We start from the raw sequence: 72089 nt of genomic DNA, 5'->3' as shown, positions 1-72089 counted from the left end.
CAGGCCATCAGATTAGTGGAGATTGACCCCTTCCCCACCCTAGAGAAACTTCCCTTTTCCTCTGAACCAATCAAAATGGTGGATTGGCAGAAAGTGTAATGTGAAACCAGGGGTCTTGGCCCAACACTTCAAACCTAGGGCACAGTTGGAGGCCAACAGAAACAACAGCCGCAGTCTCTCACACTCTCTCACTCTCAGAGATTTTTCTAACTTTCTTATCCCAGACACACACTGTTTACAGACACTCTCTGCCGCATGCATGAAGGCATTTAACCTTCAAGACAGAGACAGACACACACCTCTATGATCTGGAGGGATTTACATTGTGGACTGCTGCTATGGATTAACCATTTTGGTGGCTGGCTGTGTGTGTTACGGACTATGCTGACCTCAGTCTAGCCTAATTGAGCACACCGAGGACTTACTAACTTTCTAGCCAACAAGGTTGTCATTGCCTACTGGAGCTAGCTACCTGAATGACATTACAGGGCCCTCTTTCTGTGTGGAGACTGGATGATGCAGTGTGTGCTCTCCTTCCTCTCCCCTCAGCTGAGCTCCGGATCCCCCTGTAGCTGTGAGGTTGGCCCCGAAGGGACAAAGAAGAAGAAATCCAAGAACCTGTAAGTACTCAAATGAATCAGTTTGTTTTTTCTGTGGTCGTTTTCAGTTTCACCATTTGCTCATTTTGAAAGTTGTAAATAAGGAGTAGCAGGACATTTACATGCGAGACAGAGGAGGAATGGGAATGACACTGAGTGAGACTTGCCACCTCTTTGTTCTGTGCTCAGTCGTCAGCCTTTTATTAGTCATGCTAATTTGACCAACATGCATATCTAGTAAAACAGGTACAGACTTCACACCCTGCTTTAACATCCATTATTTCAAAAATATGTCATCAGTTGTGTGCAAATGAAAGGTGACTGATAATGGACTGTTTTATAGTAGCCTTTGAGGGGTTAACTGAGACAGGACTTCTTCTGACAATGTGTTAGCATGGTTGTGATTGGATTAGCAGACTGGAGGGCATGACTAGGTTACAGTAGGATGGCTAAATGTGTTAGCATGCCCTTCCCTCTCTATTTTGGGTAATTTAATTTGGTAGGATTAAAATAGGTGTCTGAATTTCTTTTTCCCCCTCAGTTTATGACTGCTCTTTGCAAACATTAATGCAATAACAAACATGCAACTATTTCTGCCATTGTGACAGTCTGTGAAATGTCTGCACAAGTTCACAGAATTGCAAGAAGCGTGTTTTTAGTTGTAACTGGTGGTGAGCATTTAACACTTATCACCATCTCCTTAATTAAGTGATAAATGATGTGTGTGTACTGCTGAGGAGTTTGGTGCCATATGTGCATCTCACATTTTGCGTCAGTGTGAGAAGGTGTGTGCGTTGAGAGTAAAGATTGTTTGTGTGTTTTGACGCCTCAGTGATTCATCAGCTGTTGAATGAGCCTTATTCACCCTCCTGTTCATCAAGATGAAAGCAACGTTTTCACGCTGTAAGGACAATAAAACCTCTCACAGTGGCTGTCCTTGGGCTCGATAGCTGCCCATGCTTTTGCACAAGCTGTGGTTTTATGCTGTTTACTTTAACAGCAGATTAAGTGATTAAGATTCCAAAGCTTTCTTTTCTCCAAAATCCAGAGTATGTTGCCTTTTTGTCAGCTGTTGCTAACAACTCCAGCCCAACTTAATTTGCTTTAATAAAACAGACACTTCAGTGATTTTCACTTCGAACAAACGTCTTCCTTTTCTTTTTAATATAGTTTTAGGTCTATTATTGTTGTTGTCAGTTTTTAGAACTGACAAGTGAAAGCATATTTACAAATCAATGCTTCATTTGTGATTTAAATACCTTTTCAGTTTTGGACAGGGAATTCAATCAATTGTTTTCATTATAGTAACCCTGTTTGCACTTTTGAGAGGACAGAATGGGTCTTAAGACTTGATACACAGAAGAGAAAGCGGTGTAGTTAATTAGTATGACATCATGGCCATGTGTAGCCAGCGTGACACAATCTGTTGGTATAAGTTGTGGTTACTAGCAGGAAGTAAACAGGCATCATGATGTTAACTCACTGCTTTTACTGCTCAAATACTTTGAATGTGACATAGGACAGAGAGGCTCTATCTGGGTTTTAGATACTTTTAAGTCCTTTTTACATCCCAGTGAAAACACTTTGAGATATTTCTTTTTTTTAATTTCTTTTTTTAAATTCATATGCACAATATAAAACAAACATTATATTTCACAGTACAAAGGCAAATAACTGTGCAGGCAGGCAGGGAGTTCTGGTCCTCTGAAATGAGGCCAACGCGGAAGTAACTTAAAACTGCATTCTATCAAAGGCCACCAGGGGGCGACCGTTTTGGTGTCAAAAGGACTTCCGTCTCTATACAAGTCAATGGAGAATTCACCAACTTGATTTCTAACCTCAGTAAACGTTTTCAAAATGTGTTTATGGTCTCAATCGCTAGTTTAAAGCCTTCTTCAATGCAGTATGATGTTCATTTGGGACATTTTGGCCTCCCTGATTTTATATGTGACGATAAAGCAGGGTATGCATTAGGGCGTGGCTACGTCGTGATTGACAGGTTGATTGGTTCACAGGTTCAGGAGGGCGCCTCATGCTCCTCCTGATGACCATATAAGTAGAATCCCTGTTTTTTTTTACCCAGCATGCACCTGTAATTTTCAAGATGGCGCTGCTCAGATCCGATACTATTCGCTTCCAAGCAGCAGTCCACAAACCAATGGGTGACGTCACGGATGTTACGTCCATTTTATATACAGTCTATGTGTGCAGGAGAGGAAAAGAAGCCCAAGGAGCTTATATAAAATCCTCCCCTTTGGTATAAAAAAATCACCAAAACATATCAACCAAATAGGGTTTAATATTAAGATACGTGTTAATACCTGGCATGACAAGAGATTTCATGGATTAGTGAGTCAGGTTGACCGGTCTTTGGACCAGGCGCAACAGCACTTACCTTTAATTAGTTAGTGTTTTTTGCTATTTGTGACACTGATGAAGGCTAAACGGATGATCTTTTGTAGATGCTTCCTGTCAGTGAGTGCAATCCTCTTTTGTCGTCACTATAATAATTCACAAAGCTTCGTCAGCGTGGTGGAAACTCTACATGTTGACTCACCGTCTTTTGTCTCCTGTATTTATTGTCCAGGTTTCCATTCAATTCTGAACGTCATGAGTCTGTTGTCACTTACCAAGCTTCTCCCATTTTACCCATCTTCACCCTGCTACACTGTAAACATACACCAGTAGGCAATCATTTTCTCAGTATTACAGTAAGTCACGCAAATAAACAATAAACAAACCCTCAATGCAATATCTTTCTGTGGAATACAAATGCAATATGTTGCTACTATAGATTTAAATCTCAGCCATTCCTATATAACCAAGCCTGAAGGAAATTAAATGATGTCCTCCAGATGTTGGAGGCCGATATATAAAACATAACATATACAGAAAGAAATGCAGCAGAGCCCAGCTGTGTCTGACATTACAGATCAAAGAAGATACTCCTATAACCTCAGGCTGTGTGAATGTTGTTGCACGCTTTACAATTAAATGAAACCACTGGTGTTACATTTGATTTCAAAATCTATTAATTTAATTTAAAATGAATTCTTTAAATTCCTCATCCTACCCAGAATGCTTTCCATTGTGTTTTATACAGAGGGGAGTTACATGCTACTTTACTCTGATATTGATATTGATTATAACCTAGCAACATCTGTGTCCATGAGTGTGACTCGCCATTTTAAATAAGTCTCCTGTTTCAACAGATTTGATCCATCTCTCTTTTGACCTCACTTTCTTCTTTTCTCAATCATCCATCACTGCTCTATTATTCTCCTCTGAGTCTGGATGAAATATGAACCCTTTTTCTGTAAATCACATTGATCCTTTCCTTGTTGCTCCTCTCCTCTCCACCCTTTTGTACATTGTATGCAGTGTGTTTTTAACCTTTTTGCCAGCTAGACGTGACATGAATGAACACAGTTTTCTATGTGTAGACTTTACCTAAGAGGTAAACTCTTAGGTTTTGTAATGCAGGATGCCTTTAAGGGAAATACAGTCATTTACTAGAGAGAGGTTAGAGATATGTCTTTGGCAGATATCTTTTTGGGTCCCCCCCGACACACACACACACTAATAATAAAAACAATGTGCAGAAACATAGAAAGAGAGAGAAATAAAATACTATAATAGAGCATTAAATATAATGTTGCAGCATAAAATAATGATTAGCTTTAAAATCATTAAAAGGACATAGAGTGCAAATGAAAGATTAACATTTAAAGTGCTTTGAAATAAAGAGTTCAATCATAAGCACAGGAGAAGAGAAGTGTTTTTAACCTGGTTTCAGTTCTGCTGGTAGTTTGTTCCAGTTGTGTAAAAGCTGCTTCACCATGTTTAGTCTGAACTCTGAGCTCCACTATCTGACCTGAGTCAGTAGATCTCAGAGCTCTACTGGGTTTATATTCTACTAACATGTCATTCATGTATTCTGGACCTAAACCATTCAGTGATTTGTAGACCAGTAGCAGAACTTTAACATCTATTCTATAGCTGACTGGGAGCCAGTGTAAAGACTTTAGAACTGAAGTAATGTGGAAGTAAGAATGAGCTCTCTATATCCACACAGGGAGCAGGTCCTCCATTGAGGCCACCATGTTGCACCGCCATGTCAAACACTGGCTAATGAAGGCCTTTGTATTTTACTGCCACTTTAGGTTCTGCTATACACTTGAAAGGGGAGGATGTATGGAGAGGTATGAAGTTGGTTGCAATCTGCAACCTCACCGCTAGATGCCACTAAATCTTACACGCTAGTCCTTTAATCATCATCAGTGACAGGAACAAAACACAATGTATAGAGAATAGATGATCCAGTACAAATGTTTTATCAATGGAGACATATGCACATTTTATTCTAAGGCTCTACTGGGGAATATCTTTGTATGATTTACAATTTTAACTTATTTTAAACTCCTTACTTACCTTTAATACAGCCTCACAGTCCAGCCTCTGTCTGAAACAGATCATTGTTGCTCATGTCTCATAAAAGCCCTTCTCCCGATGAACCCACTCTGATCTGATTGGTTTGCTTCTGGACGCTATGTAAACAAAGTAGTAGTATTAATAATACTTGTTTTGCTTGTTCTCTTCTCAAAATGTCAACTTCTTAAACATACCTGTACATGTTCAAGCTGAAATCCAATCCCAAATATGAAAGTAGACTAGTAGGCATGTGCTAACAATCTAATGTCAGTTCACTGGGGAAGTAGAGGTAACACTGCAAACAGCGCTCAGACCATAGAGTGTATATAAAATGGACGTAACATCCGTGATGTCACCCATTGGTTTGTGGACTGCTGCTAAGAAGCCAATAGTATCGGATCTGAGCAGCGCCATCTTGAAAATTTCAGGTGCATGCTGGGTAAAATAAAAACAGGGATTCTACTTATATGGGCATCAGGAGGAGCATGAGGCGCCCTCCTGAACCTGTGAACCAATCAACCTGTCAATCACCACGTAGCCACGCCCTAATGCATACCCTGCTTTATCGTCACATATAAAATCAGGGAGGCCAAAATGTCCCAAATGAACATCATACTGCATTGAAGAAGGCTTTAAACTAGCGATTGAGACCATAAACACATTTTGAAAACGTTTACTGAGGTTAGAAATCAAGTGAGAAGTTGGGGAATTCTCCATTGACTTGTATAGAGACGGAAGTCCTTTTGACACCAAAGCGGTCGTCCCCTGGTGGCCTTTTGATAGAATGCAGTTTTAAGTTACTGCGTTGGCATCATTTCAGAGGACCGGAACTCCCCGCCTGATATTGACACACTAAATCATAACAGAATAAAATGAATGGAAAAATAGAAAATCACAAAAAGCATGATATATCCCATTTAAATGTAAAAAGATACAGGTATGGCCACTGTATAAAATCCTTGGACCAATAATGGAGAAATAGATTTTTTTATTTTGAAGTAAATATTGTACTTACATGTAAAAGCACATTACATATGTCTTTGAACCTTCCTCTCTCCACTTCTACAAAGCACAGTGAATTCATTGTTTCCTCTTCACTCATGCATCATTTACAACATCAAAGACACCAGTGTAGTCCTCAACTTCCTAAGCAGTTCTCTCTCATCCTATCCTTCTCTTCTATTTTACCTTTTTACATTTTCTGTTTCTTTATACTTTTCCCTCTGTTTTCCGTCTCTTCCTTTCGCACATTGTCCTCCGTGTGTCTCGTTTTCAGGATGCAGAACAGCTGTTTTCTTGGGATTGTGCACATTATCTCTGTCTCTCTCTCACCACAATCACCTTTGTCTTTATTCAGTCCAGGTGTTCAGGTGATTGCTTCCCCAAGCAATGGATGCACAGATACACTCCTTTTTTCTCCCCTCTTGGGGTTTCCAACAAGTAGCAATAAAGCCATAAACATCAATTAGTGCACTGGAGTAATGTGTGCAAAAGGGTGGGCTTGATTAATCTAAATCTGTTTTGTCAACTAACCTTTAGAAGATGTCAGGAGTGTGCAGGAGGAGGCAGGACATGACTCAAAAAGTATGCACGGTCATGTGGCCACTTCATAATTTGGTCTTAAACAACCGTGAATCTATCCATTAGTTGAATTTGTCTGATGATTTACTGAAAGGAGTTTCCCGAATCCTGTTGCCTCTCCAGTTACACATTTTTGTTGGGGCCTTCTGGTAAATTACCCTCTTTCTCCACCCTTGGATGTTTCTATTCTTCTGGTTTTGCACCAGTTGTATGATAGAAATATCATCAACATACCTACTTGCTGACTGTGAATGACCTGCTGTATTCACACATGGAAATTGTTTATGGAAAAATCTCCAATCATCGTACCAATACCAGATTGGGATATCAATATGTAAGTGATTAACACTGATGTCCGCTATGATTCATAAAGGAAGGGAATACAGACAGATTGGGAGGGCAGAGAACAATGGAGAAAAATGGCAGAGTGCCTGTGAAACCAAGTGGGGAGTTCCGGTCCTCTGAAATGATGCCAACGTGGAAGTAATTTAAAACTGCATTCTATCAAAAGGCCACCAGGGGGCGACCGTTTTGGTGTCAAAAGGACTTCCGTCTCTATACAAGTCAATGGAGAATTCACCAACTTCTCACTTGATTTCTAACCTCAGTAAACGTTTTCAAAATGTGTTTATGGTCTCAATCGCTAGTTTAAAGCCTTCTTCAATGCAGTATGATGTTCATTTGGGACATTTTGGCCTCCCTGATTTTATATGTGACGATAAAGCAGGGTATGCATTAGGGCGTGGCTACGTGGTGATTGACAGGTTGATTGGTTCACAGGTTCAGGAGGGCGCCTCATGCTCCTCCTGATGCCCATATAAGTAGAATCTGTGTTTTTATTTTTCCCAGCATGCACCGGACATTTTCAAGATGGCAGTCCACAAACCAATGGGTGAAGTTACGGATGTTACGTCCATTTTATATACAGTCTATGTGTGAAACACAGAAACACAACAGATTTGTGTTTCTGTGTTTGAATGATGTGTGGTTGTACTCCACATTGTGTAAATATAGCATACTGATGACATACTTGTGTCATAAGTGAGATATGGATTGAGATTTAATTGAAATATGAGCAAGAGAGAGATACTATGATTTGGCCCCATCACTAGGAGCAGCTCCCACACAAATGATTGATATCACCGTGTTGCTTTGCTGCCACCGCGTACAGTAATGCTTTTTTTGTGTGTGTGCTGTAAAAGTTGGTCAAGGTGACTTTTAGTTGTGTAGTTAAACATGATGTGCACTGATCCTGTTGTAGAAGCAGAGTTGTGATTATGTCTTTGAGGAGCCGTGGTCATCCAGGTCATATATAGAAGTGTAGAAGAGCTAAATAAACGTTGCACACTGAGGAGTGCACATACCACAGCGTGACTCATTCTAACTGATGAGGTCTTTTGGATGAGTGATAATTTTCAAGAGAAAAATTTCAAGGGTCCGGTTGCCTTCGACTTAACGCTTACAGTGAACGTAATATCATTTTTAAAACGTGACTCAAACACCTCAAACAGTGTATTTAGAATGGATTTCTTTAACTTCATCAATGGCCTATCATGCAATTTAGATGAACTGACTGAGGATACACAGAACTAAATATACAGCTACAAGTCTTTAAACAAATCAGTGAAATAAAGTTAAATGCTAAAAAGGATCCAGTGCAAGTAAAATAGATAATAGATGTGTGTGAAGTGATGTTTATTATCCCAGTAGCAGCTTTCACACAGCTGAGACAGAAGACCAGATCATAACAGCAGTCAAGTCACTTCTTTTACTATAAAGACAAATGTTATCTCAACCGATAAAACTACAAATGTGTCCAGGCCCTAGTGGAAGAAATCTGTCCTCTCTAAACACTGTGATGTGATTGGTTGAGCCCAGGGTCCGCCTTCACCAGACCCCGGGACTATATAAAGCTTCACCAGAGCCTCTCAGGAGTTAGAGGAATGTGATTGTCAAACAAACCCCACCCCCCCCCACCCCCCCAGCTCTGAGCACTCTTGATACACGCTTACATGAAGTCAAATGTCCACGCACGTCAAGTGAACCCGCGTACAGGCTGGCACACATGTTTCACACTATGGTCGATTTCTCAGAGAAGTACCTGGAAAGGTAAGAGCAAGGCTGTGTGTGTGTGTGTGTGTGTGTGTGTGTGTGTGTGTGTGTGTGTGTGTGTGTGTGTGTGTGTGTGTGTATGTGTGTGTGTGGTTCATCTACACCTTTGGTTTTTTGCTGTCAAGAATTAGAAACATTAAAAGGGAGGGCAAGCAAGGCGTTGGTGGGGGCTGTTTTAGCGTCCCACAGGAATCGTCACTCTCAAGCTGGTAGGAAGCTATCTGACCTCTACGTGGATCTCATTTGACAGTCGCAGTGAGGGAGAAGAATCCTCCCGTGAGGATGAAGCTCAAACTATTTTGGAAGAAGCAGCTTTAACTTGTCACTTGAGGCTGCCCCTTTTTCTTATTATACGCAGCCTGGATTTCAGGAATAGGATTGCTCATGTGGTCTCTGTGGCTGGGAATGTGAGTTTGCTCAGAAATAGAGCTCTTTTTTTGGTCTTGATTGAGGGAGACTGCAGATGTGATGGGTGTTATATTTATGGAGAAAATTTAGGACAATTCCCTTTTTCATTGTTCTTCTAGGAATATTGCAGATTGACTTTCTCTTCCTCACGAGGTGCAGCAGAGGCATGCCTTCCACCTTCTTAGTCTGTTATCATTTTGAACACATCTCATATCTGGACCGTTTTGGTTTTAAAGAAAGTATAAAACAAACTCTCACAGCTTGTTGGACAGAGCCTAAACTGTATAACTGTTATTGTGGAAGCTAAGTGTAACAGCCATACTGACACAACCTATGACCCGATATACTCACACACAGATGCACAAACAGACAGTGTTATTTGCGTCGTGGCACACAGCCTTCTGTAAATAGAGAGTGGCAGAGGGAAGGAAAATATGCTTGAACATTGCTCACCTTGAGGCTGCTGCTTTCACTGACTGTATTTCAATTCCTCCTCTGTTCTCTTAAGCTGAACCCCCTGATCTCACTGGTTAGGTTTTTAGGGTGAAACTGTTTCATTGTGGGAAACAAAGCCTCATATGTAGCAAGACAGAAATGTAGGATGAAGTAGGGCAGTGCATTTGTCTTGTGCTTGTATGGTACATTGTGATCTGCAGTATGTCTGTCTGTCTGCAGCTCTCCCCCATGTGCTCCCAGAGCCTTTCCCTGGGAGTGCAGCCTACTTTTTAGAACACCAGGAATAGCCAGCGGGGTGCTATTAGTACGTCTAATGTGAGCCAAGCAAAGAGGGAATAAAGACTACAGAAACCTGCAGATAATTGCAGAGCTAAAGACCTCGCACTCCTTCACTCGAGCACATGAAGATGTTTCTCTTGGACAGACAGTGTGTGTACACAGTAAGCTCTGTGCTGCAAACATGGACATGCAGTAAATATTTTGCTAGTGGGGCAGTGGAGCATAGACGTTGGAGCAAAGATGATCCTAATTTGATAATCTTCGACAGAGCAAGTGTCAGTCTTTTAGCAGATTAAATATAGGGGTCATTATATGTAATACAGATGGAGTGTGATACATAACTAATGGTATAAGTGGCAGGTTGAAGAGCTATTATCAGACTCAGCTGGAGAGACACAGTGAAGAGGAAAGAGTAGAAACTTTAAATGAAGAGGTACTCAAAGTAAGAGACTGCAGTAAAGCACCATTAGCACATAAAGAGCAGAGGTGCAAAGAGTACTGAGTAAATGTGATGTTAAGTACAGCAACATTATCAAGTAGTGTTACTGTAAAAATAGACTCAAGTACAAGAATACTATCTCTGATCATTAGCTAAACTGATACAGAAACTGGTTTGTTGTCAATAATAGCAGGCCATGTTGTTCCCTCTGTCTTAAGTCTTAGTTAAGGGTTTAGGTTTCACCCAAGAAGTCTTCTAGTGTTTTTCCTTTAGGCGATTAGATTTAATCAGGTAGTTGAATTTGCATATTTCTGGTGTGCTAATCTGTACGTCTAGAGGACACAGACATGAAAAGTGTGCCTTTGCTTAAATTGAGGGAGGAGGATTATGTGGCCTACCTTCAAACTGGAGTTGCTGTTGACTCCCATTGAGTTAATAACCACAGAGGCAGTTTCATTAACGTCTGGAGCAGTTGAGTTGCCATGCAGAGAGAAGGCAAGCCAGCGTTATTTATATATTATTATATATTATATTTCATACACAGTGCTTTACAATCAATGTGCTTTACATAAAAACTAAATATCACATGATTTAACAAGAAAAATTAGAAGCATACAGTTGAAAAAAGGATCCAATTATAATAAAAAATAAAACAAAGTAGGCTACAGAAAAATAGAAAGAGAGAAAAAAACAAACAGCTAGACTAAAATAGAGCATAAAATATGAGAGTTCAGCATAAAATAATGATTTGCTTTAAAATCATTAAAAGGACATAGAGTGCAAATGAAAGATTAACATTTAAAGTGATTTGAAATAAAGAGTTCAATCATAAGCACAGGAGAAGAGAAGTGTTTTTAACCTGGTTTCAGTTCTGCTGGTAGTTTGTTCCAGTTGTGTAAAAGCTGCTTCACCATGTTTAGTCTGAACTCTGGGCTCCACTATCTGACCTGAGTCAGTAGATCTCAGAGCTCTACTGGGTTTATATTCTACTAACATGTCATTCATGTATTCTGGACCTAAACCATTCAGTGATTTGTAGACCAGTAGCAGAACTTTAACATCTATTCTATAGCTGACTGGGAGCCAGTGTAAAGACTTTAGAACTGGAGTAATGTGCTCTGATCTCGAGCTGCAGTGTTCTGAATGAGCTCTGTCTCTAAAAACCTCACTCCTTGCTTCATTACTTGACACAACTCAATGCAACATATGCAGACTCATAGAAAAAGAATAAAGTGTTAGATTCAATGTGGAGTGAATTAAATGAGAAAGTCACAAAATATGTATCTCTTGTTTTCAACAGTAGCATCAGTGCTCATCTTCGGGATGATGTAAACTCAAGCTGCTTCCAGTGTGGAGGCAAACTATTAGAAAAATGCCTTGCAAGCACTCTGAACTGCAGGAGGGTTGCAAATATTTAACAGTTTGCATTTGCAGTATCCATTGTCACCCACATGGTGGCAGGGTAGAAACATGCATTTCCCGTCAAAGCCATGACATCATTGTCACATCATCCCAGTGCAGGCTCAGCTTGTATAAAAGCAAAAATAAATAATAGTGTCTTTTGTCAGGCCAACACTATATTTTCCAGTCCTTATAAAATACAAGTTCTTCATCTTTCTCACATGCACTGGCAACACAGAGGCTTTCTTTTAGCCAACACATGCACAGCCCAAGCCCTAATTGCCTTGAATACAACACTAAAAATAGAGCAATCCAATAAATCCCACTCTGATGTTATGAGTTTATTTAACAGCAAGAGAGATTTTATTTGGGTAATAATGTCCTTCAGGCAGGCAAGCAAGAGCTTTTCACAGGGAGACTGAGTTAGAGCACCCTGTTGTTTCCATGAAAGAGAGGCCTGAATTCTGTTCAGCAGTTCAGCATCTGGTTTAAGCCTGTTTTACACAGGGCACTTTTGTTATTTCAATCAGCGGATGAGTCATCTCTCTTCCACTGGCGCTGAGTGGATGTTTAGCTATTCCTTTGGATTGAGGGAAGAAACATAGATGGATTTCATTGTGAAATGTTCTGGTTTCTAGGACCGTTTTTTGATCTCTCTGTTGTGCTCTTCTCCTCACATAGTTGTTCTATTTTTTCCGTTAACTTGCCTGAGAAAAGAATAAAGAATAAAGCTTTTGCATAGTTTTTTTTGTAGATACACAAATACTTGCTTATTGGTTTATTAGTTGCATATTCCCACTCTCCCGAATCTTTCAAAAAAAAAAAGGCCTCTTGTGGATCTCTGAGTCGACTAAAGAAATCCACACTAGATTCAACGCCCCGAAAAAACCAAACACACCCAAATCAATACACCTACTAAGTCACACTCATTCTGATTTCAAGGAACTATTCAGTCACCGTTTGTAACAGCGCATACAGTCATGTTGTGTGTGTACGGACATGTTTCTACCTTTCCTGTCCTGCAGCAGTTGGAAAAACTCACATCTGACAGCTGACTGTGTTCTCTGTTCAGCTCTGTGACCACTGCACACACTCACACACACACACACACACACACACACACACAAACACACACACACACACACACACACACACACACACACACACACACACACACACACACACACACACACCGGTAGAGACTGGGAGTTTCCCCAACACCTGCGACTGGCATGAAAGCACCAGTGAAGCGGTGGGCACGAGTTGGCACAGGTGCAGATGGGGATCTTTGAAATGTTTGTGTGTTCGCTTTCATCCTTATCCGTGTATATTCATGGAGAGCATTTGAGCTAATCTGCAGTTGTGAGCACCTTAATCCCCTCTGGCTGTGCGTATTTGAGTGATATGTGTCTATAACTGGAAGCCCTGTTTCTTAATTTGGGGGCTGCATGCTCTCCTGGGGGCCGAGGGTTGACAGCGGGACAGCTTGCAGTGATTAGGCCAGTGAGCGCGCACGCCGCCGTGCTGCATTGTTCATAGTGGGTCAGCCAATCCACAGTGGAAATCAAAAGCAGGGACACAGGAAATGGATGTTGAGTGAGGTCACATCCCAATGAGGCAGCACGTGCTCCAGGTCGGGAAAAGCCAGGACACGCACCATGGGATTATGGGAATGTGCAGAATTCTTTTGGAGCCCGTGGGGACTCAGGGTTGGTGTATTACCTCGGCTGGCGCATGTGCAGAGAGGCGAGATGGTTGGAGAAAGGTGACACAGGTGAGGTGGGTGGTCAGGAGGATTTTGGATACTCCTGGTGGAGGGAAGCAGCAGAGGAGCGGAGGGGTCACTGTGCCCTGTTGCCTCGGCCCTGGGTCAGCTCCCTCTCAGCAACCCCTCTAGGCACATGGAGAATGGCGTGATGAAACAGAGGAGTGAGGATTGAGTCTCTCTCCTCCTTCTCTGCCACATTCGCTCAGTCCCTGCCGAGGAACCTGCCAGGGACACATCTTACTGAAACACTGTTAGAGATAATAGATTGACAGGCGCTGACGAGAAGAGAGGAAAAGGAGCTTGACTTCCACCTTTTTTGGAAAATTCTGCCCCACCATTCCAACTTACCTGGCTGAAGACTAAAATGTACATGACACAACTTTTATTTTCTTCGGGTTTTAACTCATATGGATTGGATTTATAGTGCTGAAGAGCTTAATTGGTGATTTCCCATGCCTCGGATTGTTTTAATTGTGGACTTTTGGACTTTTGGACACTCAACACTGCTTCTTCCTCTATGTCTTTTCTTCTTTTACTCTTCACTCCTTTCCCCTCTCTTGCCAACTCTCTCCTTCCTTCCCCCTCTTCTAATCTTTCTTTCACTCAGGGCCAAAGACATGAAGAATCGACTGGCTTTCCTGCGGAGGAGGAATGAATCCCCAGGAAGCAACCCAGCCAGCAAGTTAGACAAATCTATGAAGTCAGTCAAGTAAGTGGCCACTTCCTGGCAGCGTGTCCATGTGGGTGTGTATGAGACGGTTTTCCGGGTCTTGCCACAACTGCTGACGACCTGGTCTAGGAAGAGAGACATGTGGGCAGTAGTAGAAATGGGAGTGAGCGTTTATAAATGAATGAGAGAGTGTGTGGAGGGATGATGAATTGTTTGAATGCTGTTTTATTGAATCATTTCTACAAATATCACCGAATCAAATAGATTCAAGTTAAATATTGGATGAAATACAACTATGTAGCTAAAGTGTGTAAGAGGAGAAGCTTTTCTTTATATATATTGTATATCTTTATTGTTGTATTTGTATTTATAAATAAAAATATCACTTTTATAAATGGTAGGGTTGACAAAAGTTTAGCTAAGATCTGAAGGACAAGCATATCTACTACACAGCTTATACATCTTACACAGAGCAGCGCAACTAATGTATTAAACATTATGTTCTATATCAATAACATGTCATTTATTTTATGTTGTCAGAATGTGCACTGAAATTTAAATATGTTCAGTTTTACAAAGAATTCTAAAGAAAATTACATCCAATAAGACCTCAGATGTGGATAACATTGAAAGAAAGACAAACAGATGCTTTACAGCACAGTACAGAAAGGATGAGAAAGGCAGCAGGGGGCAGACAGACACTGGTGGGGGAGGAGGTCTCTAAACCTGACAACACATCCTCATTGGTTGGCAGAAGCCCCGCCCCTCCCGCCTTCCAAGTTGCATTCAGTGGGAATATAAAAACCTCCCCCCCGACCAGACTCCAGCAGAAAGCCTCATGGTTCTCAGTGTAGCAGTCACTCACATGCAGACCCGAATGAGAAGGAAAGATCAGTAGACACAGACTAGAGTGGAAGGAAGCAGCAGAGGGATTACCTACTTCCATATTTCCACTCATCCGTCCAGCGTAGACAAAGTTCTGCGGATGGGTCACACTATGAGAAACCTTGCTGAGATGGGCTTGTTAAAGAACCGCTCTGCTTTTATCTGCAGACCCACCCCGGAGGAGGCACTAAAATGGGGGGACTCACTTGACAAGCTTCTGGGACACAAATGTAAGTTTAACTTTAATACCTTCAGCCTTTATCTCCTCTTGCTTCTTTCTATTCATGTGAGTCTTTTGTTTTAAACCTTTTTTTCTCCATATGATTTAGTACAGTGTGATTATAGAGAGGTTGATTGTAATGCACTGGTGTTATAGATATACAGTGCATGCTTGTAGGGGGGTTGCAAGGACCGAAAATATGCATGTGCTGATATATGGATTGTACACACACACACACACACAAACACACACACACACACACACACACACACACACACTGCCGCAGTCAACTGCCAGCTTGCAGCAAGTTTCCCCTTAATCCCCCACGCGCTTTAAAGAGAGGTGGGGGAGAGACTCTGAAACAGGCAACTTGCAGGTTGCGAGTCTGTTGCTATTTTCATTTTTCCACAATTCATCTCCCACATTTCCACAATCCCAATTCTTTTAAAAGACAGAAAGCTGACAAAAAGCCAGATCTAACATCTGTTCCTCATTCGTCTTCGTTGGCCTGTATTCTCTTTCTTCCAATTTCCTCTCTCTTCCACGTCTTACCTCACTCCTGCTTACCAGAATGAGGTAAGGGATGACCGTGTGCATTGGCTCTGCTTATCAGCGTGGGTGATTCATGGGAACGGAAAGGTGCAGACGGGAGCTGTGGGCGGACACAGCTTCCTGCTATTCTTTCTTCTAGATGCCTTCTTCCTCAAATCATTAACTCAGCCGAAACTTAAAAAAGCCAAACGTCCCAGAATTAGATTGTCTCTGTTCCCTTTATACTAAAACAGTCATCTCTTTGTTCATTTATGGCATGCACAAAAGAGGATGCATAGATGTCACACTGAATAGTAAGGAAGGATTGTATGATGTCACTTTAAAAATGTTGAGGAGTTCAATATGCGTGCGGTGTTGGTGGGTTTTTAATGTCTCACTTTATTCCAACCACATGACTCAAAAAGGCCGTCACAGAGCTATTTTAGGCACTGAAACTCCAAGGAGCGCTTTGGCTGTGAGGTTGCCATGACACTCTAGTCAACTCTTCTCTTGTTATTCTCCTCTCACCTCCTCCTCCTCCTCCTCTCTGCTCTCCCCTCAGATGGTCTGGCAGCGTTCAGAGCTTTCCTGCGCACAGAGTTCAGCGAAGAGAATCTGGAATTCTGGCTCGCATGTGAGGAATACAGGAAGATTAAGTCACAGTCCAAGATGGCCTCAAAAGCCAAGAAAGTCTTTGCAGAATACATCGCTATCCAGTCTTGTAAAGAGGTGAGTCACAATTAATACAGCTTGTATGGATACCGCAAAGAAATGGTTTCAAACAGCCTGCAGAAAAAACAAAAACATGCATTTTACATCCCTTAAAGTATGAGTCTAATCTTGCACTTCCCTCACCTCTTTAATTCCCTCTCCTCTGTAGGTTAACCTGGATTCATACACCAGAGATCACACTAAGGACAACCTGCAGAATGTGACGCGCTCCTGCTTCGACCTAGCGCAGAGGCGGATATACGGGCTGATGGAGAAGGACTCATACCCCCGCTTCCTTCGCTCAGAACTCTACTTGGACTTAGTCAACCAAAAAAAGTCCAGCTCCACTTCGACTTCGTCTTCGTCATAAGAGACCAGAAAAAAAGGAGGAATCACAGAGAAAGATGATGACAATAGAAAAAAGGGGCAGACTTGAAAAAAATAGTTGGTGGGTGGGATTCGAGGTTCTATGTTTGCCTTTTTCTTTTTCTTTTTGTGTGTTTGTGTGTGTGCGTGTGTGCGTGTGTGTGTGCGTGTGTGTGTCTGTCATCCTGTCCACTATGGTTTTTTGTTGTTGTTGTTGTTGTCATGGTGTGAGAGGAAGCGGTAAAGCTATAGGCACTGCAAAGGAATATAGTTTACACCGTTACAAGGTGGATGGATGGATGGATGGATGGATGGATGGATGGATGTTACTAAATATACAGAAGCCCCATGGGAGAGGGCTGGAGCAGGAGCTGGACGCTTGTCTGATCACTGTTGTTTCTTCTTTCTTTTTTTTAGTGTCAGTCTTTTGTCAGACAAATGACAAACACATTTGTTTGTGTTTTTTTAAGTTTTTGTCCAGTTGTACTGGAGAAAAGGAGGGAGGGTTGTTCAGAGAACCCCCGCAGACACGAAGACAGTCCGGTACTGTTTTGTCACTTGTTTCTTTTACTTTCTTATAGAACTCCCCACTTTTAGTCCACCTCCTTTCCTCCAAACCACGTCCTCTGTGAAGCCACTTCAGTCTGGCGATTGCGAGACTACTTCAAAGCTGTTGGTACGACACAAAGTCCTTTATCGTCGTGTTTTTTCATCAGGCTCCAAACTCTGTGATGGAGGGAGGGAGAGAAAAAAAAAAAAACAAGATGATGTCTGAATGAAAACTAGCGTCGTGGCTCCGTTTCACATGCGTTACTTCTGCAGAATGAGAACACGCACCTCTGTTAAACCCTGCATCCACTCAAAGCTTCTAGAAACGGCTTTCACCTTATTCAGTTCATGCCAAGACTGCGGAGAGATACTGTGAGCGTTCGACAGGGACAAAGACGGAGACAGAGATGGGCGAAGAACACAGATGTATAAATAACGGATGGACTAGAGCTGTGATGAATCACAGATTATGTGTCACTCTCACATTAAAAAGACATTCAAAGTCACATTCGAAGCCAGAGATGGAAAAAAAAACGAGGACTTGCTTCCTGTCTCCAAAGACTGTTTACAACAAGGAACGAAAACTCAAGAAGGAAAAGAAAAAACGTTCTGTGCAGCCAAACGACATTTCCTTTAACATTGTAGCTCATTCTGGACTAATCGAGGAAGCATTCTCAGGACATTGCAATGACAGGTTCCAAGCTTGGTTTTATCTCCTCAACTGTTTCCATTTTTCTACATTTTCACTGTTTTTATATGCTTTAGGGTTTCAACCTGCACTCCTTATTTCTCCTGAGCAATACGCGAGAGGTTGCTCGTCTCATAGTCAGAGGGAAAAAAAGGCTTCATGTTGTATAAAGGTTTGCCTATTTATTTAGATTAACTTGCTGGATGCTTCTACACACACCCTCACCTCCTCCAAGGCACTCAGCTAAAAGCTCTCACTTTCCTCTTAACCACCAAACAGGTCCAATGCTGTCCTGGATTTAAGTGCAATATTTTTTTATTTTGTATGTTATTTTATTATTATTTTGGTTTGTTCATTTATTTGAATAATTTAGAATTTTTATGGGGAAGACGAACGGCTTGAGCTCTGTATTAACTTTATTTGTTAAGAGAGAAAACAAAAAAACTTAGAGCTATAAGGTTGACTTACAACGTAAACTTTCATGAACCATAAGTAGTTTAATGAATTTTAAGCAAGTGATTCTAACTGTGTGTTAAACCCCAGCAGCAGGCAGCTGGGGGTGTTATGGTTGTAAATATAATTCTTTAAGAAAACTATGTGATAACACATTAAAAACAAACAAAAAATAAAAAACCAATAGGTGTGTGCTGGTGATGAATGTGGGACCCAGCTGTATCTATGTAAATATGAGAGACTCAAAACTATAAGATGACATGTATTGTTAAAAAAAAAAACAATAGGCGAGCAAGAGCAGGTACAATCTGCTCTTTACCCTGGTCATACACTGCTTGTAAGGAGTTTTATGAAATGCATTTTATCATTTTCACTGTTTACAACTCAAAATGCATCTCCTATTATAGCAAGTGAAAACAGTAGAGTACATTTGGTGTCATTGCTAATGATAAATAAACCAACCAACTGATGAAGTAAGATGTGTTGTCTCTGTATTTTTCTTATAAAGTGTATTTGATAACGTTCATGCCCACACATGTTGAACACACACACATGCCAACATGAGTTCATAGACACTGATTTAAAGTACAACTGAAGTCACTTGAAGGAAAAAGGTTATCAGTTTGGGAAATATGCTTGTTTTTCTTGCCGAGATTAACTCTTAGCAAGCACTACATGAGTCTGCAATAGATTAAACAAAATGCATACAAGGTTTCTGTATTTAATTTCTACAGCACGTGAACTTTGAGCTGCCAAACTTACAAAACAGTTAAGAAAAAACACACGAAAGCTTATTTCCAGCTGTAAATGAAGATAATAACACTCACTGTCACTCAATGTCCTGATGACAAATTGTCACTTAGCAAGAATGTGAGATAAGAGACTATCACAGTGGAGGCAACAAAAAAACTGCCATATTTGGAATAGCAGGATGTAAGAGATCTTAGAAGGAAAATGCGAGCTGGCATGTTTTGAGGCTCACGTGACAGCTGAATATGAAAACAATTACAGACACTGTGATATGGTTTATACAGATGACAGACAGGAAGGAAACTTGGAACAAAAGGATTTGGTAAAGGAATCCGGCTCCAGAGCAGGGCCTCCATTGTATGGTATAAAAGATGAGTATAAAAAAATACAAGCGTGGGCCGCGAAGACAAAGAGAGAGTCAACAGGGAAGTAAGACAGGGAGGAAACAGGCCGGGAGAGGCGATAGAGGGGTCGATGACAGAAACTGTGTCTGTCAAAACAGATGGCAGCTGGTAAAGAAGATTAGGTGCTGTCTCCATCACCACTTCAGACTGATCACCCCCCCTCATACAAACACACACAAACACACACACACACACTGCCCCCTCAGAACTCCAACTGTTTCCTCTAATCCCACCCTGGCAACCCTGTTGACACTCAAATGCTGTGTCACACTCATAATAATAATAATAATAATAATAATAAATCACATTTATATAGCGCTTTATGTGGTACTCAAAGTCGCTTTACATTTCCCTATTAAAACTATGCAAACAGATCTTTATTATTCATGCAAGGGTTAAAAACAACCAAAAACAGAGGTTAAAACATGAAGAATACGTTGGGAGCTAGGTGGGGAAGGCTGCAGATTTGAAAGAGGAGAGGGTTGGGGAGACTTTGATGTGAGAGGGGAGTGAATTCCATAGGGTGGGGGCAGCAACCATAGACTGTATATAAAAATGGACATAACATCCGTGACGTCACCCATTGGTTTGTGGACTGCTGCTCGGAGGCCAATAGTATCGGATCTGAGCAGCGCCATCTTGAAAATTTCAGGTGCATGCTGGGAAAAATAAAAACACGGATTCTACTTATATGGGCATCAGGAGGAGCATGAGGCGCCCTCCTGAACCTGTGAACCAATCAACCTGTCAATCACCACGTAGCCACGCCCTAATGCATACCCTGCTTTATCGTCACATATAAAATCAGGGAGGCCAAAATGTCCCAAATGAACATCATACTGCATTGAAGAAGGCTTTAAACTAGCGATTGAGACCATAAACACATTTTGAAAACGTTTACTGAGGTTAGAAATCAAGTGAGAAGTTGGTGAATTCTCCATTGACTTGTATAGAGACGGAAGTCCTTTTGACACCAAAACGGTCGCCCCCTGGTGGCCTTTAGATAGAATTCAGTTTTAAGTTACTTCCGCGTTGGCCTCATTTCAGAGGACCCGAACTCCCCGCCTGGCAGCAACTGAGAAGGCCCGATCACCCCAAGTCCGGCGCTATATCTGGGGGACTTGCAGCAAGTTGGCAGAGACGGACCTGAGGGATCGGGAGGGGGCGTGGTGATGAAGGAGGTCAGCAAGGAAGGGGGGGGGCCTTGTAGGTGGTGAGAAGGATTTTGAATTTGATTCTGTGTTTAATTGGAAGCCAATGAAGTTCACGGAGGACAGGTGTGATGTGTTCTCTGGAGCGGTTACCGGTGAGGAGGCGTGCAGCAGAGTTCTGGACGTATAGGAGTTTATTGAGGACTTTGTTGGTGGTGCCGTAGAGAAGACTGTTGCAATAATCGAGCCTTGATGTAATGAAAGCATGGATGAGTGTCTCAGCAGCGGTAGTTGACAGGTTGGGGCCGAGGCAGGCGATGTTTCGGAGGTGAAAAAAGGCGGTTTTGGTAATATGCTTACCACTCGCTCACTTGCTTTGCTTTTCAGAAACAAGGCCGTCGGGGTCAGGATGAGTCTTGATGTCCACCCTCGCTCCAACCATTTTGGATTATTTGAAAACAAACCTTTTTTTTCCACTTTGTTGGGGAATTCAGTGATTTGCAAGTTTTAATTTTTTCATGAATGACATTTTGTAAACAAGCGAGGAGTTCAACAAAATAATTTAAACCATCTTATTTGGGGGTAAGACCAAAAAACAGCCAAATTGTTGGTAATAATCCCTAAATGCACAGGAACACTGTAAAATATTGGCAGGTCAAAGTTGACGCAGGAGGTCTGTCTGTAATGTGTGATGGTTTGTTGCATGGTTTCAATCTTTGCATCTAATTTTCAGCAAGAAAGTGAGTGAGCATTTCCCAAAATGATCAGTTATAATCAGGCGGGGAGTTCGGGTCCTCTGAAATGAGGCCAACGCGGAAGTAACTTAAAACTGCATTCTATCAAAAGGCCACCAGGGGGCGACCGTTTTGGTGTCAAAAGGACTTCCGTCTCTATACAAGTCAATGGAGAATTCACCAACTTCTCACTTGATTTCTAACCTCAGTAAACGTTTTCAAAATGTGTTTATGGTCTCAATCGCTAGTTTAAAGCCTTCTTCAATGCAGTATGATGTTCATTTGGGACATTTTGGCCTCCCTGATTTTATATGTGACGATAAAGCAGGGTATGCATTAGGGCGTGGCTACGTGGTGATTGACAGGTTGATTGGTTCACAGGTTCAGGAGGGCGCCTCATGCTCCTCCTGATGCCCATATAAGTAGAATCCCTGTTTTTATTTTTTCCAGCATGCGCCTGAAATTTTCAAGATGGCGCTGCTCAGATCCGATACTATTCGCTTCCAAGCAGCAGTCCACAAACCAATGGGTGACGTCACGGATGTTACGTCCATTATATATACAGTCTATGGTTATAATACAGGCCTTCAAACTTTTACTGAACTGTTTTAATTCCATAAAAGCAAACATCCACACTTTAATATGTTGCAAACACAACTGATTTTATAATAAATAGGTTAATAATGTTGACAGCAAGTTATTTAAACATCACTTATGGGCATCGCCATTCCTGGATAGGAATTAAATGATTATTTTTTTTCCCCCATGTGAATTGTGTACACTCTTCCAAGAATTTGAACAGTTGTAAAAATGCCAACGTTAATAAAGAAATGAAACTATGTTGGATATTATAACAATTATTCAACATTACTTTTTTTATGCCTCGATTAGATAAGTATAAATAATGATCTCAGAAGCAAGATGTTATTAATAATTGTGTATTAGATATCTGTTTTCAGCGCCATGAACTGAATTTGTGCAGCAGTCAAGGGGCTTTAGTCTTGATTAATCCTTATAATTCCCAGATCAGCCTCTCCTTTCAACTCTTGGCAGGTTTACAAAAGAAACATCATGGCCCCCCAGCTGCCCTCACTGACTCAGTGGACCCCTCAATCCTGTTTGGTGTGGCGGGACTTGTGTGTTTGTTTGTTGTCTGCTCTATTTTCTGCATGGAACATTATCATGAACCCAATTGTCATTCACACAGCTTAGCGTATGTGATGGACAAATAAAAGAGCATAAGTTAAGCATAAATGCAGAGCATGCTGGAAATGATCGCCTCCCTTTTTAGGTATAGATGCCTTGACCATGCTTCTTTCAGTCATATGCATGTGTGCAAATATTTGCCCTACTTGTTTTGTGTAGCAGCGTCATTTGAGTCTTTCTTATCTGTATTTGTTCTGCTACATTTTTTCCATCTTCTGACCTGCTACATGAGGTGATGTCACAGACTATTTTCTTGGAACCTTTTATCTGTAACATCTGTCAATTTGCAGGTACATGTTTTCAGATTTCCTTCACATGTATGTTCTGGGTTGAAGGAGTAAAATGGGCTCTAGTTGCACAGAGCTTACCTTTATTGTAGAACATTTTGCACAAGGCACACTACCTGCCTCATGAGCAGCTCTGGCGTTCGTCCAGTTTTCCATCATCCTCTTAAGCAGAAGTAGTCACTGCTGCTGATAGACAGGGACTTCAAAGTATTAGCAGACAGTGGAAGGGAAAGTTGAAGGATGCTTATCCCAATGAACTAGTCAGACTAGATCAGCTTTATACATTTACAAATGTACTTTATACGAATAGATAAGCTTCATAAAAGTATCCTCATGCTGCTTCGTGTCCTGGACATGAAGGACATGAATTATGCTGTCTGTGACTTGGCATATTTTTACATTAACTACAACTGTGCATATTTAACATCACTACTGACCATTTTCTAAAGCATACAATATCTTCCTGGAAGCCTTTCACTTCACTTCGAGAGCCTTGGTATTTGCTTGAGACATAAACTGTGCTTCACACATTCTGTGAAGTTTTGCTTTAAACACAACAAACCTGTATCTTTAGAGGGGACACATTGTGCTTTTTGTGATTTTCTGTCATTTATATAGTCTTCTTATATTGGATGTCTGTGTTTAACATGGCCAAACTTCTCAAACCTGAGGTGAACATATGTAGAATATATATAAAAATAGACCAGAAATGTGCATTATATGTCCCCTTTAATATCATACTTAACACAAATAAAGTTTTTTTAAATTGAATCCCGAACTTAATAGTAATTTCTTATTAATTTATAATTGAGCGCGGAGGAGGTCTGTATGCTTGCATGCATGTGGCTGGTCTGTGCACTGTATATAAGCATGAGTGAATGTGAGGACTTGATGGAAAACTCTATTCATTCTTGAAACATGAGCAGTTTTTACAGCAGATTCAGGCACAGCTGGACTGACAGGAAGCAGCTGTGGTCAGCTGTATTAAACAACCCACACACAGATACACACACTGCAAAAAAATGCAGATACAAACACTTGAAATTCTCATCAAGAGGGCGATATGTGTTATGTGACGTCACAGGTACCTGACTTAACATAACACAAGAAACCGAATAAATCTTTAAGGAATGTCTCATTTTAAGCACTAAGCAGAAAGTACAAGAAGAATTCATGAACATTAATATGCAGAAGGCCTGTTAAAACTTTTAAAAGCCGTAATGTTTTAGTGCCTTGCTGTGAAGTTGACTGTCTGAGAGCTGCAGTCGTGCCCAGTGCAGTGCAATTTTGGTGTCACGCATTGGCAGATTACCCCCCCCGCAACCGAACTGTTCCTCTACATAACTGCTGGTTCTCTCGTCCGTGAATATCATCAAACCATCAATTACATTACATAAGCGTTTTTCTTCCAGGGACCAGAGCAACACATCAAAGCAATATGTTGTTTCATTGTCACCTCCTGTTATTTCAAGGTGCTATACAGTCTTCTATATATAGCCCTCTGCTGTCTGAATCTCCAACTCAAGGACACAGTTTACCTCTCAGGAGAGGATTGAGAAGTGAAACCATTTTAGCTCTCCAGATGGTTGTCTCCATAATGAAACAGCATTTAATCAACACTGTGCATCAGTTTATTTCGTGCTTTACAACCACACAATCAAAGTAACCTTCTGCAAAGGACAACCAAAAAAAGAAAAGAAACCCAGACATCAAGTGGAAAGCATTTATGTGCATGTGAAGCATCAGGTAAGAGATGTTTTTTCTGGCTCTGATTCAGCCCATACGCCCACTTTTAACCATCTGATGTGTGACAGCTATTTCCACTTTCACGTTTCATTTCATTTCATGAGGTTAGATGACATTTAAAACAGAGGAACGGCAAAGTTATAAGAGGATCTAGCCCTTTTTTTGGTCATGTTATTATAATGACGTTATCTCTGATGTTATCTTACATATTAACAGTTTTTCTGAGTTTTCTTATCCAAGGTCTTAAAGGTTTTTGTCTCACTGGGCTGTTTTGAAGTGAATCCTATTAGATGTCCCCATAAAGGGAACAGAAAGGAAGGTATTGGAGTAGGGAGTCTTCAATGGGTGTAGTTCAGACAACAAGACAGAAATAAGTTAAGCCTGGAGGCAAAGACCAGTGGGTTATTTCACATCTAAACACTTTAAATGATGAATGTTGTAAGTACAGTGACACTTAAGCTTAAATAATGCACTTCACTAATAGGATTGCAATCAACGGTGTTGTTTCCTAATCCTACTTCTATAATAAGTGACTTTATTTATTCAAGAGCAAAGACATCACAAAGTGCTTCACAGAGGAGATAAATTGAAAACACACATACAGATATAAAACAATAATACAAAACACAGAATAAATAGAAAATAAAAAAGTCTGAACAAATGTGTCTTAAACTGCTTTTTAAAGATGTCTATAGTGTCCACAGATCTTAAAATTAATGGGAGTGAGTTCCAAAGTTTGGAAGCCACAACCTCAAAAGCAGTCTCATTTTAGAAATAACCAACAAAAACCTGATCAGAGGACCTTAGAGGTGATGACATAGGGTTGCAGGAGATCTCCATGTAGAGCTGACAGCAGCATTTTGGGCCACATGTAAACGATGTATAATGGACATCTCAGTTTTTACTCTGCTATTTTGCACTTAGTTTGGGGCTATTGCTTGTTCCGGTGGTTTCATTAATTTGTTGATTAATCCCCTAAAATGCTGTCAGCCATCTCGTTGTCCTTCCCTGTATATTACCTAACTAATTGACTTATAAAACAACCAGGCTGTCCTCTTTATAAAAATAACATTGTTGGTTGTTTGTTAACATTCTGTGTCAAAGCAGGAAGTAGAGCAATGTTCTCATACTTCAGGAAAAGGTGAAGCAATTGAGGTCAGTGTGGTGTGAAGGCAGCTGAATCCTTTGACGTAGACACCAGGAATGATTTTAATTCTGTCTACCACTGCCATAAGAGGAAAACTAGAGATAACGTTAACAAACATGTGCTGGAATTTACAGTTTGTAAACCATGTGCAGACGGTACTTTGTAACCACTAACTGAAATAACATTTGCTATTACGTTTTAAAGCCATTTCCCATGCGCCTGACTTGCTTTTTAGCCATCTCTCCTGCAAACTGAAGTTAGCAATGCACTTTTCACCAGTGGATTTTTGCTTGGCCAGTTGTTAAACAAGCCAAGTTGTCCTTGTTTAAAAGTTAGAGTAAAACAAGGAGGCATTAGCAGGAAAGCTAATGTGTGTTGTTCAAAGTCTGTGGCAGTTGTGTGCTGTGCAGCTGTTTATTCTCATGCCTATAGAACAGTGACATTACTGCTTTATACAAATGCAGCTTAAAATGAAACCGTAGCTGCACATCTACACAGACGAAGAACAGAACTTTTCCATAGACGACATTTTGACTTGTCATAGTAGGAAAAGCACAGGTGCTATTATAATAACATTAACCATGGCTGTGTTGTGTTCAGCAGTAAGTCATGACTGCTTGACAGTGAGCCAGCATAAACACCAGGTCCTTGAGACCGAAGCAACTAAATGGAATTCAGCTATCATTAATTTTATTAGTTATACCTGTGCTTTTCCTACTGCGGCATGTCAAAATGTGTGCTCTGAAAACGGCAGAGTAACATTGTTTGGGACTTGTTAAACAAAGGGCGCACTGATTTCTCCCTTTAGGTTTCTGGTTTCTTCATAAAGGAGAACAAGCACGTGTGATTAACAGAGCTAATATCTTAGGATGTTGTTAAAAGAAAGAAAGAAACACTCAATTTTAGGTTGGACTTTAATCAGGCAAATGTAGTCATCTTTATCATACATTAACTAGCTAGAGGGTCAAAGGTAACCAGATTTGTGTGGAAGGAACTCACAGATGTCTAACTCTAGATGTCTAACTCTTCTTTTATCCTATGACTGAGGATCTTGTCGTTTTTCTAAGTATTTCGTCGTTCGAAAAATGTTAAAGTTCCAAAAAGATTCAATCAAAAAGTCACCAGGAGTCGTCCAGCTGAATGCAGTTAGAGCTTTATTGTCGACAGCAAAACCCGGAGCCAACATACAAAGACAGAATCTATGTATAAATGACACAAAGAACTCAAAAACTGGGATCTCTTTTATTCTGTCTATATTGCTGACCCTTGCAAAAAGTTTCAACCCCCTCCCTCGGTGGAATGAGTTTCAACCAATCCGCTTCTTTCACCCCAACATGAACTCACGTTCTTGGCACCTGTCCTAAAGACGCCTCTAACCCCCTTCTATGGCTGCTCCATTCATTTCTATGCTTGCAGGTGTTTCGCTCTAGGGGAATTTTGGATTACATCATTCTCGGCCTTGAGTTCTGTTTTTTCCTCACTGGGGGTTTCTTCAAGTTCAATATTACCCAATTACTTTTCCTACTGCATTCTTTTTCTATAGTAATAATAATAATAATATAAAAGTGTGGTATATATAATCACATATATTGTGTTTTTTTATACTTATTCACTCAGTAGTTGCAGAATCACACAACTCTTCTTCGTTTAACATAATGCCTTCAAATTTGATCATCTTTAGCAAATAATAGTCAACAATCAAAAACCCTTTTAGCAGACACAACATTGTTCATTGTTAGTAATTATCACCAACATTTTACACTACAATCTTCATCAATATAACAATAAGGGCTATCGTTCAGGAAGCACTGATACAAAACCGTACTCTGTTGTTCATGTATGAGAATACCAAACCCCAACCCAAAACATTATATTTGTATTCTTTCTGCAAGGACTATACAGCTTGTTTTTCTCTGTGTAAAGTGCTTCTGGCTCTGCTGTGTAGCTTCCATCTCCACACTGCTGATGGCAACCACAGACACTCACTCTCTGCCAGTTACGGCAGTGTTTCCTGTCCATGTGTTTTTTGCACTCATGATTGTTCGCCTTGATTCATGTTAATGAGCCGTTTGACTCTATGGGGAATTGGCATGAGTGAGTGAGTGAGTGTGTTATTCAAAGTGGGGAAGTGAGACAGCGGAAATGAATCCAGCTCATGATGTCAGCGTAGCCTGTCATACCTAATGGCTCAAATCTTGTTGGTGTCATGAGGTAGTGACGTGTTTCCTTACCGAAACTGTTGAGTTGCCAGTTTAGGAGAATGCAAAAGAATCCAGGGGGAAAGTTTTTTTTTTCAGGAACCACTATACAAAGAGAACCTCTATATAGGATAGTTTTTCATTCACAGTTCCACAGAATTATATTTAGCTGACTTGCTTTGAATCAGGCTTCAAAGCTTATACTATTCTTAGGACATGTGAAATTAATCAAGTAAAAATAAAGTGGATGGACACTTTAAGAGGCAAAGTTTCCCTTTTTATATGGAAAAATGTCATTCTAGCAGCTCAGAGATGATGGGAAACCTGAAAAAATGAGAAGCATCACAGGAATGAGGCATGACTGTGAAAAGGTGACGCTTACACATCATTTCATGTGACCATGAAGTCGGCTGGAGCCAAATGCTGTCTTTCTTGCATATATCTCCATGGGCTGAAGCACAGAACGTGACAAATGTATAATTTTCCTCTCGGTTAGCTGATTTCATGCATTGGCGAAAATAGCATCAACATCCTTGGGTCGACCAATGGCAACTGTCACAAATACACACATTCTTTATTTTTAAGCACATGCTATCAATAATGTCACAAACCCTCTGGCAGCTCAGACTCATAAAAAAAGTTCCTGGAAATAAAGTCCAGCACTTGTGCCAGAAAACAGTTAAAGGTTTTGTACTAGATCTGAATCACTGGATATAGAAACAAGATTTTATGCATGGGAACCTCAGGGGAGGACAGGAATGACAGCAAGAATTGTCACACTCTATCTATCTCTCTTTTCTCTGTTTCTTTTGTCCTGATCCTCAAGATACACAATGAATCTTGAGTGCTTAAAGCTATGGAAAAACAGAGAGACTCCCATGACTAGAGAGCAGAAAACAGAGGAGACACGTGAGATAAATTTGAGATCAGCTCCAAATAGAGTTGTTTGGTTAATGTCCATCCAGCTGGACTGTGGGGAAATGTTCTGTTAATTATTATAATTCCATTTGACCCAACTTTATTTACCACAGTGTAGTACAACCAGAGCCACAACACCTCTTAACCTCGCCAGATAAGGTCAAACTACTCATCTATCCCCTGCTGCCATGTGGCTCTGGATTATCTTAAGGCCATGGCTTGGGACATACAGAGAGGCTTGGGCAGAATGAAGGGAACTGGAAGCACGAGGATTTGGGCTTTCTGGATAATAGCCGTAAGACAGAATTACTGGATGTGATTTTCAGTCATTTTTTAACTCTGGTGTATATTTAGTTACTGCTTTAATTTATGACCGAACAAGAATGGGAATCATTGAGATGGAAACTGGAAAGCAGATTTTATTGTATTATTGTGATGTAAAAAAACCAGTTCCAAAAACACTTCATGTAAAACAGCTGCCCTGAAAATGGGGCGTAGAGCTTAGATGCAGGCTTTAAAATTAAGTCAATTAAAAAAACATAGGTTAGCTGACTTCCCTGAGAGGATGTGTCATCATCCTTCCACCATATCATTTCCATTTTATCTGAATGAATTAATCACCTACATTTTTGATGCACGATGAGGGAGTGGATTTCAAACAAACTCCAGGTTAGCCAAACTAATTTGGATAACATCACACTTTGCAGTAACCCATCATTAGCCCCTTTTATACAGCCTTTTTTCAAAGTGGGAATGTGGCACCATTATTCTGCCTAACTGTCCCAAATGAACATCATACTGCATTGAAGAAGGCTTTAAACTAGCGATTGAGACCATAAACACATTTTGAAAACCTTTACTGAGGTTAGAAATCAAGTGAGAAGTTGGTGAATTCTCCATTGACTTGTATAGAGACGGAAGTCCTTTTGACACCAAAACGGTCGCCCCCTGGTGGCCTTTTGATAGAATGCAGTTTTAAGTTACTTCCGCGTTCGCATCATTTCAGAGGACCGGAGCTCCCCGCCTGTATAAAACATGCAAACACGGAATAGGACGTTGTTGTTCCACCATTAAGCCAGAAGCAGAGGAAGTCACATTGCTGAATCGATGCCTGCATGGTTGGACAGGGGACAAGGAGAGCTGGCGAGTTGCCAAACATCACATCTGTGATTCTGCAACATCGGCATGCTATCCAAACAATTCAGGTGTGATCACTTTTGGTTTTACCTCCAAATAAAATGGTTAAAATAATTTGGCTAAAGTGTTGGCTTCTGACCGCTCATGGTTTTTGCCCCATTGAAGTTCATCTTAGTTATTCTTAGTGAAATTCCCACATCTCAGCATCTTACTTTGGTGGTGTTTTTAATAAGTCCTAATAATAGAATTTAAAAACAAAAGCTGCTTGCTCTATGTTTTTATTAATATTCAACACTGCAAAAAGTGTCAAGAGCTAAATAAAAACAGGTCAGTAAAAACAGCAGCAGAGGTCTGTGAGCTATCTTTTAATTCTCATTAAATAATCAATGGTGCTGGCTAGCTAACTACCTATTAAAGCCTTTTCACTAACATTTTCTTGTTCAGTATTGCTATTAAATGCAACATAGTGTTAATAGGCATCATTTAATTATAGTTCTATGTAGATAGATAATCACAATCATGGAGGACAAAGCAGATAATTACTGGTAACCACTTGTTTGGTGTGAAATAATCTACCAATACTGCCATTCTTGCCTGGCGATGGGGTTGCCTTTCAACCATCTAGTATAACACTGAACAACAGGCTCTTCTCTTTCCATGATTTTATTTTTGCCCTTAAGAGGTGTGTTTTTGTTTGGGCAGTGCTTTGATCAGACCCATTACACTGAAATGATCCTTCCGTTGAAAAGGAAAATGAAAGGAAAAACATCTACACCTCCATTAAGAACATGGAAAGAGGTAATATGTGGCATTTCTATCTCCAAGCGAAAGATTCAAAGCCACCTGTTTGCCTTCCCATATCATATTCAGAAATTGGAAAGTCCATCTCTGAGGGTCTGGCCCCTGCAAAGCAGAGAGATACATATTATAAATGTACACATACAATGATAAAACCTTCATTTCCTTGTTTTTTATCAAAGGTGCTCTGCAGACATTGTACACCTAAAACCCCCTCATGTTCTAAAGAGTACAATTTCTGCTGTTTGTTGTTTTTCATTATTCATTATTCAGAGACAGTGCACACGATGGAAAGCGTTAGTGCTTCAGCAATCCATGTTGTGGCAAGCCCCAACATATTTCCTGAGGTAGACACACAAACACAAAGCCACACACAGACACACCTGCACGATTCTATGTTCCACACACATACAAACACTGTCTACATGAAGTAATCAATACAAGATTTACACATGGATTAGGTGTACTGAGCTGCATCTGCAGGTGTTTGCCACATCTGAATGATTTATCCTTTTTCCGTCTCTCTGTTGCAGCCATTTGGTTATGCAACTATTTAACACTAACCAGGCCAGTCTTTGAGTGTTTCTTGCTTTCCATTGCTTCCGTTGTAGCTTTGTCTATCCTCTGTGTGTCGTTAAAACATGAAGTACACGGATATATGGAAGAGATTGTGTATGTCAACCAGCAGAAATAAGCATTGCATCACGCTGTGTTTTCATTAATCATTTTATACATTTATAAAGATGTAGCCACCGTGCAACAGATACAGTGAGTAGACTTCCACTGAGTCTGTTCAACAATAAATATATTTTGAATGCAATTACAACAATAAACCTATGATCTGCTGTAAAAATATGGACTTTACCCAAGTGGTATTTTCATTCCTTCTTTCAGAGGAAAAAAAACCCATTGGATTTCAAAAATAGCAGCATCTTTGGGCCAGCTAGGCGGAAAAGAAAACAAAATAATTATTACCTTTATATGAAAGAGATTGAGATACAAACAGCTATTGCATAAGATGCATCTGAGCTACATCTACAAAAAAACCTCCTTTGCAGGGACAGAAGTATTCGGGCAGCAAGCATAAATCTGAACTCAGCTGTATAAAGTTTATCTTCCATTACTAAGAGTGTGGTGACTGATGTCACTGGATGAACTACAGGGGTTTTCAACAGTTTCCATCTTGGCAATGAGTAATACATCTGCAAACTAAATCTCCCTGAGGGTTTATGTGTCAGCCAAGTCTCTACAAGTTAATGCGTGAGGCAGAAAAAGAAAGCAGGATCAAGTAATACAATGCATTCATGTGGCACTGCTCAATAAATATACTAATGAAGATTAATAATGCTTGTCAATTTATGTTTTTCAGAATGAAGAAACTGATGATAATGATAATAAAAATATGATTGTTCAATGCAACTGAAATTACTTAAATTACATTAATGAACCTATTAATTACCATGATGTATTTGTGGGTAAATTCATATCACTGAACATCTCTCAGCCTTGAAACAGCACATTTAATGATAGATGTGTTTCACATAATTAATTATAAATGTGTTACGGTTTTATATTAGTATTAAATGTTTTTTAGGTATTGTATTAAATATTACCCAATCCAGAACTGTCATCATTCGAGTTATAAATACTTAAATTGGACAAGATTTCATGTCAAACTAACAACATTAATGTAAACATATAATTACAAAACAAATAACTAATAATACTGTGATGTATTACTTCATTGCCCATTTATGCAAGCACAGAAACAAAATGTTCTTAAATTTTGAGGTGCTATATCTTTTTCAAATCTGCTGACGTGCTTCCTCTCTAAAGTTTAGAGCATTCATACTCTTCCCAGCAGGATCCTTCCTAGAAAGATGTGCTGAAAAGTCATTATTGGATGATGCCATGTGTTATGTAGGCATGCATGGCAGGAGAATGGAAAAATGTACATCAGGAGCTTGACCACAGCTTTCTGTTTAATTGCATTAAGTCATTTTTGACTGTTTTGCATCCAAAACAATCTCACAGCAATAATCCTTAAAATACATTGTCATCCAAGTCTTTTTTTAATGGTTAAAATGTCAGCAACTAATTTTAAGAGGCACCAACGCGTCTGTGAGAGCCAGACAGACAAGGGGGGGTTTTACATCCTGACACCCAGTGAGAGCAGTTATGGATTTGTTGAGGCAGGTTAGTGTCTGACTTATGAATGAGTTGTTTCCTCTCCTCTTCCTGTTTGTTTCATCACTCGGGAGGGTTCGGTAGGGGGTGTGGGGTTTAGGTGAGGAGTGGCGCTGTCATGCAGGGTCAGAGGCTGACACGTCAACAGCTGCTCACTGTTGGCTTTATGCCACATCCTGTGATTGCAGACCACTAATTCTTTAATGGTGCATTTATAGGCTGCCAGATAAAAATGGATTGTAAACTTGATGTAAAAATAGACCAGGAAAGGAAGGGCTGGGTGTAAAAGAGGAAGCACGAGGTAAATTATAAAGCAGAACATCAGGATTAAAGGTTGCGATAGAGTGGGTCAACATTCAACATACTTTACCCAAACAGAAGAAAAACAGTTTGACCTATGCAGTATTTATAATATATAGAATTCATTCATATATTATACCAAGTTTATAATGTATAAATGACTACATAAATGACACATTCATACCAAAGGTGAATGACTACTGGGACAGTTCCTTTATAAATACAAAGGTTAATTCGAGTATATGAAGCAAACAATTTGTTTGCATTACAATTTTCTTACTGTGGTTTTATTTCTTTAAGTAATTATCTTTGTGTTCGGCTGGTCATCTCTCAAACGTCGCAACTTACAGTTTCAAACAAAAGCAATATTAAGAAAGAGAGAAGAGAAGTCATTTCCCCTCAGGGATAAATAACATTTTGCTTGGCAACTATGCAATACATTCATAATGAACACTGGGAGGTTCAGATTCAAAAGTAAAACTCAACATATTTTTGATTAAACATAAACTGTACTTTGATGCAACTTTTTAAAAACAGTGCAGCTGAGTTTTTACATTTTAAGTGCAGTATGATTGCAAGTTAAGCCAATGGAAGCTGCTGCTTTGGGGACATTTGAAACTGCAAACAACAGAAAGAGTGATTATACTGCAGTTATCAAAAGAGGAAGAAAAGCTGTTATTGCTCCAATGGAGGAAGCTTGTTTCCTCACCTGAAGGAAAATGAAGTGCTTTGGCTATATGTAAACGAGTAGACAAGGGTCAGTCTGTTTATGTCTAGCTGGGTGATGGGTTTATCTCTTCCCTGCAGTTCCTTATAACTTATTCAGGTGATGGAAAATGTCACTAAGTAAACAAAACTCATCATAAGTCTATCATTAACTAGCAGCAGAAATGCATGCATGATGTTAAGCCACCTTTTGTGTGTTCCCGTCCTGCAGGTAAAAGCCTAGCAACCCACTGACTCTCAATTGGTGACATCAGCCTTTATTTCCAACAGGAAGTATTTTTTCCTTGCACTCAGAGCTCTTCCGCATGTTCCAACTGACACTAAATAACAAAATCATAAGCAATGAGGCCTGACAGCCATATGTGTCCAGTGGCATGCAGTTTGGTGGTTGGTATTTAGTCTCTTCTGTTATACATTAATCCTGGACTTTATCCACAAAAAAGTTTATTTTTAAATCCAGCAGATGTTTGTTGCCGCTTTTCAGAGTTCTTTATTTTTCACTCTTTGTGTGTCCTTTGTAGAGTATAGCTCCTTCAGGATGAAATCTATATGCTGTATTCACTATGGTTACATCACCAAAAGCAAACACGTGTGGAAAAAGCAATGCACGTCTTGGTATCCAAACAGCATCGTTCCTGAGGTTGTTCTTGTATTTTAAAGCATCTCTTCCTCATTAAAGATGACTTTAAAAGGATTGTTTAGTTGGTGGTTGGACAGAATAGCTGGCTTTGAATTTACAGTAGTAACCACAGAAGCCTAGTAAAAACCGAAGTGATGACAAATGAGCTTTTCCATTGTGTGACTGCTTTCACTTCCTTTGGATCTATTCCTGTCTCAGACACTGTGTCCCACATACTTAGCTGGTGGTTTGAAAAAGTGCAGGTACCCAAGGATTTGCAGCAGTGTCAGGCCTCCGACAGTGTTTTCTGTGAGCCTCTTAAAAGCAGCAAGAGCTTTATTGATTTCTTGAGGTACGAGTTAAAGTTTGGATCATGTTAACACTTCCCTCTTCATGTCTCCTTTGGCTATTGCTATCTGACAGCAAGCACTGCAGAGATCAAGTGAGGGAAAGCATTTACAGGCAGTTCAAGCACCTTAAACGTGAAGCATCTACTAGTTTGCTTCTTTCTTTTCTTCCTGGCTACAACAATCTGTGAAGCTTTGTGATTCTTTAAAATGGGGTCTTGCATGTGACCTTGACATCTTCTGAAAAATCAAAAAAATCTAATTCATCTAAAGTCCAGGTTTCTTTTCATGGGTCCACATTAAAGGATTGTGTCCTGTGGAACAAAACTTTCTGTTGCAACTCCACAGTGAAGCTGTTTGAAAGTGGCACAGTGCTTTCTAGTTTGCTGAATGAATATTAGATTAGATTATTTTATTTCGGATGTGTAAAACAAGAAAAAACAAAAAACAAAAACAAAAACAGCATATATAAAAAAAGAAAGCACAATGGTCTCACTGAAACCCTTACACCTAACAGAAAACGGAAAACATGATGCGATGCACTTTTAACCACATCCCAAAGGGAAGAAGTCAAAACGTATTGAATCCCACCCCTGCTTCCTAAATCAATGCTTGCTAGCTCCTAATTAAATTACTAATTCATATCATACAATTTCTTACTAATATATATTATATGTAATGTCAATATATACATCTATATTCACTCTTATCAATATATAAATCATTGCTACATTTTTCCATCAAAATAGCTATATACATATATACATACATACATACATACGTAGATAGATATACTTATAACCCACACATACAAACAACATGCAGCTGAGTCAGTTAAACACCTCCATCCCTGTACCTCATATATGTAACCGATGTATAAATAAGATGGTTTATATTTCACCAAAAGCCAATTTTCTATTTCTGTTCACGTTTTGCGGTTCGTTTTCATGCTTTTGTGGAGCTTTTATTTTGTTAGTTTTATTTTTTTTATTGTGTGACCTTTGACATTTCGGCGACGTCACTTCCTGTTGTTTCGCGGTACTTTTCCTCACTCGGCTTCTAGCCCTGGAGAGGAGAGGTAAGACTGTTCAAGTGTTCTTGTTAATAGTGTGTTAAAAAATGTAAAAACGCTAAATATAAGTACAAATTATATTTTGTATGGGTCACATATGTTATATTTTATTAGCATAATGTTTGCTCTAGTGTGTATGTTTATTTTATTTGTCATGTAGCGGGTTAGCTCGCTGTTTTTAAGCTAGGCTACCAGAGGCTGGAGACTGTTTCTGATGCAGTTTGTTGTTATGTACCTTTCTTTTTAAAGGTGTGCATTTGGAGACTGGTCATAAAAGGTCGCTGTACTGACTTCTATGTGTTTAATACAGGTAAGTGACTTCCCCTTTTTGTTATTTTGTCATGTTGTTCATTTACAAAATATAAAAAATGCTGCTGGTGGGTGGAAAAATATTTCTGTGATTGCACAATTGATTGTATTTTGTTTTATTGATTTAATGTAACTGAACATAGTAAATACTATGACTCACTCGGCTTCTAGCCAGCGGCGGAGTGAGGCCTTGAAATCCACCGGGAATTTTTTCACTGGCACCGGCCCTGGTGTTATGTACCAACTGGTTTCCAATTTAACTTAAATTTCCTTACCGAAACAGCTCCAGCTTGTGTTGCGCTTCCGTCAGCAGATTTGTCACAAATTCACAAATATATTATATATATATATATAAAAATATATAATTTTTAAGTAGCAGTTATATATAGTGCTCACTTTCAGAAAAATATTCGCTGCAGTAGATTTTGAACTGCGACTTGAAAATCGCCAGAAATATGTTTATGTCTACTTTTGTGAATTGGACTTGACCTTCTTTTGCAAACTGTTCATTCATTGGACGATGAGCCCTTTTCTCCCTTTCCCAGCAGGCTGTGCTCCATTCCACATTTTAAGAACAAACAAAGTAAATAATATATTGCAGTTATAATGTTTAAATATGCAACCATGGAAGTTGTAGAATACTGAAATATGAGTTTATTTAAGTTGCAAAATTGGAAGTGATAAGAAAGAACTGGACCACAAGAGTGAGCATGACTGAGAAATGCACAGCAAGAAAGAGTAAATAAATACATCATGGATTACACTGAAGTGACATATAAGTTGTGTAGTTTTCTCAGTATCTTGCGGCATCGGTGTTACCCGCATACATTGCATGACTGAATATTGAATGGCTCATGACAGTAGAGGGAGGCCCGCACACTCGCTTGCGACGGCCGGTCTGCGCAGTATTCATGATGTCACCGGCCTACCGGGAATTGTCCCGTCTCTCCCGATGGCCACCCCGCCTTTGCTTCTAGCCCTGGAGAGAAGAGGTGTGCATTTCGAGACTGGTCATAAGAGGTCGCTGTACTGACTTTTATGTGTTTTTACACAGAAAATAAATTCGGCCCAGCCAAGCAGACCAGCTGATGTCAGCATCTCGTTCCTCAACACACAAACACAACACGGAGATTGTAGCAGACCGAGGTGTAGGCCAGACCGGCTACATATATATATATACGGGTCAATGACGTATAAGGATTTACAACAACTCAATTTTAGAATAATAAAAACAAGCATATCTAATGCAGTAGTTCAAACATTCAGAATGTTGTGTACCTGAAAATTCATATTATAAATGTGAAAGTGATTTTAGTGGGTTTTTCAAGATTAATTGGCACTGGCCTTAAAAAAAGTCATGTGGTGCGACCATGATTCATCTTGAAATAAATTAATTTACTTTAACACGCTTCACATCTTTTTTTTTTACAAGTTTTCAGTAATATAAAGTGTTTGGAAACAAAGTAATTGCATTTTTTTTAATTTATTTATATAATATATTTCAAGATGAATCATGGTCGCACCACATGACTTTTTTTAAGGCCAGTGCCAATTAATCTTGAAAAACCCACTTAAATCACTTTCACATTTATAATATGAATGTTCAGGTACACAACATTCTGAATGTTTGAACTACTGCATTAGATATGCTTGTTTTTATTATTCTAACATTGAGTTGTTGTAAATCCTTATACGTCATTGACCCATAAATCAAGCTGTCATGCCTCTTTCTCATTGTAGAATATACAGAAATTTCCTGTGAAGCACATTTTTAGTAGAATTTTTCAATTGTTTGTGCATGTTATACCTATTCTTGTACTGTTAAATTAGGTTATGTGTGCAATAATAATTATCTTTACTAGTTATCTAATTATCTTTCCTTGTGTCACTGCATGAATCTTTGTTAATGATGTATTGACAGCGAGAGGCTGTTGCACATAAAAAGCTTTTTGTTAATAAAGCCCTCTCATTCAGCAGAAATGTCAAGGAGAGACCACAGTGCAGATTCAGTTAATCGTGCTAAACCTAACAGGAACACATATTTTCCCCTCGCCCACAGACGTGTTACCTAATACTACAACGGTTAATGTCAGCATGTACTGCATGGTTGAATGAGGGACCTATATTTACCAACTGTGAACTGAAGCTGCAGAAATAAACACTTGAGCTAAGCTTGAGCAGGCTAAAGGTGAGGTATGATATGCAATATCGGTGATACAGATAAAAGCAATTATTTCTTTTTTTTACTTGAGCACCAGCAGAATTAAAGGCTATTCTTGGAAACAAATGTAAACTGATGAACCATGTTTCTTACAAATTCTTTAAACAACGTCTTTCTGTACAGATGAACAACCCAGTCTCATGGAAGTCCGTAATATAGTCTTGAAATTTAATCTATTGATTTGTGTCCATGGACATGAATTTCCCTTTTTTTTCGTGTCATGTATTTCAATGGCGAGTACATTTTGTGCCTGTAGCATGTATTTTTTGAGACTGGGAGCACAGAAGCTATTACTCCATTTAATTTTCATTTTGAAAATATAACTGCTATATTACTCAAGATTTAACCAGGAGATTCATCCTTGTGTCTTTATCAGTCCTGTGAGCAGACTTGATAACAATTGAATTTAAATACCTTTATAGTTATTTTCGTAGAGGAGCTGTGATCAATAAAATCATGTTACTCAAAAGAGGCTCTCTGAGAGGAACAGGGATTGAGGATTAATCTGGGCAAATAGTACACATGCACACCAACAAATAGATAATTATATAAAAGAAAAGACCAAATGAGTTTTTATTTTTATTGTTTATCATTTCATCTTCTAATTGTCTCCTTCCCTCACTCATACACTCAATTTCCCTTGGGCAGTGACTCACTCCTGCCATTCCTTTAGCCCCTGACTTCCATTAGTCTCTTAGCGACCAGGGCTTGATCCCTTCGGACGCAGTCAGGAAACTCCTCATCTCCTTTTTTTTCTGATGTAAAATTAGAAAACAGGAACCAGGGACTGGCAACATAATCCTTCATTCTACTCTCCAGTGACTTGACCACCCGCCCGGCTGTAACTTAAGTCAACAGATTGGAACATGGTGCTTTAATAAAGCTGCTAAAATGTCACAGCAATCATTATAAGAGAGAGAGTATAAGAGAGAAACAGCATGGGGCCATGATTTGTTGTTGAATCGGGCATTACCAACCTACCTTCTATGTATGTATCTATGGATGTTTCTATCATTCTCTCTACTCTTTAAATTGAATTTATTATTTAAAAAAATGTTGGGGGGCAAAATTAAATGCTTTAAATGTATTTAATACTGTTAATTTCTATTTTAGTCAGAATTGCGGCATGTGGCAGCACGTGTCTGCAGGATCATGGTGCTTTAGGAAATATTTGTTAAGTTAGAGATTTCTTCAACAACCAAAGAATATAAATACATTCTTAATGACACAAAACCTTTGCAGGAAGCCACATGTCTAACATCTGTTATTTGAAATTGACTTCAAATACAGGATCTGTCTCTAATATCTTTTTGGCTTTCCTTAGATAGGCCTACTTAAGAAAAGCACAATTCAAAGTATCTGTAAGTATAAATAAGTATTAAATAGGTGCATACTAAAAAAGGGATAGTTTCAATGTTTTCAATTTAATGGTAAAATTGTGACTGAACATAAAAGAAAAGAAACTCAATCACATGATGTCTAACTCTGAATTCCACTCCCTTTCCAGCTTCTAGGTATCTTTTTATCTTCCCCTCAAAATACCAGTAGCCAACGCTAATATTGTAACTGGCAATCTTCAACAAGGGAAAGATGATGAACCACATTCTGCCTGACTGTCTCACACTAAAAATAACTGATGAAATTACAGCAGAGGTTCTACCAGGAATGCCACCTCACCCTTTACTCCTTTCACAAGCTCAGTGTCTCAATGGCCTTTTATGTCACATTCATCCCAAAGTTAATCCCAAAATACTAAATTGTTACATGAATATTCTTTTTCTATGGTTCTTTCAAAAAGTCTATGAATCCCTCAATCATCACTAGATGAACACAAGTTTGTCCTCTCACCTACAGAAAGTCATAAACCATTACTCAGGTAATAGATATTATATATTTGAGCTAATGTTGGGATTGGCACTAAATCCAGGCGGGGAGTTCTGGAGAATTCACCAACTTCTCACTTGATTTCTAACCTCAGTAAACGTTTTCAAAATGTGTTTATGGTCTCAATCGCTAGTTTAAAGCCTTCTTCAATGCAGTATGATGTTCATTTGGGACATTTTGGCCTCCCTGATTTTATATGTGACGATAAAGCAGGGTATGCATTAGGGCGTGGCTACGTCGTGATTGCCAGGTTGATTGGTTCACAGGTTCAGGAGGGCGCCTCATGCTCCTCCTGATGCCCATATAAGTAGAATCCCTGTTTTTTTTTTATCCAGCATGCACCGAAAATTTCAAGATGGCGCTGCTCAGATCCGATACTATTGGCCTCCGAGCAGCAGTCCACAAACCAATGGGTGACGTCACGGATGTTACGTCCATTATATATACAGTCTATGACTAAATCATCCTGTAAATTAAAGCAATGATCTAATTAATTTGTATTGCCTGGCCTCACTTTGCCTTGTCCCACACTGCCCCACAGATCAGTTCGAGCCACTGGCCTACGTGCCATTACAAATGTGGGTTTATAATATACATTACCACAGATACCCTGTCGATTAGTTGGGCAACAAACATGATTTCCTTACTCACTGTATCTAAGCTGATGACGTCTCAAGTGAGGATGTCAATCCAACAATGTTCATACAGGTTCAAATTCAAATGTCACAGTAACATTCAGAGTCATGGCCGTAGCTACCATTGAGGACACCGAGCTCATGTCCTCGGTATTTTTTTCTTGAAGTTTCGTTTTGTTGTGAAGTGAAAATAGCCGACGAGACAATTATCCTTGCATCAACGGGCTGTCACGTGACACGAACTTGCAGATACCGTTGCCATGTCAAAACCAAAGTAGTCGGCTATAGCCAGCGGCGGAGTGAGGTCTTGAAATCCACCGGGAATTTATTCACTAGCCCCAGTGTTTTGTCCCAACTGGTTTCCAATTTAACTGGTTTCCTTACCGAACAGCTCCAGCTGTGTTGTGGTCCGTCAGCAGATTCGTCACAAATTCACAAATATACAGCCAGCATATTACTGGAGATATTAAAGTAGCAGTTATATATATATAGTGCTCACTTCCAGAACAAATATCTACTGCATTAGATGTTGAACTGCGACTTGAAAATCGCCAGAAATATGTTGTCTACATTTTTTGAATTGGACTTGACCCGATTTTGCAAACTGTTCATTCATTGGACGAGCCCTTTTCTCCCTTTTCATAAATCATAAAATTAATTTTTTCCTACTCCACTAATCCACTGATATTTATAACACATGAGAGAGGAACTAATCTCCATTCCTGGTGTTTCAACCTTTCCATTTGACTTTGAAATGTCATCCTTATGAGCAGGTACAGGCGTCAGTAAAACAACAGCTAATTAATATACCAGGAGCAAAAACTGAGCTGGCACACCTGGTACTTATTAGCAGCTGAAACCTTGACTTGGTCCTGATGATGGATTTCAAAAGCTTGAAGTTGTCTATTTATTGAAGTACTTCTACTCGTATATGGTTTAAATACAAGTGGATCAGTGGAGTATCTTTTTTGTTAAACTGATATATAACAGGAATTGTCTGAGTGTGTACTTAAATCAACTCCCACTCACATCAATGGATGAGTGGATGGTTACTGTAGATGAGTGTAAACAGATTACTCAGCAGAGCACTAAATTCATTGAAAGAAATTTCAGAGCTAGAAAACAGCTGTAGAAATGAAAGAACACAGAGGGAGTATGAGATTGTATTTTAATCTTTCTTTTTAACTTTTGATGAGTTCAACAATGAACACACAGACCTCACATTTCAATAAGGCCACTGAGCACATGCCTGTAACTCAGAGGTGTCAAACTCATTTTTATTGAAGGGCCACATACAGACCGATTTGATCTCATGTGGGCCGGATCATTAAAAAGATGGAAGGAAGGAAATAAGAAGGTAAGGAAGATAAGACAGACGGAAGGAAGGAAAGGAGGGAGGGAGGGTGGAAAGGAGGAAGGAAGGAAGGAAGGAAAGGAGGGGGGAAGGAAGGACAGACAGACAGAAGGAAGGACAGGGAAGAAGGGAGGAAGGACAAAAGGGAGGAAGGACAGATGGAGGGAAGAAAGGGATGAAGGAAGAAAGGACAGACAGACGGAAGGAAGCAAAGGAGTGAGGAGGAAGGAAGGAAGGAAAGGAGGAAGGAAGATAAGACAGACGGAAGGAAGGAGAGGAGGGAGGGAGGGTGGAAAGGAGGAAGGAAGGAAGGAAAGGAGGACGGAAGGTAAGGAAGATAAGACAGAAGGAAGGACAGAGGGAAGAAGGGAGGAAGGACAGATGGAGGGAAGGAAAGAGAAGTAAGAAAGGGATGAAGGAAGAACGAAAAAAAGGAAGGTAGGAAGGGCAGATGGAAGGAAGGAAAAGAACACAGGAAGGAAAGTGGGGCGGATTAGACCGATCGGCGGGCCGGTTCTGGCCCGCGGGCCGCATGTTTAACCCCCCCTGCTGTGACTCTATCAGTTCAGTTCTAATGACGCAAGCTTAACGTCACTCTCTGACTAACAGGCTTGAGCAGCTCTTTAAAGATTGTTTTGAGAATGAAAGACAAAAATGTGGTAAAACATTACACTACATATATTACTTCTTAGCCCCCTCACTTCACTTCAAGTCAGTGTAACCAAACAACGTGGCTAGTGGTACCAGAATGACGCCACTCCTGCCTCTCCCTGGTCTGAGAAGGAATGAGACATACAGTAGGGAAGAGGAAACATATAGCAGGGCTGTTTTTATGTTTATGGTGGATAACCACAGATGAAATGTTCCCATAAAAAAGTCTAATTCTGGTGCTTCTTGTCTGACTCTTTCGTAACATAATGTTGTCTCTCACATAATGTTGTTTTCTGGGCCTAAAATTATATGCAGAATACAAGAAAGTGTGTTTTTTCTTGCCCACCGCAAAAGGTTGTCTGTTACCTTCAGAAGAGCCGGCCGGTTTGTGAATGAACCACAATGATACAGTTGTCTCACCAGTGTTGATCTTGGTATTTGATAACTTTTAATTGTGTGGACTCTCTTGAACGTTTCAGGCATATATTCTATTTACTTTGATAGTGTTTGATATAAAACAGTCTTAGTTAAAGGGGGACTTATCATGCACAATTACATCCTGGGGGTCTACTGAGATAGATTTGCATGATTAACAGTTCCAAAAAACTCCTTATTTATCTTATACTGGCTTTTTATGCCGTACCTCAACTAAGTGTCTTTCTGAAACAGGTCATTTTAGCTCCCCCACCCCCCAATTCTAGTTGTTTAAGTTCTAGTTGCCAGCTCCGCAGACTACTCATTTCACTTCCCAAGATACAATCCACTCAAGAACCAGGTTTTCATTTTTAATCTAAGGAAGATTTTTGTGATCTTTATCTTTTTATCATTGTGTAATCTTTTGAACTTCATTCTTCGGTGTTTTACTTTTTTGTACAGTATTTTACACCAGTTCTGTACAGATCTGGAAAGAAGATAATAGGGTCTGAATAACAGAACATGACATAACAGTATAAAGGTAGTATAATATATATCACCATTATGACTAAATATCATCGTCAACAAACCTTTATCACGTGACTAAAACGAGACGAGGCGCAACGTAAATGCTGGTCATGTGACGATAACTATAATTAATATATAATGCAATATTGTTGACGAATAAAAACGAGACTAAATGTGGTTTACAAAATAAAAACTCTGTTAAAATGTCTCTGTTTACTTTGCAGTATTTCTGTTTCCTGTGTCTCACTTCGACGTCACTTCCTCAATCCCCACTCGCGGCATTATTTAGAAGATGCAGCTGCGGTAGGTTAGCGTTAACGAAGGTTAGCGTTGACGTAGGTTAGCGTTAACGAAGGTTAGCGTTAACGACAGACAACTGACACAGAACGGGACCGATAGCCGGCCAGCCGCGGTTAGTCTTGAGTCTATAAGGTAACAATAATATAATAATAAGACAACCTTGTTTGAATTGTGAAATGGGTTTGGCTAAAAGAAAATGTTGGTTTGGTCTATACTACTAGGTACTTATACTATATTGACTGGGTTAGATAGAATTGCATTACTAAAAAGAGACTAAAATACAATTTTCATTGACTAAAACTAGACTAAAATGCTCAGACTTTTAGTCGACTGAAACTTGACTACACTAAAGAGTATGAACGTGACTAAAACTAATAAAAACTAAAATGACAGCTTGACTCAAAGACTAGACTAAGACTAAAATTAAAACAGGCCGCCAAAAACAACACAACATGTGGGGGTCCTCTCTGAAAATGTCTTACCCACTGGTCATGACTCACTCTTGAATGACAGAGTGCAGGTTATCACAACCTGATACGGAGTCCAGCGCTCAGCACTAGAATCAGTGTCTACAACATAGGAATCTATTTAAATCTTTTAGGAAATGCACCTTACGTAACTTCCTGACCCATGGATAACTGATGGGAGCAGAGAGAAGCCAAATAGCAGGAAGAGCCCAGAGGACAGTGAAGACCAAATGGTCCACGACACTCAAATTACATCATTGTAGATAATCAATAAACCAAGACACACTACTAGTAAAGTCTAAAAATACTCTTTACTGGACCTCATTCATTCACAAGTAAAACCATAACTGGAAGCCTGGTATAGAGCATCTAGGTCACCATAGAGCTGATGAACGAAGAAAGGAAGGGAGGAAGGACAGAAGGAAGAAAGGGAGGAAGGACAGATGGAGGGAAGGAACGAAGAAAGGAAGGGAGGAAGGACAGACGGAAGGAAGGACAGACAGAAGGAAGAAAGGGAGGAAGGACAGATGGAGGGAAGGAACGAAGAAAGGAAGGAGAGATGGAAGGAAGGACAGAAGGAAGAAAGGGAGGAAGGACATATGGAAGGAAAGATAGAAGGGAGGAAGGAAGAAAGAAAAAAAGGAAGGTAGGAAGGGCAGATGGAAGGAAGGAAAAGAACACAGGAAGGAAAGTGGGCCGGATTAGACCCATCGGCGGGCCGCATGTTTGACACCCCTGCTGTAACTCTTATCAGTTCAGTTCTAAAGTCTAAAAATACTCTTTACTGGACCTCATTCATTCACAAGTAAAACCATAACTGGAAGCCTGGTATAGAGCATCTAGGTCACCATAGAGCTGCCAGTAACTCATAGAGATTAGAGCTCACGTTTGGTTTAACATAATCCTCATTTCTGGCAGCATGAGCAAAGCGTTATGATTAGAAACGATGCACAAACAAAAGCGCACATTCAAATGTGTGTGTGTGTCGTGACCGTGCACACAACTGCATGCGTAGCTCCTGACGTCACAGGAGGGGGGGGGGACATCCATTAAGGTTATTTGATGTCTACTTTTAGCAGCGCCTATAAAAATAAAACAAGAGGATGAATGACATCACATTTATACTCACAAATGTGCCGACGCAGAGATATGTGCAGCTTGTTGTTATGTTGGTTATAAACTTATAAAGTAAGTCTTTGTTTAGGTAATTAGCAGCGTGATGGACAGCATGACGTTGACATTCAGTGTGATTTACACGCATACACGTTTTTAATTTTCCTATACTAAAAATGAAAAACCAAAAAGACATTTACATTTAATTTGAATATTCCGTACTTCTGTACCAAGTATACTCTCTATTAAAGTTTTGTCAGTTGCAGCACAGTGACAGAGGCTTTTAAGGGCAGGACACACTCTGGTGCATTTCCTTTGTATGGAAACCATTGGCTGAACAATGAGAAAATAAAGGCAAAGCACAGTCTATTCCCCTGCTCTCCAAGCCAGTTATACCTGTAGGTCAATTATGTAATTTCATACAATTAGAGCATGTGCCCGAGTGGGCCCATTTCTGATGCGTGTAAAGACGGAAAAGGGAGTGACACAGTCCATAAAAGAAAGGAGGGACAGACAGAGCCAGACTACATGAATGACAAAACCAACTAAAAGTGCACTGCAGTACTGAACTGATAGACCTATCTCCACAAGGTTTGCATATGAATAACGTGCCCTTGAATTAGTTTTTAAGAGGAATAAATTTAGACAGCTGCACCAACACAAAACACAAAAACCCACGTAATCATTGTTCTCTCTCTTTCTTCTCATGGCTAAGATCTGCTGATGTTTTTTTGTCTTAATCAGACAGCTTGACACAAAGACTAGACTAAGACAAAAATTAGGCCGCCAAAAACAACACTAGCTCCATCCAGTTGTCCAAATATGGTCATTTCTGGCTTCAAAAATCCAAGATGGTGACACTCAAATCTGAGATGGCGAGAGGCAAATCCACAAACCAATCGATGATGTCACGGTGACCACATCCATGTTTTTTACAGTCAACGGTCTGGAGGCTCCTGTTTTACAACTCATGTGTAGAAAGAATTGTTCAAAACTGGTTGTTTGTGAGCTATCTAAAGCCTTTCTCTGGCACCTAAAGTGTGAAAACAGAAATGTCCCTGTCCATTTATGTTTATCAGGCTTAGCCAGTGAGTACAAATATGTGGAGAGGAGGAAAAAAATTGTGTCCTTCCTCTCAGTGAAGGAGGATCATGAAAGAAAAGCATTACTTTCTAGACCTGCTCAATTTAGCCGTATGTGTCATCATGTTATAGGCAAAACATCAGCTGCTTTACTATCTTTATGGTAGCATAAGCTTCTCAAATAAGACCCCACTATGGAATATAGTATGTGCTTGAGTAGAGTATGTGATTAATGGAGCACTCAATCTACCTATGCATGAAAAAAAGCTTTACCCTGAATGTAGAAGGGACCGACATCAAGGCCAACTCAGGATGAGGTAGCTATTCATTCTTTGTCTTTACCGAAAGAATATGTGGTAAGCAGGAAACTGAATTCGACTATGATAATCCTTGCTTTGGCGTGTGTAGTGGAAACTCAATTGTCAACATCAAAATTCATTGTGTGATGTAATCTCTCAAAATCACCCAGAGCAGTGGCTGCTGTAACACAGACACAGATAGTGCATTACCATTATGCATTCATTACCACAATCTGCAATCTACAAAAGGCGCTTCTGTTTGTAAACCTACGTACCATATGTGACTCACTCACTCATTTTGTATTATTAATAATGAACGATTTGTGAATCAATCCATTCAGTGGGGGCGTGTATCTGTTCATGTACAGGTGCTGATGAGAAAGTAGGGCAGCACTATGAATAACAAGTACTGCAGTGTTTTGTAACATTCCTGTGTAGGCCGCAGAGTCCCATTCTCAATCTCAGTCACTGCCTCTTCATTCACAAGAGAGACAGACAGGGAGAGGGAGGGGAGAGGGAAGAGGGACGGGTGGGGAAGGACAGTAATGACATTAAAGTGGAAACTGGAAGAAATTAAAAAGATGTGAGAGGCACTGCAGAGGAAAGAGGACAACACAAAGGTATTAGAAAGGAGAGCAAGAGGGAGAACATGCTCAAAATAGCAGCAGTTGGGTCAGATGATAAGAGAATCATAAGACCATTTTTAAAGATGAATAGAACAAAGAATGAGTACAGGAAGAGCATGTTTCTCTCACATAGCTGTAACGTGTCTTCCACTGTCTTCCAAATTAAGATAAAATAAGACATTCTTTAAGGTCTCCCTCTGCTAGCGTTCATCTTTAGTTAATTGCCCTGCTACATTCAGGACAAGAGAGATCAAAACCAAGCTGCACAAAAGGATCATAAGGGCGGTTTACACTGCAGTGATGCATATAGAAAATGAAAAAAGGGCTCTTCACTGAAGAACGGTGGCTTTAAAAAACAGGTCAGGTCAAGTATATTGAAGGGACAAACATTATGCAACCTGGAACAAGGTTAAGGAGTCACAAAGTTGGAATAGAAAAACAGGGATGGATAAGGTGACATGAATGCAATGGCTAAATAATACTACAAATAAACTATTTATAGGGCCATTACACTTTGAAATCATCTGCTCACCTGTATGATAAAAGTTCAAATACACAAATAGATTGATGCTGCTGTTAGGTCTAGGCAAATACATGTGATGTATAGAGAGTCTGGTGGCAAGCAGAATCTATGTCTCTCGATCTAGAAATATGTAGCAACTAAATATTGGATTAATGTTTTATCCTTGCAACTGTTATGGCAATCAGAACATTTAACACTTTTAACATGTTCGCAAACAAGAGCTTTGACATGAACTCTTTTGTGGATGAGCCAAGATGACATCTCTTAGTGTTGCATCACTGGCAAAATTGAAAGCCCCCTGGGTGCTTGAGATGCCCTGTCTCTATTATATCAGCCTGCTAATGAGGTGCCATTTATAGACCGTTCATTTATATGATGTCAATGCTAAGGTCACGCCAACACACACAGCGCACGTATCGCTGTATATCTCTTTAATCCATTAAGAAAAGTCTCAAAGGAGAACATTCGTAATGGATAAATGTAATTTACTAATACCTTGAAACGTTTTTCTTTCCTTATTCATTATTAATTTATGTTAGGGATTCCACTTCACCCAGATGCATTATGTTACATAACATACTTGACAATGAGGGGCTTCAGCGTGGTCTTTGAACCTGCTAACCAACATCACAACAAACCACGACCAACAGTGGATAACAGGGCTGCCACTCTGGGATGAAGCCAGATGTATCTTGCTCTCTCTTCGTTATCATAATCCAATACAATGCTTGCCATAATGCAAAAATCTGCTATATTCCCCACACCTGAATAGCCCAAGAACTTCCAGAAGTGATCCTCAAACTGATCTTCATCCTGCCTCAGCATGAATGATTAACTGATGCATTTCAGAGGTATACAGCGAAGGCAAAAAGAAGAAATGACTCTGTGAGGCCTCCCTATTGTCTTCAGACCGGAGACTTTAAATTGCATTGCCACCTTGAACATACTTGTGTTATGGCCAAGATTACCTCACACAGGATAGGGAGCTTCCCATAAGCCTTCAAGATGACCAGATGTTTTAACCCACACAGGAAGGAAGGAGCAAAGGAAAGAAGGAAGAGAGGAAGGAATGAAGGAAAGGAGGGAGGAAAAAAAGGAGCAAAGGAAAGAAGGAAGAGAGGAAGGAAAGAAGGAAGGGGAGAAAGGAAAAGAGGAAGGAAGGACAGAAGAAGGAAGGGAGGAAGGTAGGGGGAGGAAAGAGAGAGGGAGGGAGAAAGGAAAGAAGGAGGGAGGGAGGAAGGAAGGACAGAAGGAAGGAAGAAAGTGGATGGAGGGAGGAAAGACAGGAAGGATAGAGAGAAGGAGGGAGGGATGAAAGAGAGAGGAAGGAAATAAAGACAGAAGGAGGGAGGGAGGAAGGAAGGAAGGGAGGAAAGAAGGAACAGTCACAACAGACGGGGTCAATTTGACCCGGGAGGACGATAGGAAAGTTAAGATTGTCCAATAGAAATAGGATGTATTGTGTCTATCCATCTGACTCAGATCAGACAGACTGTCTCTTGTCACAACCCCCCTTCTAGGTCAGGGCAAAGGTCAGCTTTAAGGAAGTGAGCATGCCATATGGTGACATTTTCATCCAGACACACCAAAAAGAGGCACTCAGTGTAGATAGATTTAAGCCAAACTAATCACAGGGTCCTTACTATAGACTGTATATAAAATGGACGTAACATCCGTGACGTCACCCATTGGTTTGTGGACTGCTGCTCGGAGGCCAATAGTTTCGGATCTGAGCAGCGCCATCTTGAAAATTTCAGGTGCATGCTGGGAAAAATAAAAACACGGATTCTACTTATATGGGCATCAGGAGGAGCATGAGGCGCCCTCCTGAACCTGTGAACCAATCAACCTGTCAATCACGACGTAGCCACGCCCTAATGCATACCCTGCTTTATCGTCACATATAAAATCAGGGAGGCCAAAATGTCCCAAATGAACATCATACTGCATTGAAGAAGGCTTTAAACTAGCGATTGAGACCATAAACACATTTTGAAAACGTTTACTGAGGTTAGAAATCAAGTGAGAAGTTGGTGAATTCTCCATTGACTTGTATAGAGACGGAAGTCCTTTTGACACCAAAACGGTCGCCCCCTGGTGGCCTTTTGATAGAATGCAGTTTTAAGTTACTTCCGCGTTTGCATCATTTCAGAGGACCAGAACTCCCCGCCTGGTCCTTACTATATATTCAAGGTGTCATGTAAACCATAATGATGGTTTCACAAACTTCTTTAGGCTAGGACAAATGTTCCTATTCATGACTGATGTGTGTATTGAAAGAATCTGGAACATTTTATATTCCAATACACACTGTATGCCTGACTTGGTTCATAGCAGTAAAGATAAACACTGTAACTTGAATCATATGACTTAAAAAAAAAATTAAACTGAGGGTCATTAACTGTACAGTTGTATTTATCCTCAACATAATAAAAAGCCATCTGTGCTTTTTCTGAAACTTTGTCATGGTTGGCCATCTGTAATTTCTGGCAAGTGTATAATTCCCTCTGCAGATGGAACATTCTTTTTCTTTCCTGCATACTTGTGCTGCTTTGTAATCAGAAGTCACTTTAACTTGGAGAGCTTGTTGGCTTTGTTTTCTTGTGAGTTATGACAGATGGTGCATTTAGGTCATTGTCACTGTTTTCAATAAAACTTAATTTATCTATCAGTGTACTTTCTTAATTAGATGTGCTGGCACTAAAGATGGAAAGCAATCCTGTTGTTATTCTGCAAACATCCTGCATGTGTTTTTGTGTCTCATGTTGACATTATTTTGTTCCTAGATTAACAATCAAAGAGTATTAATTATTACACAAATAATGCAGCACTTTGCACATCAAGCACAATAGAAGGATGGATAGAAGTTCAACAAATGATTACTTGATATGATATCTTTTGTACTTTTTGAATGATTAAAGTCAAAAGTGAGGGCTTTTACAGCTGTTTCTCATCTGTGATACCATCAGGCACAAGGGAGAGCACAGATATTTTTAGACCAGAAAAAAACACACTCCCCCAGTTTTGACTCTCGAAGCACATATCACACCTCAAGCTGTTGCCACAAGCCTGAAGCCTCCTCTCTCTCGCAAAATCAAAATATAGAGTAATCATTTTTTAGATCTAATCTTTATTTGTTAGGGAGCATGATGCCCAGCCCTTACTGACTGTTTCTAGATGTAAAGATTCTCTTTTCCTTCAAATACTGAGTACAGATATTATATATACTCATTCTCAGGTAATCCTGCTGCAAATAATGATGTACACATCTCTGGTCTATGAGCTTTACCTCAACAACATGGTGGCTTTTTCTTAATATGTCATTGTAGGAAGAAAAAAAAAGAGAAAATAGAAAGACAGAAGATAAAGATAAATGACGGAACAGAATGACCTGGTTTGAAATGTATAATGGTGAACATACAGTGAGTTGCAGATACTGAATGGTGGAACCACCTTTATGATAAAGCACTATCAAGAGTAGTTAATGGTGATAGAGAAAGTGTGCTGTTTGCTCAGCTGTACAATATTATGCAACAATGTTTTGTGCAGATGAGTTTAAATAATCTAATACCAGCTTTCAAAGGTTTAAAAATAAAGTTTTTTGTGTTTTATGGGTGGATCTCAGAAAATATGCAATGGTCTGGTGTTCGTCAAAGTGCAGAAAGAAAAAGAAAGAAAGGTCCATCATGTCCAAATGACAAATGAAGGTAATGGAATCTCTTACATAACCTAACTAAAATACAAAATCCCAGTAATTCAAAATGAATATTACCTCATTAAATGTTTGACATCTTCATGGTAGAGTATTATATTCTTCATTGTGCACTGTGATAAGACTGAGGGACCTCCAGCTGTGCTCTCACTACAGTATGAAGCAGTCATACTGTAGGAAAGGGAAAAGAAAGAATAGAAAATCACAATTACAGTACAAATGATAGGTGAAATGTCGTTTTTTGGTCTTTCTTAATATCATTCACTGGTGGTAGTTTTAATTAAGGTTCCTCAGGCAATGAGATATCTATCAGAGCAGATACAGAAAACAACACAACTTATAATTTCCCAAAGATAATTTATTAAAACAATACAAATGAATGTTTAATCCTTTGATGCTGTTCTGGTAGAGGTTGTAGGCTACAAACCTTTTTTGCTAATTGGAGGAGACATGAATGAAATGAGCTGTTTACTTTGGCCTTTTCATACAACACTCACTGTACAGTGGATTATAAAATGCAAAGTAGTTTGTGTGTGACTAACAGGAAATGGTGATATGTAAATTAATACAGGTTGGGTCTACTTTCCGGTCTTTTTTTAAGGGTAAGCCTCTGTTAGACATGTTAATATGAACTGTTTTCATTTATACTTTACAGGCTTTCAAAAGTATGTTGAGTGTAGCAAAGAAGAATCCATTAGCAGATAATGAGAAGTATATGATCAGCCCTTCTCAATGTTCAACATGTAACTTTATCATTTTAGTTTGAGAGCTACATGACATTGACATTCTCACAACTTCAAGGCATGGGTGGCTTTTAATGACAAGGTTACGCAGGGGGGAAAAAAGGGAAAAAGGATGTGAACTCTATCATTATTTACTTCCTAAAGTCACTGGTTGCCTGGTTAAAAGGCTGTTGTGATTTCTTTTTGCCATGGGCAGAGACAAGTTCATTGAAAAGTATAAATATATCACATGTAGCCTTTTATATTTTGATGATTTTAGGTTGTGGCCTCGACTCAACAGTGACCAAACAAAAAACAACATCCAAGTACAGACAGTGGATAACTATAATTAGCTCTGGAAAGGACACTGCTGTAATCAGATATATTTTGTCATTGTGGGCAGTAGAGGTTTACTGTACAGCCATTGTATGTTTTATTCTTAGCATCTCCCTCAGCCTTTCTTGACTTCCTAGGTATATGATTCCTTAAGCATAGGCGGTTCAGTCAGTTCAAACAACATAACTATAATTATATTACTCACTTCTCTTTCCCTAATCAAGTGCTCACAATATAAGTGCAGAGTTGGCATTAAAGCAATCATGGGCTTTTTTGCTATCTGCTCTTGTCATGGTTTGCAATCACGTAAGGAACAAAACAGCCCAGAGACTTTGATTACCTGCAGGTTGAGAAGAACATGATCATTTGTCCTAAAAATAGGCACGGTGCTACTCTTGGTATTGTGAAATGTTTTTGTTAGAGAACACTTGCACTTACAGTTGTAATTGTGTTACATAAATGAGAAGGGTAGAATTTCACAGCGGAAGAAACAATCAGGTAAAAAGTCACGAATGTAATTTTAAAGTAGGCCCAGCATATAAGTGGGAGTGGGAGATACTTGTATGAAGTTTATTTTCATATCATTGTTTGATATTTTGATCTCTTATGTAAATTATTAGAAAACACATTCAGTCTCATAACCAAGAGTTAGTAACTACTGAATTTTAAGTTTATAGATAACATTATCTATAATAAAAGTGTTCGGTTTTGAAATATAAATGAAACAATTACAAATAAATCTTGATTATATTACTCTTCTTATATAGGAGTGTATTGATACATACATGTCTAAACATCCCAGGTGGGAGAATATCAATGTATCCTAATCCAAAAGTTAGTAGTATGCTCCTTTTAAATATGTTAAGCCTGAAGTGTATCCCAGTTTGTTTTCAAATCACTGGCCTTGATAAAACAACACTATTCTATTTTTGTTGCAGGGTCAGTATTAGTACCTAACAGGTTGCCTCGTCCTAAATAACACACTGCACATGGATAGAAGTAGCTAGCCCTTGATTGGTCTTTGACAAAAACCTGCAATTACCAGAGGCAGGCAACATAACAAACAGCCAGGATTTTCACATGCTTTTATGTGTCTGTGGTCAGCCAACAAATACTGTTTTCTTGTACCAACAAAACATACATGTAACGGCTGGTTAGACTGACGTAGTTGATATTTTAACTGGCAATAAAAACTGTTTACAACACTATACAACCGTAAATAACATCTACATTGTCATTGCTATCATTCGATACTATTGCCTGACTGAGGCCAAATACATGTGTGCATGTACACAGAATTCAGGGATGTAATTCATGTCACAGGCTCCTGTCCAAATTTTAGGGGCCCAAAATGAAAGTAACACAGGTGATGACTCAATGACTGATTGATTACGTCTGCTCTGTAAACTCTGTGGTCTTATTCTGCTTTTATGTAACTGAGTTCCCTTTGTCGGGAGTTCAAACATGGCATCTCCAGCATGGGAGGAAACATTTCAACTACTGAACCACCACTGCCGAAATAAGAATTAAGTATCTATAGTAGGGTATTATCTTGATATAGGTGAACACTGTCTTTGCACCTGTCATCCACTTTTTTGTATATGTATATATGTAGGCCTACTCTTTGCATATGTTAAGGCCATGGTCAATCCACAGAATCCACCTCCACACCGTCATCCAGCCCATGGCCTCGACACGCCTGCAGATTCAACACGATCTTCAGTAACTGACATCCTGCATCATTTTCATAATAACCAAAAGCTAATTTATCTTATTCCTCCGTTGTTGTTTAAAAACTGCTGAAAACTTGTCAGTGAGTCTCACCGCTGCACTGGGTCACATGTTCCTTCATTATGAAGAGTTTGGTCACGTTAGTTTGTTTAGAAACGCAAACAAAGACTAATAACAGAGATCATGTTTTCCATCTCTGAGAGTAGTTCTGTGTAAGGCAGACGCTACTGAGCATGTGTAGGAATTAATGCTGGCTATCGATACTCAATACCTTTTAAGGTATCAACCGAAATAAATTGATACCAATTAGTATCAAAAACGTCTCCCATCAAACGATACCTGCAATCGATCCTTTTTGCACCCAGAGCTAGAAAATATGACTATTTGTATGGACCTGCTCACAGCACCGCCTCGACACGCCTGCAGATACATCAACACGATAAGATACAAGAGATAAGATCTGCAGTAACACATTTTAGTAAGTGACTCAAACTGAAAGTGTAAAAGATTCCCCCTCCACACTAGGGTTATTATAGTTCACTATAAAACTAAAACTAAAATTATTAATTTAACTGGAATTTTAAAAAGTTTTAAAAAAAAAAGAAGAAAACTAAATAAAAACTACAATGAACAATGCAAAACAAACTGAAACTAAACTGAACTGCTGTTTTCTGTTCAGTTTGACTTGTTGTAATAACAGGTTAGTACCAGCAGGGGGCAGCAGAGCAGCCGCTGCATAACACACAAGAAGAAAATGCTTAATGTGCAATTTATGATTTTCTAGAAAGAAGAAGAAAACGTCACAAACCAATATGTGAATATTTAGACTACGACACACACACACACACACACACACACACACACACACAGCTGCTCTACTTATCTGTACTCTTGTCTTGTTTTCTGGTTTTTATAACACTGATGTAATTTTTCTGTTTTTCAGGGTAAAAAGAGAAAGAGAGTGAAGAGTGAAACTCTGCTCGATGGTAATACTGTCTATTAATCAGAGTTATTGATAAGTGGAATAATCACTATATTAGTTTGTTCTTATTATGTCATTTTTCACATGATGTTAGAAACTGTTTGACATGTTGAGTAACAGAGTGAAGCTGCATAAAAGGGCGACATCATTAGTGTGGAAGTAGTTTTAAACCAAGGGTGTCAAACATGAGGCTCGTGGGCCAGAACCGGCCTGCTGAGGAGTCCAATCCGGCCCACTTTCCTTCCTTCTTTCTTTCCTTCCTTCCTTCGATCTGTCCTTCCTCCCTTCCAGCTGTTGTATTGAACAGTTGAACTCTGACCCCTTGTGGTCACATGACATCACTGCAGTGTGTAAATCAGCTGTTGTGTTTACAGTTAACCTCTGACCCCTGGTGGTCACATGACGTCACTGCAGTGTGTAATCAGCTGTTGTGTTTACAGAGTAACAACGTGGTGCAACATCCTCACATGACTCACCTGCATCCGCTGCTGTCCTACAGTCCAGAAGCCTTCTCACCTCAGAGAGCCTCACCTGGCTTCTCTCCTGATGCAGGTACACCTGTCTCACCTCTCACCTGTCTCTCATCTGTCTGTGTGTGTCTCTGTCTGTGTGTGTGTGTGTGTCTGTCTGTCTGTCTGTCTGTCTGTCTGTCTGTCTGTCTGTCTGTCTGTCTGTCTGTCTGTCTGTCTGTATGTCTGTGTCTCTGTATGTGTGTATGTGTCTGTCTGTGTCTCTGTGTGTGTGTGTGTGTGTGTGTGTGTGTGTGTGTGTGTGTGTATTGTCTCTGTGTGTGTGTGTGTGTGTGTGTTTGTGTGCAATTGTAGGAGTTAAAACATTACATTTGACATGAGCATAATTTTATTTGTTCAGTTTATTTTATGATTATTTTACATAAACCAATCAACTTATAATAAAACTCATAACTGTGTTTACAGTAATCTAATTAGTCGTATTATTTAAAAAGGTCTTAAAGTAATTAAATATTTAATAAATGTGCAGATACTCTGATATCTAACTGTGTCTCTGTGTGTTTAGTGGCATTCTCTGTCCAAAGAGCAACAAGCCAAATATTATGAACTGGCTCGTAAAGAGAGAATCCTCCACTCCAAACTTTACCCTGGCTGGTCAGCAAGAGACAACTATGTAAGTACACACACACACACACACACACACACACACACACACACACACACACACACACACACACACTGTTAAATACCTGAAAATTACTCATTATTATTATTATTATTATTCATTTACAGTAAATGTGTATAAAATTAAAGGACCTGTAAAATAAACCTGATACTTTGTTTTATTTCCATATTTACTACAGAAAGAGTTTTGTCTTTTATTCCTGATGATCAGCTCTGACGCTTGTTTTCCTCACAGGCAGAACAAAGTACATTTGTTAAAGTTCACTAAGACTAAAACTAAAACTAGTAGTGAAAAAATATTTAACTGGAATTTAAAAAAACAGTTAAAAAAAACTACTATGAAAAATGCAAGACTAACTAAAACTAAAGTTAATAGCAGATACAATCAGCTTAGTCTTAGTTTTCTTTTAATTTTATTCATTTTTTACTGTATTCTGTTCAGTTTGACTTGTTGTAATAACATGTTAGTACCAGCAGGGGGCAGCAGAGCGGCCGCTGTTCAGTTTGACTTGTTGTAATAACAGGTTAGTACCAGCAGGGGGCAGCAGAGCGGACGCTGCATAACACACAAGAAGAAAATGCTTAATTCAATGAGCTCCATTTAACCCACTACCACAGTAAAATCCTGCTTTTACATCATGGTCCCTGCAGAGCCTTAAAATTAATGTTTTTTTTAATATTCAAGCTCTAAAAATGTGTTAAAATATCTTGAATAGTAGGAGTTAAGACATTAAATTAGATCTGAGCATAATTATATTTGTTCAGTTTGTTATTTATCATTATTATCAATATTTTCTTATTTAAAATAAAGAAACAATCAGATATAATGACACTAATCATTAGTTAAAGTCCTATATAAATGACTCCAATGAGCTCCATTTAACCCACTACAACAGTAAAATCCTGCTTTTACATCATGGTCCCTGCAGAGCCTTAAAATTAAGGTTTTTTTTAATATTCAAGCTCTAAAAATGTGTTAAAATATCTTGATTTGTTGGAGTTAAGACATTAAATTAGATCTGAGCATAATTATATTTGTTCAGTTTGTTATTTATCATTATTATCAATATTTTCTTATTTAAAATGAAGAAAAAATCAGATATAATGAAACAAATCATTAGTTAAAGTCCTATATAAATGACTTCAATGAGTTCCATTTAACCCACTACAACAGTAAAATCCTGCTTTTACATTATTATATGTCTCATAATATATTATACATGAGTAAAACAGTCACATGTGACACTAATAAACATGATTAAACGTGTTAAAAGAAATAAAAGCTTAAATGAAGTAAAGACATAAAAAACAGGAGAAATAAAAGTTACAGTGCAGTGTGAGATACATCAATCTAGAGCTAGGGGCTCAATTTTCTTAATTTGCATAGAGCTGTAGAGCCATTTAGTGACGTCCATTTCTGCGAATATGTGCACATTTTAATGAGTTTTTGGGCAAGTTTAGGCCACTAAAAATGTGTTTGTTTTGGAAGAATAAGGAAAAAGAAGGACAAAAACATGCACATTATCATCCATCAGAAACAGCACAACAGCCTTAAGACACAAATAATTAATAAAACAATTACACAAGTCATGAAAACATGAGATAATAAAGTTTAACATGGCCAGGAGGAATTTAGACGGCTTCTCTCAGTTCATGTCACTGCTGGTAAACATCACAGAGCAGCTGCAGCGGAGCGTCGTTCACATTGTTTTATGAGACGGTCAGACGGTCATGTGGAAGAGTTTTTATGACAGCTCATTTAATCCGCTGTTCTGAGTCTGTGGTGTCAGTTTTGGTTTTAGTATGTTTCAGGTCTGATAACATTTCTGTCTGTCAGCGCGGCCACCAAACTGGAAAACCTCCAAAGTCTCAGATTCCAGCTTCTTAACAGTGAATATGTTCTGGTGTCTTTAGTGTCTGTGACAGTGAACTGGATATATATCTGAGTTGTGGACAAAACGAGACATTTAAATAGAATAGTTTATTGTCAGTGTTCGGTTATGCAGTGAGTGGAGCTCAAATAGAAAGAGACTTAAAAAGGTAATATATAAGTTAAGTTCAAACATACATACACAGTACTTCTGCTCCTTTTATTGTACATGTATGATAATAAAAATATATAAGAATACTGCAGCTCATAGCACAGGATTGTCTTTTCCACCGAGCTGGAGCCGGTGCTGGTTCGGAGCTGGTGCTAGAGCCAGTGCTCAGTTGGCGCTAACCCGAGCACCTCTTACCAACCTGTTGCTTTTCCACCGGCAAGGAGCCGCGCGATTACGTCACTGTATAACATAGCCAGCGCGCGCCTTTGAAGCATTTCCATGATTCACCAGGGAGAGGCAGCAACATGCCGCAAGGCTTCTAGCCTGCCAGTAAATGAAGAAGAGGAAGAAGCTGAAGCAGAAGAAGAAGACAGCTCTGGCAAAAAATTATAAAAAATAGTGCTTTTAATCAACAAATGTTTAACTCTCTGTAAATGACAGTTAGCCACGCTAGTCTGCTAATAAACGTTAGCCCCGCCCCCAGCCCACTGACGTGATCGGTTCTTGCTTTAGACCAGCAAAGAGTTGGTGCTTAGTCAGGCTCTGGCTCCGAACCAGCACCGGCTCCAGCTCGGTGGAAAAGGGTATGATGCTTTAACCTGCTGAGACCTGAGCTTATGTTTGGTTTGCATTTTTAATCTCTCCTAGATATTTGAGATCAGTCGGATCTGATGAGTACAAAAACTAAGGATTACCTTTTGAAATAAATAATATCCTCATATGGGGAGAATTTATTTTGCTCCCAGTGCAGCCATTTATTTGAATATCACCAGCGTGACGTTTTGAACACAATGCTCTTCAGTCTGAAGAAGAAACTTCACCCGTGACTTTTTTTTTTTTTTTTTACAGCTGAAAGACAAATATTAACTCATGTCAAAGGAGCAGCATTAATCACACAGAAAGAAAGACAGGAAAGCTTCATGATGTTTGTAGTAAAAAATCTGCTAACAGCTGTGTTATCTATAATAAAGCATGAGGTCCTTTTCAAATATAGTGCCTTAAAAATAAAGAGGTATTTCTTAATATAGAAAGCACAATAACTAATTTACTTATGACATGTTTATTTCCTCTCACTTCTGAAACTCCACCCTTTACTTGTTTACAGCTGGTAGACAAACATTGACTCATGTTAAAGGCTTCATGTTGTTGCATAGTTAAGTTAATATTTAAATAAAAGGCATTAATCATACAGAGAGACAGTAAAGCTTCATGATCTTTGTAGTTAAACATGCAAATAATCTGCTAACAGCTGTGTTAAAGCATTAAATATAGTGTATTAAAGTGTGTAGTGTGTTTACATAGCCTAAAGGTGTTTTTGTTCATATTTAAAGCACAATAATCAACTTGGACATTTTTCCTGTCAGGTAGACAAACGTTGACTCATGTCAGAAAGCCTGCAGGAAAACACACCTGTGCTTTCCTGTAAGAAGAAGACAGTTACGTAACACTCAACACCTGTGCTGACAGCTGACAGGCCTTATATGGTTTGGACAGGCGTGGCTTCCTGTCTACTGCAGACTCAGAGGCAGCTATAACGGAGAGAGACAATAGTTGCACTTTCACACCTTACATGTGAGGCTGCAGCTTTACCTGTTAGATAATCCAGGTGTGTTCTCAGTGAAGCTCATCCAGGAGTCAGACGCACCATGCTGCAGTGGAGAAGACAGGTGGACCGTGTTGGGGAGTGTAACCGGGCAGTGGTGGTGTCGGTGGCTGAGTTTGATCATGGGGTGAATTTGGGGAGAAGATCTGGAGCAGAGAGAGACGAGAAGAAGCTCCACGGCATCCTCAGCAGGCTGGGCTTTAAGGTGGACCTGCACAGCGATCTGAGCAGCGAGGAAATCTACCAGCTGTTTAAAGAAGGTACAACACACCATTCAACCTCTGTACTGTATTTAAATGCATCCCAGTGTTTCTGTGCAGCTCCCAAAATCCCACAAAACATCAAATCTGGAAGATGATTTCACTCTGCAGCAGAACAAATCAAACTGTGTGAGATACTGAAGTCACTGAATCCAAAAACCTCCAATCAACTCCATAAAAACCCCCCGAAAACATTTTCTGCTAGTTTTATTCATAAAGAGCTAATTAAACAAAGTACAGCTGAGGCATGGCCGGCTCTAACATACAGACAATCTGGGCAAATGCTCAGGGGCCCTTTAATAAATCTCATGATCGACGATTTTATTTCTTTTTGACTGTTTGGGCCTCTGATGATTGGTTAGTGTGACGGGAAAGTGATGGAATATGGAAAGCACTGATGGGCATGAGATTTCCCCTGATGGTGTTAATCCAGCCGTGCACGTAAACATAACTTTGTAATAAGGAAAAGCAAGAAGATAAATAATAAAATATAATATCTAGAGAAAGAAAACAGCTGCTGCACCAAATAACAAATGTGTAAAAGCAAGAAAAAATGCCCACACACTGCAGCTCCCAATGCAGTTAGATTTAGAGATGAAAACTTAAGTCTACCTGCATTGGGAGCTGCAGTGTTTGGACTTTTAAGCAAATAAATAAAACATAACATCAATACCTTACAACTCTTAATCAGAGACTACGGACGATAATTCTTTATAATATAACCAGGTTGAGGGTTAGAGAAAATATTAACATTTGGAAGATACCTATAGAAAACTTAGCTTTATGTATTAATGCAAGAATAAGGTTTAAAACTTAAGGGTTTATTGTCAGATTCAAATTTAGTAATAATGTTTTTTTTAGGCATGATTGTTATAAAAGGTCTCGTCTTATTCACCGTGCAGAAGGAAGAGGGCAGAACCTAAAAAAACAAACCCGACTTCAGCCGTAACATACGTAGATAAATGTTACGCATCGCTCAGCACAGATCTGATATTTTCAGAGTCACATGATTCATGTTCGTCATCGTTTACTCTGTTGCGTTTGATTTGTATCTTCACACAGCTGCTGATGTTACAGCAGGAAACACTCGTTTGTGATATTTCAGGAATCTCCACTCATTCACTAATTTAAAAATATGAATAAAAAACTGAAAGAGTGAAAACTTCTGACTGTGGATCTTTAATATTTGTTGTAAATTTCATGACAATCAATGAAACGGTTGCAGATATATTTCAATGTTTGAGACAATTTGCAATCAATCCAACAGTCAAAGTGTCTTTATTATCTTATAATTATATTTGTCTTTAAGTGCAGCAGCTGATTCTTCAATTTCATAATCAATCAGAGTGAAACAACTACTTATATAATTAGGTCTGAATGTAGAAATCAGGAGGGAAACTGAGCATAACGATGACCTGGATGAATGGAAACCAGGACACAGAGCGGGAAATCAAACTAAGAGGAAGTGCATGTAGAGATTTATAGCTTGTTTATCATTAACAGATAAAGCGGCAGAACAAGTACAAACAGGATCTGATTATTGAGCCATATGATCATGGCTGGATGATTTCTTGATGATATGTTGTGTTCACAAACCCTGTTCTTTTCCGTCTGGACTGATGTGACTAATACAGACTGTCAGCTGTGTAATTAGTGTGTTTTGTGTTGTTGTGTGTTGCAGAGAGCAGGCGGCCGGTGAAGGATTGTTTTCTGGCCGTGTTGTCGAGTCACGGCGAGGAAGGCTGCGTGTTCGGGGCTGATGGGAAGCCCGTCTGGTTGTCTCACATTTACAGATATTTTGATAATGAATGTATGGAGAAGAAGGCCAAAGTGTTCCTCATACAGGTAGGCATCAAACCAAATGCTGATTCCTCTCATTATAAATGTCACAAGAATATACAGTAAAGTTTTATTGTGTTGGTATTGAAATCACCCTCATATAACTATGTGCTATGGCAACAAGACGGGGCTGTTCTGACCATAGACTGTATATAAGAAATGAACGTAACATCCGTGACGTCACACATTAGTTTGTGGACTGCTGCTTGGAGGCCAATAGTATCGGATCTGAGCAGCGTCATCTTGAAAATTTCAGGTGCATGCTGGGAAAAATAAAAACAGGGATTCTACTTATATGGGCATCAGGAGGAGCAAGAGGACGGAGCGGGGGAGGTTGCGAGGGCTGGATCTACCACAGTCTACACCGGCAACCTGGGGATGCTAACCAAGTTAGCTGTTACGACTATAACCACAAAACTTCAGAGAAAACTGTCGGTGTGAAACAAGTTCACGGCTATTTCCTGCAGTCTATCTGTCCGCGCTCCTGAACCTGTGAACCAATCAACCTGTCAATCACGACGTAGCCACGCCCTAATGCATACCCTGCTTTATCGTCACATATAAAATCAGGGAGGCCAAAATGTCCCAAATGAACATCATACTGCATTGAAGAAGGCTTTAAACTAGCGATTGAGACCATAAACACATTTTGAAAACGTTTACTGAGGTTAGAAATCAAGTGAGAAGTTGGTGAATTCTCCATTGACTTGTATAGAGACGGAAGTCCTTTTGACACCAAAACGGTCGCCCCCTGGTGGCCTTTTGATAGAATGCAGTTTTAAGTTACTTCCACGTTGGCCTCATTGCAGAGGACCGGAACTCCCCGCCTGGTTCTGACCCAAACTAGGGGTCTCCAAAGCTTAGTGAGGGGTCTTCTTGATTTTAAGAGGCATGATATAATGTGACATGTGATTGGTCCACTGCCACAGCAGCTACAACCCGTCTGTGGTGGTGAAGTCGAGGTGAATTTGAGTTAGCGCGCTTAGCAGTTCAGCAGCCAAGATGCCTCCTAAACGCTCTAAAGTGTGTCTACACTACACGCCTGTTACACCGGATAAAAGAATGATGGGAATCTAATGAAGTACTCAGTTGGTATCAGTATCACTTTAAGGATACTTGGTTCTTAAATGATACCCAGCTCTAGTAGGAAAGAAGTTCAGCTTACATCTTTATCAGCTTGTTCTACTACAGATCACACCTTCTGCACTTTGGACTACATTGTAAATTCCTCAAACAGTTTCATAACATGAGGCCCGTTTCCACTGCAGGAACTTGTATGTTAACAGGTAATTTTACAGGCATTTCCCATAACAGGAAACACACCTGGAGGACAATCTCCTGGAACGTTTACGGGTGCAAAACGAGTCCCTGCTTTGGGGCATGTACCGCGTGTGGCCCTGAAAAAGTCCTGGGTTAGGGTTGAGGTTGACTCAGTGCTGATTGGGTTTAATACTCAAAGATGTGACGTCAACAATTCGTTTTTGTGTCCGTTTCTAAACAAACTAATGTCACCAAACTCTTCATAATAAAGGAACCCAGTGTAGTTTGTGACGTCAGAGGATTAAGATACATCAGACTTTGGTTATTATGAAAATGCTGGAGGCAGGATGTCAGTTACTGCAGATCTTATCTCTTGTATCTTATCGTGTTGATGTATCTGCAGGCATGTCGAGGCCATGGTCTGGATGACGGTGTGGAGGTGGATTCTGTGGATTCAGTTTCTACCACAGAGAACAGCTTCGTACAGAATCTGGCTGTTCCTGTAGATACGGCCGTGATGTACGCCACTGCACCAGGTAAACCACCACTGAAGAGACAGCAGATACAACAATAATGGTGCTTTTCCACTATACAGTTCTAGCTCTACTCGGCTCGACTGGACTCGGTTTGGTACCAGGAACCTTTTCCATTACTATAGTTCCTCCTCAACGTGAGCGGGGTCGTCATAGCAACACAAACACATAAACAATGGAGGAAATGGAGGCGATGGTGTACTTGCTGCTGTATGAGGCTTTCTGTCTCACACAAAGCAAGAGAAGAGAAACTAATCACTGTAACGCTGTTGTTGGTATTTAAAAATGCCGGGTTTGATTCTTGTGTGGGACGGCTCATGACTCTTCCAGTGACTCTCTGACCAATCAGCGGCCGGCAGTCTGTTGACGTCACATTTAGTATCGGCTCGGCTCGCTTGGAACCTCGGCAGAGCAGATACTAAAAAAGCACCAGGTACCAGATACTATCCCTGATGGAGACGCAAAAAAACCTGAGTCGAGTCGAGTCGTGCTGGAACTGTGTAGAGGAAAAGCTCCATAACACACTGGTGTAGCAGCAAGTTAGTGCAACTTTAAATAAGACTACAGTCATCATTTTTGGTAATGGTTAACAGACACTAACCAAACTCATGATAAGAAGAAAATGAAAGTAGTAGTAATAGTTAATAAATGATGCTGGAAGCCACAAATGTAATATGATGATAGCAAAGCAGAAACTTCATAGTCAGCTGCAATATAACAGGAAACAGGTGACAGTGAGGAGCTGCAGTATGGATGTAACAGCAGGGTGGAGATGAGGGTTGTTGTGGTTAGCCTACGAGTCAATCTTGAATAAAAATGCATCTCAAATCTGAGATCTTGCAGCTTTTCCTCATATTAGATCTGAACTGAAGATCTTTGAGTTTTGGACTGTTGTTCAGACAAAATGAGACATTTGATTACATCATCCTGGTCTGCAGGAAATTGCTTTTAACAGTTTTTTAATGATTAATAGACCAAAAGGATTAATAGCTGCAGCCCTAGAATATAGTTTTTCTACCACATGAACATGATCTGTCTGATTTAAATGTTTTATTCCTCAGGCTACGGTGCCTTCCGTAACGCTGCAGGATCCGTCTTCCTGCAGACTTTCTGCAAATTATTAGAGGAAGAAGGAAACCGCAACCTGGAGCTGACTCGCCTCATGACTCGCCTCTCACATCATGTAGCCTACACCTTCGAGTCCAAAGGTCGAGCATTCGGTGGGAAGAAAGAAATGCCGTGCCTCGTGACTCGCCTGACCAGAGAGGTGTTCCCGTTTGCAGAGCCGGGGAAAGACGGCGAGTCTGCAGAGTCTGCAGAGGCGCTGTCAGCCACGACGCTGCTCGGGCCTGAACATGTCAGGAAACGATCCATCAGTTAGACTGTGTGTGTGTGTGTGTGTGTGTGTGTGTGTGTGTGTGTGTGTGTGTGTGTTAGAGGAGGTCGACCAGACGCTGCAAACAGCTGATCTCTGCAAACTTTTCCACTCACAGAACTGAGAAACCTGTTTGAAGTCATCGTCATGGAAACATCTGCTGAGATAATCTGAACATACTGTACTGGTGACTAATAACTAGTTACAAACTGGTGATTAACTAAAACAGGTTTGCACCATTAAAGCCTCACACTTCTACATCCTGCACAGTTCCAGCTCTATATTAATATTCTGTGTCTCTACTGGAATATCTTTACATGATTTCCAGTTAAAAACAGGCTGTTTACCTCCTTGACTTCTGACTTTTGACTTGAACAACTGTTGCAATAGACTGGTGCTGTGGAGATTAATGTGATATTTAAATGTTGAATGTAAAACTTTATTTATGTGTTTGTATATAATAATAATAATAATAATAATGAACTTTAATAAAAAAAATTAAAATATAAGAAATGTTCCAGTGTCTTCAGATGTCGTTGTCTGTTCAGATGTTAATTCAAGTTCACAAAATGTCCTAATTTTAATATTCAGAGCTCACTGATACACTCTCTTTCTTTTAGTAAAAAAGGAGGATTTGATGCTGTTCTTACGGCAAAACTGTAACCATCTTTACACAACAACCTGTAAAAAACTGTTAAAATCCAGTATTAATTTACTGGATTAAAATGTAAGTTTATACAATTTTTACATTGGATTTCTGCCGAATTAGCATGACCATTATGTTATGGTATATAGGTATGTAATGCACAGACAGACCATCTTGTGTCTGAGGATCCTCAGAAGTGTCAACCTAAAGAAGGAGCTGCTGACAGTTTTCTACAGTTTTCTACCACTGTTCCATTGAGACTGTGCTCAGTCACCTACTGCATCTCTTTGTGGTTCGCCAGCTGCACCACAGCACACAAGAAGGCCCTTCAAAGGGTCATCAAAACTGCCCAAAAAATCATTGGCCACCCTCTTCCCTTCCCTGGAGGACCTCAACAACACTCACTGTCTTAAGAGGGCACGCAGCATCTTGAAAGATAGAACACACCCAGGACACCATGTGTTTGAGACTCAGGGCTTTAAAATCACACACACACAGACACACACACACACACACACACACACACACACACAGACTGAGAGACAGTTTTTTAACAATAACAATACTAAATGTAAACATCTGACATGACTCATCTCTATTGCACTTTTATGCTCTGCTACTTTTGTATTTATTTTAATTTATATGTGATTGATTGAATAGTTGAGTAGTCCAATTTCGTTGTACTATTGTACTTGGTATGATTGTGCAATGACAATAAAGACTTATCTTATCTTATAGTTACAGGTTGTTCTATGGTTGCTATAGATACAGGTTGTGCTTTAGTGTATAAAGGAAGAATAACACAAATCACTGCTGACATCAGAGATCCTGCTGGAGACATTTTTGAGGTTGACTTTCATTTGTTCATCTTGTACATGAACAGAATGAGTCTCTAACATGTTTTTAATAAAAGTTTAGAACCAATGAGGTGTGAATGAGTCTGTAGAGGCTGTAAAACATCACATTTAGGATCAATGAGAGAAATAAATCTATGTTTTATGTCCATTTTGTATGCTATTTTTTAAATAGCACTTTCTTGGTGTGATCTACAAAGGGTTAAACATAATGTAACTTCAGTCTGATTCTTTAAATCTGCTAAATAATGAATTAATGAACACTGATTGACACTTTTCCTGCTCTGACTCCGTTAAGAGAAAGAATCACTGAGCACATCTCGTTTATTTATCTGTTGCCATGGTTAACTCGCGGCTGTGACGTCACAATTGTTAACTCCAGAACCCGATGACGCAACAAGGTCCATCTGACAGACAGGTTCTCAGAGCGCAGACCTTCAGAAACACATGAGTGAGTGAGACGCAGAGAGCCTCAGAGTTTAAAATCTGAACACTAAACAGAGTCAAAGATGGTGGGGAAAACAAACATGATCCTACCTGCACCTGCTCCACCTGCAGCACCTGTAGCACCTATAGCACGTGCACCACTTGCACCTGTAGCGCGTGCACCACCAGCACCACCTGCAGCACAACCTGCAGCACAACCTGCACCACCTGTAGTCTTAGAGGTCCCTGATCCTCATCCTCCTGCCTTTGCAACCACCATAAAGGCAGGCGGTCAAGACCCGCTGCGGATCCTGGTGGCCCTCCTCACCGTCAAAGTGTTGACAAAGTGTCGGGCCCTGCAGAGCCAGAACAAAGCGGACTGGGTCCCTCACGCGAACCGTCTGATAGACCAGACCATGCAGGGACTCAGTGTTAATGAGGACTTCTGTCCGGACGCAAAGAGCACTACAGAGCTGTGCAGAGCTGTGATTAAAGACCTGCAGACGGAGTTCAGCGGGCGGCGGCTGATGGAGTCGGTGGTGCTGCTGCAGGATCCGGTGGTCGACAGAGCCATAGTCCGGTCCCTGCAGACCCACATCAGAGACTGCTCAGCCCGGCTGGAGAAGAATCAGATGGACTCCAGTGAATCCTGCAGAGATGCGGTGATACTGATGCTGATCTCTGCTGTGACTGTCACCATGATGTTCGTCCTGTCTCTGGTGCTCATCTGAGGCTCACAGAGACTCTCTGTGTGGCTTCACTCCAGAAATAAACACAAATAAAAACATGTACAGTTTAATTGTTATATGTCTGAGGGATTTCTTCTCAACCCCTTACATACTGCTCATATTCTGAGTCATAATTAGTCTCCATTTGCACATTTGCATATATAAACATGTGCATCAGCTGCACAAAACATTTTTAAAAAGATGCATTTTATTTCATTTTTTTGCATTGTGGCTCACATTAGGAAAAGTCCATCTTAAAAGCAATGTGTATTTTGGTATTTTTACAGCTCTAACATGTCAAAATGGGTCAAATTAGACCCTGAACAGAATGTAAGGGTTACATAAAGTTATATTTGACTCCTGATCAGGGTGATTATGGTTAGGCTAAAACTGAAACTAGCAGTGAAAAATGAATTTAGTTAACTGGAATAAGATAAACATGATGAAAACTAAATAAAAACTATAATGAACAATGCAAAACTAACTAAAACTAAAGTGAACTGCAGATCAAATCAGCTTAGTTTTAGTTGTCTTCTCATTTTTCAGTAGGTAGGCCACAAATACAGCTCATTTTGAATCTTTATGAGACTGAATCCCCTAATTAATTAAAGATAGTAAAAAATGTCATTTATTTTAATTTATTCATACACATATATTGAAGTGTTTTAGTTCTTATAATGGCCTCCAAACCATTTTTTTTACCCCTTAATTGATGCATTTAATCCATTCAAAACATCATAATCAATTACATTCCATTAATTATCATCATGTTTGTTGTGAAGGCCTGAATTCACCCCTGAACTTATACAATTTAAGGGTTTTTATTCCTCAATCTATGCATTACATGTCAGTCATAGTAATGAAATGTAAGTATTTTAATGGGATTTTAAGGGAATAATTAATGGATAAATGAAAGGTTTGTTGTAAATTATGGTATTTAATGGATTTCATGCACAGATTAATTAGTTTTTAGGGGTAAAAACCTTTAATATAACACAACAACAATCTATTGATCTGTCTATTAACATGTTTGGTGTGAGTGACTGAAGTTGCTCATTAATTTAAAAGTTTAGGGCCTTTAAAGTGCAGATTAAAGGGGATGTGTGATGGTATTTTGCACATTTTAAGTAGTTTTTTTTTAACCCCTTTGAAATAAACGTTGTGTTTCTATGCAGATTTAGTTTGTTATAATCCTTTTCATATAACTTATTTTCAGATAAAGGGTTTCAGGGGTAAATTTAGGGGTAATTAATGGTGTTTTAAGGGGTTCTTATGTCATTGTGTAGTTTTAAATCCAGACACTGAAAATGAAAATAAAGACCAGGATTTTTTTCATACACCTTTCTGATGTGTAACAATGATAATAATAATAACAGATTTGATCTTTGCCACACCTTTTTATTCATAGTGAAACTCAAAGTGTCGCCTTCACTCCCAGTAAGTTTCCACGTCTTCTGCTCTGTGACTCACTCGTTTCTCACGTCCGTCAGATCTGATCTGAATGATTTCATTAAACACCAGAACGGCTCCATTCACTGAGTCCTGCTTCATGATCAGACCTGTCAATCAAACCTGTCACTCACCTAAATACTGTACTTTATACTTCCACTCCATTACATTACAGAGGGAAATATTCAACTTATTCAACAGCTTTTAATCACTTTGCAAAGCATCAGTGTGTCCAGATGCACCTCAGTATTCAGAGCAGATCAGAGAAAACATGAGGAAGCAGTTTATTAATCTGCAGGTCAAAAGATGACACATAATGAAAGTGACAGCAGAGTGGAGGAAGGTCAATAAGTCATATTAAAACTGAAACTGAAGTCTAAAGAAGTCAGTTCCTCTAAGGTTTAGTACACGTGACTGATTATCTTATTTTAATAATTAATTAAAGGTTGGCCTTGAGGCGTGATTTGAATGTGATGAAAGGGCTGATGTGGTTTTGGATGTCATGGAGGTTATTGAGGCTTTGGAGGCAAAACCGAAGAGAAGTTATTACTGTAGTTAATGTGAGAAGTGATAAAGATGCAAATGAAGGTTTCTGCAGCTGAAAAAGAGCCGAAACTCATTTTACAGCTTGTTATGATGAGTTGAATATTTCAGATGACACAGGCCATGTGGGAAAACTTGTATTCATTCATGTTCTTCATTTTAAAATCTGAGATTCATGATTTCAGTTTCTGAGTCTGAAGAACTTCATTAAATGTCTGTTTGACTTTATTCTGAGCAGCAAGTCTGACAGAGACTCAAAGAAAGCACAGATCACAGTGTCATAATGTAGAAGAAGAAGAAGAAGAAGAAGAAGAAGAAGAAGAAGAAGAAGAAGAAGAAGCAGAAGAAGCAGAAGAAGCAGAAGAAGAAGACGTCTCTTTCATACTGGGACCAGCAGGGGGCGGTCATGCAATATTTATAAATGCCAACTGTCATAAAACTGAGGAAGAAGAAGAAGAAGAAGAAGAAGAAGAAGAAGAAGAAGCAGAAGAAGAAGAGGTAGATTCCTTCAACGTTCCTGTTTTCATTCCCAACACATCGATGCTGAAGTGTTAGTATTTCCCTGTATATTGGTCTCTGCTCTCATTCACACATGCAGGAAATGGTTCTGAACCTTTCAGTGACAGACTGCAGCTGTGAAAAAGGCTTCAGATAAACTCTGGATAATGATGTTTCCTTTAGTGACCACTAGATGGAGCCAGACCTGAGTGAAACCTGACAGACCAACAACACGCCTGTTAAAGAGCTATATGTCTACTTTAATACTCAACTATTCACTTTAAAGGACAAGTTCATGTGTGTCTTAAGCCCAAATGAATATAAAGTGTCTTTATCTGTCTGTAATGAATGTATAATGTCCTGTTTAATCCATCTTATTCTATTTTAGATTGTTTTTTATTTACAATTTAACACTATACATGTAATTCACAGATAAACCACCAGGGGACCTTTTTATTTGAGAGTCCACAGATTGATTGTCAATCAAGTTCATTTTATTCATGGAGCCCAAATATCACAACAGCAACACAACATCTTCTGTCATCAGACTGATGATTGAAATGAAGAAAAACTAGTTAAAACAGAGAAAAAGCTCAGGAAGAACATCAAGAACAAGATATTAAAATGACAGAAGTCTGTGTTGGTTCTTTATCTGCGTAAATCCAATCGACTCCTAATCGTGTCAAACTCAGAACAATATTTGACACACTGATCAG

General features: G+C 39.5%; 2 protein-coding genes across 3 annotated transcripts; both read left to right on the top strand.

The window, feature by feature from the left end:
- The first annotated feature begins 9031 nt into the window (after positions 1-9031).
- Positions 9032-19018, top strand: LOC133995071 (regulator of G-protein signaling 3-like). Its single transcript, XM_062434358.1, has 5 exons — positions 9032-9130; positions 14082-14183; positions 15198-15259; positions 16343-16509; positions 16661-19018. Exons 1-5 carry the CDS (start codon positions 9108-9110, stop codon positions 16859-16861), a joined length of 555 nt encoding a protein of 184 aa, XP_062290342.1. The 5' UTR covers positions 9032-9107; the 3' UTR covers positions 16862-19018.
- A 37649-nt stretch (positions 19019-56667) lies between these two features.
- LOC133995065 (caspase-7-like) lies at positions 56668-66719 on the top strand. 2 transcript variants are annotated; one of them, XM_062434351.1, is made up of 6 exons: positions 56668-56715; positions 57199-57306; positions 60978-61222; positions 62904-63067; positions 64725-64857; positions 65916-66719. In XM_062434351.1, exons 2-6 carry the CDS (start codon positions 57236-57238, stop codon positions 66233-66235), a joined length of 933 nt encoding a protein of 310 aa, XP_062290335.1. In that variant the 5' UTR covers positions 56668-56715; positions 57199-57235; the 3' UTR covers positions 66236-66719. The 2 variants fall into 2 exon arrangements, with proteins under 2 accessions (XP_062290335.1, XP_062290336.1); XM_062434352.1 differs by lacking the exon at positions 56668-56715 and having other exon boundaries at positions 57284-57306; positions 60724-61222.
- The last annotated feature ends 5370 nt before the right edge of the window (positions 66720-72089 follow it).

Source organism: Scomber scombrus, chromosome 15, assembly GCF_963691925.1.
Source record: "Scomber scombrus chromosome 15, fScoSco1.1, whole genome shotgun sequence".
In the NCBI taxonomy this organism is placed as follows: domain Eukaryota; kingdom Metazoa; phylum Chordata; class Actinopteri; order Scombriformes; family Scombridae; genus Scomber; species Scomber scombrus.
This window is presented reverse-complemented; position numbering and strand designations above follow the sequence as displayed.

Coding starts and splice junctions, on each gene's coding strand:
- LOC133995065 (XM_062434351.1), top strand. CDS start 57,236: ATGAACTGGCTCGTAAAGAGAGAATCCTCCACTCCAAACTTTACCCTG. Junction 61,223..62,903: donor CTACCAGCTGTTTAAAGAAG/GTACAACACACC, acceptor TGTGTGTTGCAG/AGAGCAGGCGGCCGGTGAAG. Junction 63,068..64,724: donor CCAAAGTGTTCCTCATACAG/GTAGGCATCAAA, acceptor ATGTATCTGCAG/GCATGTCGAGGCCATGGTCT.
- LOC133995071 (XM_062434358.1), top strand. CDS start 9,108: ATGTGGTCTCTGTGGCTGGGAAT. Junction 9,131..14,081: donor TGGTCTCTGTGGCTGGGAAT/GTGAGTTTGCTC, acceptor TCTTTCACTCAG/GGCCAAAGACATGAAGAATC. Junction 14,184..15,197: donor AAATCTATGAAGTCAGTCAA/GTAAGTGGCCAC, acceptor TTTTATCTGCAG/ACCCACCCCGGAGGAGGCAC.